We start from the raw sequence: 72,089 nt of genomic DNA on the forward strand, positions 1-72,089 counted from the left end.
TTTCAGTTTAAATCAGATTGGCCATTTTCATTCCGATTTAAGTTTCTGTAGGTGTTTACATGACAACTTTTAATAGGATTTAACTTTTATTCTGAATGAAAACGGGATTTAACTGTCCATGTAAACGTAGCCATTGTCAATGGGAATTTAATGTTTTGTGTAGGACGGAAATCTACACTAATAGCTGAATATAGGAGGGGCGAGGGGGAAGGGTGATCTTCCGGCTTGATATTCCTGGTGATCTTGTGCTTTGCCTTGTAAACTGTATGCCTTTCCTGGACCAAGGCCCACTTGAACATATTGAAAGCATTCGCATTAACAGCTGCCTGTTAAGTGGTCAATGCTGGGCCACGTGCATCTTGAGAGCATGTTTATTTTAATGATCAATCCATTGAGTGATTGTGTTGCTGCTCGGATCAGCATAATAGTATAATCAACTAATTATACTCTAAGTTGGAATTCATCTGTATGTAAACTAATCGTTCATGGCTTTGAAAAAAAAAAGGAATACCATGAAGTCATTTTTTTATCATTATTATTCTTTTATTACCATCAAAATCTAAGTGTTGTGCCAATTATTTGGGGGCCCATTTGCAATATTCTCACGGCCCACTGGTCACGGCCCACCAGTGGGCCCCCGGCCCACAGGTTGAGAATCTGCTGTAGGCCTATTACGGTGTAAGTTGATGAATTCTCAGCTTCCCTTCTTCCTCTCTCCTCCAGTGGCATTCTCTCCAGGGACAGAACACAGTCTTATTAAGAGCAGTTGATGAGCTGAGGGCATGCAGGAAGGGGGTGCGGCGTTACTGGATGCTGCAGGGCTCTGCGGCGCATTTGGCTCTCAAAGTCATGCACGCTGCTCCCTCTCCACTTCAAACACCCGACGCGACGCGACGCCGAAGCAGCAGCAGCAGCAGCAGCAACGCAGGGCTGTGTTCAATTCACTGCCGATGGGTAGCAGTGGAGCGGTGGCGGGCGGAGAATGGCTGTGTGTATACCTCTCACAATCCCCCCCTGCTGCAATGAAGTTATAACCACGTGAACCCCAGCATCCATATTCTGGGGGTAACATTCCCTATCCTGTATGTGGGTCAAGGGTCAACTCGCAGGATTAGTTTACTATGCGGTAGATGAACACGGGTCTCCCACGCATTCTGACCTGAGATCAGATTCATACGAGGTTTTCCACTGGACACACACTGGTCTGATTAAGCACCGACATTTTGACTGCTGTGCTAAGACCGAAAGCTTGGTTTGGGCAGGGGAGATGCAATGCTTCTTGTCAACTATAGTACGTAGGTGTCCTATCCAACCACAGCAGTGTCTCAATGGAAGAAGTATGATATACTCTACCATACAGATTGGCTAAAATAATGTTGTTTGCAGATTTAGATCCCATGGAGGGATGCTGCATGTAACACTCGGTGACCAGATGGTTGAGAGACAGAAAGTTCCTTGTCTACCATTATATGGTTTAAGTCACATTAGGTGTCTCATTTCACTGGAGCAATAGTGCTCAAGGTCTCCGTCTGACTCCGAGACGTCCACCACTGCAGTTTTTACGTGCAGCTGCTGCCGGTCAAATTTTTTCCTTAATTAAACACTTTAGTTCCATTTCAAGCCACTGCATTCATTGCCAGTTTTGCCACCGTTTAGTTTGTTGTGATCCGTGAAAGCATCGTCAGCAGAGCAGCTCGGCACAAAGCCAACAACAAAACTCGCCTCCCCCCCACACCCCCACCTTTGTCATGTCCAGGAAGATTTCTAGTACCACCAGGGGAGGTCCTTGTTACCTCTAGTGGTACTAGTACCACAGGTTGAGAATCACTGCTCTAGTCATTCAAGTCTGCCTTGGCTTTTATACATGGTTGGGGTTCATTCACTCATTCACCTCGATGTTGCTACTGTTCCAAATGTTCCAAAGTTGTTCTACTTTAGTCTACATAGTCACAGGTTGAGAAAGCCATATGTTTAATGTTTTTATGGCAATACGTTTTGGGCTGGGTTGGCAGTGATGTGGTCCTTGTCACTGCCAGCCTGGGGACGAAGTAGACAACCATCACTCGCCTCATATGATCAGTGTAGCGCTTAGTGCAACAAAACCCAGCCCAAAACATGTTGCCATAAAACGATTAACCATGATTAACTTTTGCACTCTGTGTGACTGTCGCAATGATTTCCAAACTTAGCCCCAACAACAGCAGCAACAAAAAAAGCAATACATGAATGAAAACCCACAAACCTAATTGATGAACATTAGGTGGTAGACAAGGAACTCTCATTCTCTCTCTCTCTCTCTCTCGATACAGACTGAGTTTCTGAACTTCAGTCCAGTTATGTTATCCCCCCCAAGGGGTACGAACGGCCAGGGCGAATAACGTCGGTGGCGATTGCCGGACACCAGTGAGCACTGTGAGCCTCTCGTTCTTACTTACTAAGGCTTCAATGAGCCATTGCTCTCCATTGCATCCGATCCCTGGCAGCATGTTGCGTCTCTCCCCAGGACATGTTCATCTGTTCCAGCTCCCGTGTCACAGTTCTGCACCAGATGGTTTTGGGCCCATGTTTTCTCTCGCTTGGTGGTGTCCATCTTAACCCATTCTGGACGGGAAACCCATTTTTGTGTTTTAAGGATTATGTTATACTTTAGCCGTTGGAAAATAGCAGATCTACAAGCTTGTAGAGCGGCACTTGTAGGCAAATCTGTCAGGATTTAGAATGCATTTGTAGAATCATCCTCGGGTCTAAATTGGTTAAGGTCACCTTTGTGACGTGGTCCTGCTCCATTCTCCCTCTCGTTCGCCGTCATTTATTTGTATTTATTTTTTCAACTGGGCCGCCCGCGCGCTTGGCCCGGCCTCGTCCCTTCCCGCTCGCCACGCTGACCCCCCCTCGGGCCACGGCCTGAAACCGGGCGTCCTCCTCACCCCGTCTTTCTCACTTGTACTGGTTTCTCACTCGTACTGTAAAATACATCTTGTTCTGGCAGAATAGAAGTGTTCTGTTCTTGAAGACATGGTAAGTGAAATCTGAGAGCGTCCTCTTGTTCAACAACTCTATCAATGCAGTCTTCCATAACCAGTGGATAGAGCTTGGGCAACAATTTCAACGGACACTCGCAACGGACAGCCCCCGCTATTTATAGCCTCATAGATTTTCCTGTAGTCACACTGACATGTTGCATGGCTGAATGGATGAACCAGTTGTTGATTATATTCAAGGATTGGAGGTGGAGAAGCTAACTGATTTGGCCTGATTTGCAACAATGTTGTGCGAGTGGCACTGTGGCACATACGGGAATAAGCTGCAAGTCTGTTTCGTTTAAAAGTGATCACTGAAGGGTGTGTTCCCACCCGCTGCAGAAATGCCCACCCTGTTTTTAACAGGCAGACTGTTCTGGTCTACAAAGCCAATTATGGCACCGGTTATCCCATTAGCATCAGCATCCATGAGCTCCACAAGCCTAAAATAGGTACTGACAAGCGTGTACTTATATTGGCAAAGGAGCTTGTTCACTGATATGCCACAGTGGTTTCATCCAGATAGAGGGAATAAGGGGTCCTCCTCCCTTTGTTCTTTTATCAAATGTAAGTCTCAAATAAAGCCATACTTGATAACTGCACTTTGAATGTCCCCATCTCATTTTACAAGATATATCAGACAAATACTACCAAGTTAATTGAAGTATAACAAATCGGTTTAAGGGTGCTATCGTGATTTTACGGTGCTTCTGGTCATCTATACCTTCAAAAAATAAATCAGCCTTTAAGAAATATACTTATATACTTGAATATAGAGGACCATAGCTGAAAGAACAACTTTAGGCAAAACATTTACAGTTATTCTGTAATCTGTACCAGTGTTTATATGTGTTTTATAACTGAGATTTGATGTATGTTATATTGTTATTTAATTGTGTTTTATGTATTGATATTGATGTAACTGAATTAATGCAATTCATGTTGTAGTATTTTCTTTTTTAATGTGTTTTGTAATATGTTTTGTGTGGACCCTGGGAGACGAGCTGACTGCCATGGCATCAGCTAATGGGGATCCTTTTCAAATAAAACAAATAAACATATATACCTGTCTGTGGTTCTCAAACCCCTAAAATAATATTTGAACTGGGGACCCCCACCCTGACAAGCACTTGGAATTGTATTGCAGTTATACATTTTTGTTTGACACAACAGGTAATATTTGACAATTTGGCCAATGTTTGACATATTTATAGTGTGTCTAATTCCAGCATAATTTGGTAGAATAGTTTAGTTCTAGATACCGGTAGATGCTTTAAAAAAAAAAGGTGTCTAATGGTGTATTGATATTTTCCATTTGGTTTCCAATGGTCTCCACAAGGCCAAAGACATGGTCGAGTATGTTTTGTACACTGTCCGTCCCTCCGTGTGTCCGTCTGTTCGTGTGCTCAGTCAACTGTCATTTAAAATCAAGCTATTTAACTGCTGTTACAAACAGGTGGAATTTATATCTTAATTATAACCACATAATATGGTAAACGATGTGGTCCACTGTCCACTCCATTTTATGATAAACTCAACATTTTCATACTTTAATGCGGGAAGAACAATAGTTTATCGTCAGAGCCTGATAGGCCTACATCATTTAAATTACAATAAAACATAATTGAAAATAGGAATGTTAACGATTGGCTCTTTTAGGTAGCTGCAAGTTAAGGTTATCAATTAACTTTAACTTGCAGTTATCAATTAACTTTAACTTTACAGTATAGGATACTTTAAAAAAAGAAAGGTTTTCTTACAGTATCCTATGTCAATTTATACTTTTCTTTATTCCTCTTATTCACACTTTGTTACATCTGGGATGTGTGGAGTTTGCATGTTCTCCCTGTGTCCCCTAGGGTAGGTACCCTCACATGTTCTCCCCGTGTCCCCTAGGGTAGGTACCCTCACAAAAAACATGCAGTAATCCTGGTCTCTATACTGCCTCCCCCCTGATGGAGGGGAAAGGAACTGGTTGGAATAACGTGTTCCTTCCACGCGCTACGTCCTAGGCCTACCGGGGAAACTCCCCCCCTGTCAGGCGATAAGAAGCTCACTCCTCATGCATTGCATGAGCTCAGTTCGGGACTCTCCCCAGGTTAGCAGATGGCGAGTAGCACCCGGGATTACAGCTTGGGCATTGGCACCGGGTGAAATGACTCGTAAAGGAATTCCAATATGATTTTATTATTATCATTAATATCGTATTATTATTATTTTCACATGATCCAAAATAAGGGATGCCAGGGTTGAAGTGGTTAAGGTCCATGTGCTTTAAAACTCTTGCCTGCACTGTCCCTGCCTGACACTGTGAAGTGTGAATATCTATGGATGATTTCCTATACAAAAGATATCCGCAGGCGAAACGCTTGGAAGGGATCCCTTTATCCCTGTCCATGAAGTCCCTATCAAATTTCCCCTTGAGAAATCATGAATTCTACACTACTGTACCTACCTGCTACTTATCTTGTTATTCATGAATGTGCCCGACTGTTTTAGAGACCAACAATAATTAAGCAATTTATTAAGCAATTGATCCTACAATAGCTGTTTTAAGAGAAGTGAGGGGGAAACCATATAATTGGTAAATATAATATATAGGCCTAAACCAACATCTTCTTTGCATTATTTCAAAACTTTAAATGCCCACAACTTTGTATCTGGGTCATCAATAGTTCTTATGGATTTTTTGTATGTCTGGTTGGCCAAATAAAATGATTTTCAGATATACACTATAAGGTGTGTTATATAGCTCAATGATGAAACAATGTTACAAATACAAAGTGCTGGGTGGGTGCTGCCGGACTATTGACGTGTTGTGACCTTCTGCTATTAATACAATTTTTTATTTTATTTTATATATATTTTTTATAAAATCTTGTACGGGGGTCCCCGTCACAGAACATTTTCCAACGGGGGTCCGCGGCCAAATAGGCTACAATACAAGTTGGGGGACCTTGACATGAAAAAGTTTGAGGGCCACAGCCCACTGTGTTACTGCTCTAGTGTTATGGGGCTGTCTGTTTGTTTGCAGGAAGATAGTATTGAATGGATCATACCAATGTTAACCAGGGGAGCTACTGCTGCAAACGTTCCCATTTCCCAACACGAACGCCAACCAATTTAAAGCGGCAAGCCCCTGTAAAGATATCGGCAATTAAAAGATGTTGGGATTCAGTGTCAACAAGATTATGCATAATTACAGGTAATAGCGACGGAAACGTGAATTTAACTTTTGACTTGCAGGATTCCCCTCTCACCACCCCCCGTTCGGCAGTGGTTGGTTCCTTCCTCACTCCAGCTGACCGGCCCTGGTGGATGGATGGATGTTGTCTGTCGTTTAGTTTATCCAGCTGTCATCGTTTCTATCAATTCATACCGGTTGTAACGCGCTATTGTCTCCGGGGCCGCACGTGTCGGCGAGGCGTCAGTTCTCCGCAGACCCTTTAAAAGAGACATTTGACCGTCGGAAAGTGCCTCCGTTGTTCTTTTAAAAAGACCCGAGGAAACCTTAAACAAAAAAATAGCGAACGAGGCCCCAACTCCGTCCCCGGATTCACCTGCTACGCGGAGACCGAAGAGCGACATGGGGGACACGGGCAGCGAACGCAGCAAGCCTCCTAGTAACGGTATCCCCCCACGCTGTGCCTGTGGGTTCTGGGGGTAAGAACAACAATAATAACCCGCTGTGTCGCTTTTGTTTGTGGGGTTGTCCCGGCTAGCTTTAGTCGCTAGCCACCAACGCTAGCAGATCAAGATGAGCCGCTTTTCTGGTTGTAACTCCCCCCTCATTGTTTTGTACTGTTAGCTGCTAGCTGGCTGGCTAGTAGCTAGCTAGTTAGCCAAGTCATTCTTTACTACTGTACTCTGAAGCCTGGGGGAGGGGGTGCTGTTGTCATATTTTAATTAGCAGGTACTATAGGTTAGTGGTCCTTGAACTGGGTTACAGGGGAGGGACCCTCTGGGTTTGGTTCCATTTGTATTGCCTGGCTTGGATCAAGACTATCATAAATGTATTTTTATCGAGTCTGACCTTTACTTCAGACTCGATAAAATACATCCTACCTTATTTGTATGCTTTTAGAGTTATTATGGGGCTCTCAAAAAGTTTGAGAACCACTTTACCAGGCTGTCAAGCAGCAAGCTTGCTGTGTGTGGTTGGATAGACTTGTAATGTAGAGGACCCTGCTTCACCGACATTGCCTTTAACAGAAGAGTTAAAGCTCTCAAGAGGCCCAGCCCCTTGTTTGTACAATGATCTGAAAAACACATGGGGAAGTGAGGGTGCCTACACTACAGCCCCTCTGGCAAGATCAGACAATTACTGAGTCATATTGGCTGCTACAGTATGGCCGTACTTGGCACCATGAGAGGATATTAAGCAAGACAAATGTCTGCATTTATTATGTCTCGTATGGCAACTAGGGTTTGTTTACAGCCAAACCTTACCGGCCAGTAATATCTAGCTGTGTGTAAAACTATTTCCTGTATAATGCCTTGTGCTAAGTTACTTGACCCTTGTCAGTTTATACAGCGTTTGGTGTGTCCACACAAACATTACATTGACAATGAATGGAATTGTACTTCAGTGTCTGAGCAAATATACATATTTCTATTTTACGCCATGATGATGTACCATCATGATGTATCATCATGCTGATGATAAAAGCGCCCCTCACTTCACACAGGTGTGAATTTCTGAGAATCTATTTAGGTTGAATGTTCGGCACGAGTTGAAATGCAATGCACTATTTTGCATTTTCTATGACACTGCAGAACATAACATTTTCATCTGACCCCAATGATCACCATACAACTTCTACGGCTACTTTAATGTTAGCCAAATGTGTCTGAGTCAGTGTGACCATTAATTCCTTTCGCCCATATGTGTGTATCCTGAGCCTCTATATACTGTATATTATTAGGTGTGAATAAGTGTAATATTTGATGCTTGTCTGCTTTACTCACACACAACTGACACAAGAGTCTGTAAACAAACAAAGAAACAAATGATGTGATTTAACATTTACGTTTGAAATATAGCTTTATTATGGAGAATGTTAAGCACTTTGTTTTGCATTTTTCAAATGATTTAACATTTATGTTTGAAATATAGCTTTGTTATGGAGAATGTTTAAGCACTTTGTTTTGCATTTTTCAAATCATCAGCCTTTTATAGGAGGCTTATTTTTGCAAACATTTTCTTATATTACTCCTAGTCATGTGAATGAAGACGGATCTGTTAGAATATTTACATTCCATCCTGATTGGCGAATTCCCAACATTGCTGGCCCACAATAACCGACCTGACAGAAACATAACCACATAACAGCCAATCTAAGATTTGACCCAAAAGAAATTGCAATAGTACTCATTCAAGGTTTTTTATGATCCTTAGGGTCATCCAAATAACATATTAAAAATTGATTGTATAAATTGTGGATCATGGTAAAGTCAGGGCCAGGGGTTTAACGTTGGGGTACCATGAAAACCTATATAAGGCAAAAATGTCAACTTTAAGTAGCATGTACATGTCAAACTAGGCGTTATTCATGATTCTGAATCAATTGCAAGCATTAGTTTTGCAAGAAAAACACTCATTGGCCATTGCCATCTTCACAAAGTGATGTCAGGTCATCACATTTGGACAAGTGGCTATGGCCGAATTTAGCCCAGGGAGTGTTTTTCGTGCAAAACTAATTCTTGCAATGCCATGGGGTCAGAATCATGAATAATGCGCAAGCAGAGCACGCAAGTACTGCGATCGGCCGCTGGGTATCTATGTATGTATGTTGGTGTTAGTTGTCCATCGGCCAATAAGCGACTACCATTCATGATGACATAACTAAGTCGGATGGGATGGGTATGTAATATGTATGTTGGGGTAAGAAGTACTACAATTGGCTGAGTATGTAATGTGGATCATAAAAAACCCTCAATTTCTTTTGGTTTTTTGCTTAGATTGACTGGCCTAGTGGTGGGAATCTACAAGCACAACAAGTTGCAATGCAACATGTTGAGCTTGCAGATCTGCTATTGTCTCTATTAAAAAGTTGTTATTCATGATCGAGGCAAAGGTTTGAAATAACCGGGTCCACTGCACTGGGATATAGATTTAAAGTCACTAGCCCTTACCCGTTGTGAAATACTTGCGGCCCTGTGGCCCGTGGGGGGTACTGCACCCTGGGAGCGTTTTCACATTTTTAATTCACTAATAAATTCATTATTAATTTATAATTTGTTAAATTGGAAAAAAGGGCTTCGTTAAGACCTCCATATTATTATGGTCAATGCCTGTGTGAAAAGGAGTGATTGGTGCAGGCAGTGAGGATCTACGGCAGTCACAGTGACACACATTCAGACAGACATTGTCAGAATTATAGTATGATATCACTCAGTAGTAGTGTCACACACTATAGCCACTGCTAGCAACGGCACCAAAAGTGATTGGCATCTCACATGGTGTTATTTACCCAGAACCAACTGTGTCAACTTCAAGTGTAATGTGATTGATGCAGCGTGAAATAGACTCTTCAATTCCCAATCCCACGTTGGAATATACCCAAGATTTGCCAGTTGAGTTTGAAAATGAAGTCCATTTCAAATGGGAGATCAGGATAAGATGGGACGCATTTGCAGCTTACACTGTGCAAAAAGAAATTTCCCTATGGGGATTTGTAAAAGATAATGTTCTTTACTCTTGCTGCTCAAGTGTTGCAGGTGAGTGGACATCCTATGGGTTTGAGGCAGACAACAGTGGCACGTGTGGCCAGTCACCATGAAAGGAATCTCTAAGCAGAACTAATGCTCTGTACAGACGAGGATGGCTCGGGATGTTAGCCGCGCAAGTTTGTAAAACGGTATTAAAGTTTCTAGCGTCCACATTGTGGTTGTTAATTATGCATGCCGTATACACAAGACCGGTAAACCGCACCGGATTCCAGAGAAAGCTGTAGTACACATGCCCGGCCTGTAGATGGCCACCCAAAAAAAAAAAAAAAAAAGTAGTAGGTGAAGTGCATCAAGTGCAATCAACTGTAGCTGATGTTTTTCTTTCTTTTCATTACTCATTACAATTTTAATGATTTTACATTAGGCCTGCTAATATTCTCATATTAAACTACCCTCTTTGGCTAGAAAGTATACATAAGCATGAGATTCATAGGTTGCAGATCTTAAAGCTCACAACGAAGGGCGGCATGATGCATTGTGAATTCACGCGTTTTACTTTGGAGATTATATTCGGGGCGCAACACTGCTGAATTTTCAGCTGCCTGCACAGCGCTAAACATTTTGCCTAATCCTCAGCTAGTTAACAAGAGAAATTGCACATAGGCTATACAGGCCGTTTATCGAGGAATATGGACAGTAAACGATGGGTTTATCCTACCTGGGGTCTCAATGCAAAGCCGTTTTGAAGTCACACAAAGGCCTTTCCCCGCCGTGACATTTTGGCTGCTTGCTTGCAAAGAATATAATTTAGAGATCAAGTTGAAGCATGGATAGCACCTTCAGAAGGTTTAACCCATTCTGACCGGGCACCCATTTTGGTGTCAGCATCATGTTGTGCTTTAGCTATTTAAAAATAGCAGATCTACAAGCTCATATCGCGCCACCGAGTGGCGCGATACGAGCTTGTAGGTCTGCTATTTTTGAAAAATCGAAGAGCGACTGACATTTTTTAGAATCTGATCTCAGGTCAGAATGGGTTCATCAGACCAGTGTGTGTCCGGCGGAAACCTCGTATGAATCTGATCTCAGGTCAGAAGGTTTAATTTCCACCCACTTTGACGAGGTGAGTCCATGCTGCTGTTCTGTGCGTGCACCTCGCAGAGGGACCTGCCTGGCCTGGCTGTGCAGCCTATCTTAGATGTAGCCTATTATAATCTATTCTACACTACACCAATATAGTAACAATAATGCAAATCATCCGTTTTTTTCTTTCTTTCTACAAGCTCATGCGTGGGCTGCAGATCGGCTATTTTCGGAGAAGAGATTTATAGGCATGTATGTGCAAATATAAAATGGCTGTGATACTGGCTGAGATACTTGTGATACTGTGGTGAAATAAACCATTAAAAAAAAAAAAAAATAGCCGGGTAAGTCCCGCAAAACGCTGTCTCCGTGTGGCAGAAAGGGCAGATCGGCTAAATACTTGCCCGGGTAACGCAGAATACATCCTCGTCTGGGCATAGCACCAGACTGTGGTTCCCAAAGTAGGGTCCGGGGACCCTCAGGGGTCCTTGAGGGCCAGGGGGTTCCAGAGGGTCCCCACTCCCAAGTTAAAATGTTGATAGTTGGCAAATGGACCCTTCCAGGTATGTAATTCTGAAAGTGTACACATTACATGTTACACAGATTGCAGTTTGTACACTTTTGGAGGTATTGGCATACTTGGAATGGAAAAGTATGAGAACTGCTGCTGTAAGAGACTTAAGCTGTTAAAGGGACACTTCACCCTTTTTGCAAAAATATATATGTTAATGACGTTTAGAAGCTTTAGATCACTTTCCTGGGGGTATTTATGTGTGTAATATGTGGTTTTAGTTATTTTAGATTGTAGCAGTGAGCCTGTTGTCTCTGATGTCATGGACACTGGTCTCACTACCTTCCTGGACTACAATTCCCATAATTCTTTGGTGCACTGCTCCTCCTTGTGGATAGGGGGAGAGCTGTCTTACTGAGACAACATGTAGTCCAGGAAGGAAGTGAGCCCAGTGTCCATGACATCAGAGACAACAGGCTCACTGCTACAATCTAAAATATCTAAAACCACATATTACACACATAAAGATCTCCAGGAAAGTGTTCTAAAGCTTCTAAACGTCATTAACATATATTTTTTTGCAAAAAGGGTGAAGTGTCCCTTTAACGAATAATGGAAGAGGGGAGGGAAATGTTAACTGCTGGCTCTAAATATCTGCACCCCACACACGCACACACACACACACACATGCATGCCATTGCCTGTAGAACTGTTTTTATCAGAAGCCTAACATTACTCTTAAGTCGAAAAAAGTGGTTCTCAAACTTTTCAAGGACCCCAAATGAATATATATATATATATATTCGTTTTTGTCCATGGACACCCATCTGGAAACATTTTGTACTAGGGACCCCCATACACGATTTGTGTTACCGGTAAATTGTTTAAAAAACATTCACAATCTTTCAAACATTATTAAAGATATTTTCGAGTTTTGTTGGGGTCCCCTTGGAACCCCCTCAAGGACCCCTGGTGCTCCCCAGACGCGACTTTGAGAACCACTGCTCTAAGCAACTGCTCTAGTACAGGTAACTGCCCAAACAAAACCTCACTTCGGTCAGAGACTCAGATGCAATGAGTGTCAGGGTCACATTTCTCAATATCACAATTATACATGTTGAAAAATGCCAAACTCCTCAACAAAATGTTCAGCGTATATTCTAAATGAGAATCATTGAAGGCAAGTCAGTCCCATTTTTCTGGCATTGCTTGTTTGGTCCATGGAGGTTGTTAACCCATTTAGGCCTGATAAAAAATGTCATGTTTCTGTATCAGTGGTGCTCAATATTTTATGTCAAGGACACCCAACAAGTATGTGTAATATGCCTCCACCCCCCCATCCGAAAATATGTTGTTCCAGGGACCTCCCCAGAACCAAAAGATTTGAATGAAAATATTCGCTAATAATCTTGATTAAAGGTTTTATGACATTAATTTTCATTTATTTTTCTTTTATGTTTTATGACCTCAATTACACCCAAAAGACCTGAACTTTGAACAGTCAGTGGATTTTCTGTGGTCTGAAGTTTTCTTTGGGGTTTGGAAGCCTTTTGAGCTACAATGAAAACAGGCAACACAGTGAAAACAGTGACATCTGCTGGCAAATCCCATTGACATATATGGGATTTGCAGGATCTTACATCACAATCTGCCGGCAAATCAGAGCACCTGTTTGAGCCAGAAAACCCCAGATCACAGAAAATCTACTGAATGTTAAAAGTTAATGTTTTTTGGGTGCAATTGAGATTAGAAAACCTAAAAAAAAAATAAGAACAATTCCAAAACCTTTTTTTTAATGTCACAATCCCTTTTAATAATATATATTAAAAGATTTGAGGCACATTTTCACAACCTACAAGTTCATAGTGCGGCACTCGGTGCCACGCTATGAGCTTGAAACAATGGCATTTTACTAAAGTAAAAACCTGGATATGTCTATGTGGTGGTGAAAAACAAATCCCATAAGTGGGGTCCTTGAGAAGGGTTCCAGGGCGTGCCCGACTAAATCAGTATCAGTTATCCACTATTTTGAACTGGCCATAAAAGGGAATAAAAGTTTAGAACAGTTAAAGGCCTATTATAAAATTGTAGTTAAAAGAATGCCAACAGATGGTGGGTGTTGGCTAAATAATTTGATTGGCTACACTTTGCCCGTACACAGGCTCCATAAACAGATGGATGTACAATTATTAACAGACTTGTAAATGTGTAGACGAGATTAATGATGGGGGACCTTCTTTAGCTAGGTCAGGCCTGATGCATTTCTCAATCTCATGCTGTTATTTAATGTGACACAATAAAACATATGCACAAATATTGTGTGTGTGTTAAAAGTGTGTATTAGTGTGCATTAAAATCAGTGAGTAACGTTTGATATTTCATGAAGTATATATAGTATGCATATGTTAAGTTTCAATCTTTTCAATTGAAACGGGCCTCGAGCCTCCAGGGGCCTAATTGTTTTTTAATATATATTTCTTTTTTTTTTAGTAAAAAAGTAGTAGTAATATTGCATTGCATCGCAGCCTTCCAATCAGCCTTGTCAATTATTCGGCCTCATCCTGTACGTCCAACTTACCACTAGTTGGTAGCAGCTAATAATCACTGTCGTGTCACGTTGACCTGTGTTTGTAAGTGTTCCCACTCCCCAGTGTGTGCAGTCACTGCACTAGCAGCGCTGAGAGTTGCGATTGCATCATTGTATAGCACATGCTGCCTCCCAGTTATTACCTTTGAATTTCTACCTTTGAAAGTTGGACTTTGAATTTCTCATAACTATAAACTTTCATGACAGCAGAACAGCCTAAGTACAAATATAATTCATGAAAAGCTGCTACAGTGAAGTCTGTTCACAGAAGTTGTTGTAGGATATGTGGGGATTATCTGACGAGGTACCATTTGAGTGGGACAAACCTTACATATACTAAATTTGTTTATATGGTCAATATAAGTCAAATAATATAGCCTTTCCACAGGAGTATCTTTTTATATTTTTCCAAAAAGAATGCAAACAGCCAATAGCATATTACAAAGTTATCCCCCTCACTGGTGAAAATTCCGGGAGGAAAAACGGGCAAGCACCGGGGCGAGTCATCCAGTATTCGTGTAGCACATGACGCTTCTTTGACATACAAATGCATTCTGTGCTATACTCTACTGTTAGCTTGATGCCATCCTTTAACAGCATCCCTCTATTGCCACCTCGCTCCTTCAATCCTTTCCGTGGTCTCTTAATATCTGTGAAGCAGGCACACACTGGTCCACCCCGTGCGCTTTTGATTGGTGACTCAGGATGGGGCTCAGAAGCCTTAATTGCGTTTGACATTTAACAGGAGACGTCAAATTAATCCCTGCTTCCCACTTTAGTTATTTCTCCCTTGAGAGCAGGCAGGCTTGATTGTCTCCGAGTGATCCGAGGCATGGGGAGCCAAGGAGGAAGGAAGGGGAGTGGAAAAGTTAAAATGAAAGGACAAAGAAGCTTGTTTGCCTTTTATTTATTTCCCCCCCCTACTTGTCGCCTTTATTCTCCCAACTTGGCATCAGAAATGAGTCTCTGGGAGTCTTAATGACTCTCTTCGGCAGCACACAGTTTCTTGGTGAAATGGATGTTATACAATTTGGAGAGCACAAAGCTCAGTTTGGATTTTAAATTGAACTTTAATGAAGCCAGGATGATTAAGGTCTTGGTCTTACCTGCTCGTTTCAGTGGATGAGACACATGTTCAATATCAAATGCTCGTCTAATAAAGATTGCCTATTTGTTTTGTGCCCGGGCACCCCTCTGAGAGAAATGTTGGTCAATAAAACTACCAGTTTGTATTCCGTAGAACCACGCTCGATGTTCTCACTACTGAAATGAAGGTTAGAGAAGCATTGTCCTTGCAGGCGTGTGTTGTTGTATTGGCTGTGTTACGAGGGTCTGAGTGGCTGTTTATCTGCAATGCACTTTGTTGTGTTCCATTTGTTTCTAACCACTCCAGGGCTACATGAACTGAAGACTATAGCAATTCCTGTCGTGCATTCCCCTTTTTTTAATGGAGAACCAGAATACCAGCCGATTATACAAATGGCATATTTCTTAGCTGGGTGGGAATTCTGGGAAATATCATGTCTAATGCCTACCCATATACCAAAAAGGAATAAATTATATATATATATATATTATGTATATAAATAGTTTATTTAAAGGTTTTATGACATTCATTTTCATTTATTTTTCTTTTAGGTTTTATGACCTCAATTACACCCAAAAAACCTGAACTTTGAACATTCAGTGGAGTTTCTGTGGTCTGAAGTTTTCTTTGGGGTTTTTTGGGCATTTTGAGCTACAATGAAAACAGGCAACACAGTGAAACAGTGACATCTGCTGGCAAATCCCATTGACATAATGGGATTTGCAGTAAGTGATGTCACTTACTGCCGGCAAATCAGAGCACCTGTTTGAGCCAGAAAACCCCAGATCACAGAAAATCTACTGAATGTTAAAAGTTCATGTTTTTTGGGTGCAATTGAGATTAGAAAACCTAAAAAAAAACGAGAACAATTCCAAAACCTTTTTTTTAATGTCACAATCCCTTTAAAATAACGCAACACATGACATTGTGACCTGTTGTGAGCTCACAACTGGAGGTGGCTGGCAGTGCAGTACTCCGAGTCCTGACTGTATTGTGTGTGTACTCCTCACTGGCCCGGCCAGTTCCCAGGAGCACCAGTACAAAATGTGTGTAACCTTCTGTTCACTTTAACTGCTCCCACGTGTCATTGCTGTAAGTAAGGATGCTCTCTTGTACAACATCCCTGCTTAAATACAAGGAGAAAAAAACAAGCGACGTGTAATAATGGGTATTTATTCATTCCAAGATTTCCCAACAGTGATTCCCAACCTGTGGGAATTCCCCATCTGTGTCTCAGAGGAGATCTGTGGACAGTTCACAAACCTGCCTTGCCTACCAGTGACATTGATGGGGAATTCAAGCTAAATTACTTATTAGAAAACCGCAGGCTTTCTATTCCTGGAAAGTTAGCATGCTATAATCAAAGCCGGTGTTCTTGCGTGAATACAAAATATAAAGTTTGAAATCTTTCAGAGCTAACTTTTTTTTTTAATGTCAGGCCTAAATGGGGTTATACAAGGTTTCTGCCCGACGGCAGTGATATGCCGTCCTTCAAACTGTCATCTCTCCCTTTTCCTGTCAGTCAAACTGTGTTGCCGGGGCCAGGATGCCCGTCTTTGACAATCAGAAGCTGTCATCAGCACAGCAAGCGGTAGTCTGACTATGTGCGCTGACTGATTGCCTAGGAAACTGCTCAGACCCAGGGCCACAGTAACAAGCACACAATCCACTAATGTCTTTCTTTGTGTCTTGTCTGTCTTATCTGTCTGTGTCACATTTCACTCTCGCATTTATTTCCGACGCTGTGTCGACTTTTCTCACTCCGTCTCTTTAATTGGCCTATGATTTTGATTACCTGTCATCAAGAGGAAGATGACAGGAAATTGTTTTACTGGTGGTTGACTTAACACCCACCCCCGCTTGCAGTGGTGGAAAGTAACTAAAGTAAATTTTACTCAAGTACTGTACTTGAGTACATGTTTTTGGTTCTTTTACTTGAGTTTACTTGAGTAATGAATACAAATGTTTACTTGAATATACTTCTACTCCACTACATCCCAAAATACAATAAATACATAAAAATGATTGCACTATTATTTGAAAACATCTTCTTGTAACCTTGTAACAAAACACACGTTAACCACTTAGGGCCCTATTTTATGCTTACTTACTTGGGCTATTCAAAAACTTTGACTTTATGTTATTACTTTAGTAACATTTTGATGCCATTTGCCACTTTTACTCAAGTAAAATGTTTAATACAGCAGGTTTAACTTTTAACAGTGTATTTTCTACACGGTGGTATTGCTACTTTTACGTTAGTAAAATAAAACCCGAGTACCTCTCCTTTCCCCTGGTGCATACAGGGTGACGGACGGACAGACCAGAGGGTTTTCTGACTGTTGCAGGCAGAGTAGAACCTGCATTTAGAATCGGGGACAAGGGTGTGCAGCTGAGTGCCCAAAATAAATAAGATGTGACTGATAGCAGTGACCGTCATGGCGGTCACGCCCGCTGTGTGCCCAAAGGAGAGTCCGCTATCTATCTAGAGAGTTTCACCGCGGAAAGATAACCCACTGCCAATTTTTATAATTGGGAGAAAAAAAAAGTAAAAAATATGTAATCGTTATTTAAAGACTGTGTGAAATAGTATTTTTTTTGTCCCCCAAGAAGATACCTCTAAAATGATGTTGAATGAACTGCTGTTGTAAAACTCAGTGGTAATTAAAAGATTGTCCCTTGACCCACACAGTGATAATAAGCCCCTTTCTTGAAACATTTGTGAGACTTTTCACAATTTTGAAAAAAAACTGTGTATCTACAAGCTCACAAGAAGTTGCATTGCAACTCGTGAGCTTATGTAGATCTATTTCAGTCCCTCCTTTCAAATAGACAGAGTATCATAGCCAGAGTATAAAACGTGGGTTAAATTGGTTAAACCAATTTAGCTGGGGATCATCATCCCCTGGAACCCCCTCAAGGACCTCTGGGGGTCCTCGGAGGCTCGGACAGTAAGTAAAGCATTGCCGAACCCTGAGGCCCGTTAGGGGCCAGGAGGAGCCTCTCTCCTGTTCCCTTAGCGCGAGGCAGCTTGATGTACAGTGCACTCCCTGGACATGACGCTAGTATGTTGCAGGCACTTAACCCAATCTAACCCTTGACGCTGAGGCTGAGGCCTTGAGGCATTGGGTCCCATTTGTAGAGTCTTTGGTAGTCTTTGGTCTGCCCTGAGAACTGGGAGGTTGGGGTTAGAGATGCTCCAAGTCTCAGGGAATTCCCTCCTCTTGCACCTGAGAGAGCACCACAGGCCTTTATCTCTTTCGCTGTTAAGAGGCAGGCAGATCGCACCAGGCGATGATTATATTTATAGGCGCCTGCTGCCATTTTTAACATACTAAATAGTACTATACTAAAAGGCTTCCTTACCTTTCTTTGTAGTTGTTACGTCCCCACCAAAGAGGTCCAGGTGTTATTTTGTGCAAAAGCTCCTTATTGGCTATTTCCCCTACCATAAGCCCTCAATGAATTGCATTGAATTGAATGGGAATTGAATGGGGCTATGGGGTGTTGTGCTAATTTGCTTATTTCCATCGCTCAAAATTATAATTTCTTTGTATATATCCTCTCTTCATAATGTAAATAATATCCCAAGCGGCACACTTTACTACTTCTTTCGATGGAAATAAGCGAACTAGCATAACACCCCATAGCCCCATTCAATTCCCATTCAATGCAATTCATTGAGGGCTTATGGTAGGGGAAATGGCCAATATGGAGTTTTTGCACAAAAAAACACCTGGACCTCTTTGGTGGGGACGTAACAACTACAAAGAAAGGTAAGAAAGATAAGAAAGCATTCTAGCATGGAATTCTCCTTTAACGCGATTTCCTCGTATGAATGGAAGTTGGACAGCAAAGGAAACGCCAAAGTGATTTCTTGGGTTTAACAACCTCTTAGCAAAAAATACGAATGGATCGATCTAAAATAATAATAATAATATAATACATGTTAAAAACGGCAGCAGTGTTTATGTAATGTATGCATAAATATAATCATCACCTGGCGTGATCTGCCTGCCTGCCTCTTAACCCATTCTGAACGGGAACCCATTTTGGTGTTAGCATCATGTTATGCTTTAGCTATTGAAAAATAGCAGATCTACAAGCTCATAGCGCGCCACCGAGTGGCGCGCTACGACATTTTAAGAATCTGATCTCAGGTCAGAATGGGTTCATCAGACCAGTGTGTGTCCAGTGGAAACCTCGTATGAATCTGATCTCAGGTCAGAATGGGTTAACAGTTGTCAGGCCTGTCACTCAAGACGGCCGTGGTGGTGTGTTTAGGTGCAAGGGCCACCCCCTCCATGTGCTTTTGTGGTGCGGTTGGGGCCGATTCATACATACTTGTTTTACCGCTGTTTCGGTGCTGTAGTGCTCGGCTCGTCAGAATTGTTCAGTAGCGCCGATGAGCAGACTTTAGGACGGTACCCGCCCCCCCCCCCGAAGAACGTCATTGACGTCACGTTGTAGGCTCTACAGAGCCGAAACCGACTTTTATTCGGCTCTAAAATAGGAGTATGAATCGGCCCTTAGAAAGCAGGCTCCACTGATGCTTTTAAAAATGGACTAAAAACCTACCTTTTTTACAAAAGCATTCTCTTAAAAACTTTGTCTCGCGTAATTTTAACTTCACCCTTTTTAGTTTAGCTGAGCTGGGTGGATCCCATAATATTGATTTGCATATGCTGTTTTTATTTTTAGCCATGCTTTTAACCCATTCTGACCTGAGATCAGATTCATACGAGGTTTCCACTGGACACACGCTGGTCTGACGAACCCATTCTGACCTGAGATCAGATTCTAAAAATGTCAGTCGCTCTTCGATTTTTCAAAAATAGCAGACCTACAAGCTCGTATCGCGCCACTCTGTGGCGCGATACGAGCTTGTAGGTCTGCTATTTTTAAATAGCTAAAGCATAACATGATGCTGACACCAAAATGGGTGCCCGGTCAGAATGGGTTAACCTTATAATAAAATGCATTATACCAGCCATTGGTATAACTTGTACTCAAGTGTTTTCTCGGACACACTTTTATACAGTTTTCAGAAAGAACATTATAAAAAGCTATTCCCCCTGCTTACGGCTTCCTGCAGCAGACTATTGCCACATTTGATTAACGCATGTTCTTTATCTGTCCTCAGGTCGAGCAAAACCATGAATCTCTGCTCAAAATGTTTTGCAGGTACGTTTTTATATTTAATATTTAACTTTTTTAATTTTTTATTTCTTGTTAACACAAAAAATGCTGGAAACGTATCCATACGCTTTATTAATATCGAACGCCGTACGCGCGAAGCGTATGTATACGTTTTATACGTTTTTTTATTGCTTACTGTACATCAAAGTCCTATGCTCCAGGACACCGAAGAAAATAAAAGCGATCGTCTCCAGGAAGCTCCAATATGTGATCCGGGAGTAAAAAGCCCCTCCCTCCTGAAAAGAGGTCTGTCTGTGGCGAAGACGCTCCCTCCTCCAATGCCTCCATTACACGTATGGGTCTGCACGGCAACGGCATAGACCAACGCAGATGTCAGGGCATCTAAAATGGAGTTACCCATCTAGTAGTAGTCTAGTGTCTGTGAATACACTCGATTCCCCCTCCCCTCCTGTTTCTACATGGTTTCTCCCGAGGAATCTTTGTGGGGGGAGTCTGAGTCTCTTCTGCCCGGATCGCATTGCAGTTTGAGTTCCCTGGCCCCAGGCCACACTGCGCCTTGTAATCGCCTTGCACCGCTCTCATTCTCGGAAAAAGATATAACGCAGTCGTGTCGATTTGCCCTCTGCCAGTATATAAACCAAGAATAATCTTCAACGATCGCCATTTCATAACGTTTTCAACACGCACACGGCACACGCCATGATCAACTAACTGCCTGGCTACGTCTTCAGTCTTCACCAGCCATCGCTATCCGTTGTGTGGATCGCCATCGCGTCTTCACTTTGTTTGTTTGGGCAAGAAGCACGATCAGCGATGGAAAAGAGCTTTATATCCACGGCAGATAAGTAATGACGTATTATCGAAGGACCGCCATGATCAACTTACTGCCTACGTCTTCGTCAGCCAATGCAGCCATCATCGCTATCCGTTGTGTGATTGCGGATGTAGGCTATATCCACGGTATCGAGAGAGACGCCCGGCTGTGATATAGGTCTTATCACTGCAATTATAATGAATAAAAAGGCTACAATCACACAACGGATAGCGATGGCTGCATTGGCTGGTGACAACGTAGCCTCGGTCCCAGGCAGTTAGTTGATCATGGCGGTCCCTCGATAATACGTCATTACTTATCTGCCGTGGATAAAACTCTTTTCCATCGCTGATCTCTGCTTCTTTGCCCAAACAAAGTGAAGATAGCGTTGTCCAACAAAGCAGCCAGTTATTTGATCATCTCTCTCTCCTGTGCTTCTTTCCTCAAACATGTCCAGACATGTCAACCTCAACCACTAAACTCACCGATCCAGTAACGCATCTCACCGTTATACTATCGTTCTGAAGGCAGATATAAAAATAAACATAAATAAATTATTGTCATATACATACTACACACTGAATGAAAGCCCTAATTGTCTACTTTTAGGAGGAAAACAAATACATAATATTGATCCCATGTACAGTTTGTCAGTAGGATATTGAATGCAGTTGTTCAGGTCCAACTATTATTCACAAAATAAGGCCTATAGCGACATGTACATATTATATACCGTATGAAACAGAAGACCCTCTGCTTTCATAAGAAAAAAACTAATACTGTAATAATAATAAAAATCACACCCCTGTGAAGTGAGCATTTCCTCATGAAGTTATCATAGCGAGTTATAAAGGTTTAAAGTCACAGAGATTGACAGGCAGATATAAACATAAATAAATTATTATCATATACATACTACACACTGAATGAAAGCCCTGAATGTCTACTTTTAGGAGGAAAACAAATATACAAATATATACAAATATAGTTTGTCAGTAATTGGCTATTGAATGCAGCTTGCGCCCACCAGAGAGGATTTCAGAAAATGCATGGACCAGAAGAACTATTATTCACAAAATAAGGCCTATAGCGAAATGTACATACTATATACCGTATGAAACAGAAGACTCTCTGCTTTCATAAGAAAAATACTTCTACTGTAATAATAATGAAAATCACACCCCTGTGAAGTGAGCAGTGCAATGTTGCGCAACATTGCACTGCTCACTTCACAGGGGTGTGATTTTCATTATTATTACAGTAGAAGTATTTTTCTTATGAAAGCAGAGAGTCTTCTGTTTCATACGGTATATAGTATGTACATTTCGCTATAGGCCTTATTTTGTGAATAATAGTTCTTCTGGTCCATGCATTTTCTGAAATCCTCTCTGGTGGGCGCAAGCTGCATTCAATAGCCAATTACTGACAAACTATACATGGGACCATGTGTATTTGTTTTCCTCCTAAAAGTAGACATTCAGGGCTTTCATTCAGTGTGTAGTATGTATATGATATTATTTGTGTTCATTTTTATATCTGTCTGTCAATGTCTGTCAACTTCAACCTTCCATATCTCTGCTGTTTTTTCAAGCGAGCAGCGTGCCTTCAAAAGCAGGTTTTAGAAAAAGGTCAATATCTCCAGAATGGAAGATGGTAGAATCATAATTTTTTTTTTAAATTGAAGTGGACATGTTTGGCCTACTTTTTATTTATGCGATGTGATTCTCGCTATAAGAGGCCCCTCGCTGTGGGCCCCTAAAAAGTTCAAAAGTCCAATGTTAATCGCTTAGCACCAGCAAGCCTGAGCAAATAGAAAACTCTAGCATACAATGTGTTAATTGATTTTCCTGAGAATCACGATCAATAAGTCAATCTAACAAAAAAGCTAAACGGTAAATATATAGCTTATGCCATTCTGACCGGGCACCCATTTTGGTGTTGGCATCATGTTATGCTTTAGCTATTGAAAAATAGCAGATCTACAAGCTCATAGCGCGCCACCGAGTGGCGCGCTACGAGCTTGTAGGTCTGCTATTTTTGAAAAATCGAAGAGCAACTGACATTTCTAGAATCTGATCTCAGGTCAGAATGGGTTAATCAGACCAGTTGTGTGTCCAGTGGAAACCTCGTATGAATCTGATCTCAGGTCAGAATGGGTTATGATCAGTGCCAGTGCTACGTATACACGCAATACACACTATAAGTAGGGTAACACGCCGAGGGGGTCAACAAAAAGTGCCAAGCCATACTTTTCTCCGCGGCTCTGCGCATAATAATGACCGCCCATGTGTACCCTGTAAATTGCAATTTCTGGCCTCGTCAGTTATCGGCCTGCCTGTTTAAATAATGCCTAATGAAGTTACGCAAACCGAACCTACTTGAATCCTCCCCCTTGAAACAAGTCAAAGTCAAAATAACTGATGTTCTTGTCAAACGTTTCTTAACCCATTCTGGACGGGAACCCCTTTTGGTGTTTTAAACATTGTTGCGAACGCAGTGATTGCGAACGCAGTGATTGTGAATGCAGTGAGCACTAACTATGAGACCCTGCAGATCATGTCTGTCTGTGTGTGTGTGTGTCTGTCCCGCTGTTACACCACCCGCCCGCCACCAGAGGGCGCAGCTGTATCACACAAAACGCACGCACACACTCACACACACACACACACACACACACACACACACACACACACACACACACACACAACTTAACTTAAAAAAACTTACAGTAACTTAAAAAAAAACTTAACTTAAAATGAAAAAGAAAAAACTTAACTTAAAAAAAAAACTTTAAAAACACTTAACTTCAAAAAACTTAACTTAAAAATAAAATCTTAAAAACTTAAAAAAACACAAAACTTAACTTAAAAATAAAATCTTAAAAAACACAAAAAAGAGAACTTTAAAAAGAACCTTAAAAAAGTATGTAATTTATTCTAATTGTTGTTATTGCCATTTACGAGCTGCGTTCGCTTCCCGCGTTTGCGCGTCTTACTTGTTATAGTTTAGCTATTGAAAAATAGCAGATCTACAAGCTCATAGCACGCCACCGAGTGGCGCGCTACGAGCTTGTAGGTCTGCTATTTTTTTTTTTAATCGTGAAAATATTTATTTCAGAAAACTGGAGGATTTAGAAGATTTTTTTTTTATTTCGAGGTCGGACCAAAATGGATTAAATCGAACTGTGAAGCCACACTATAGACAACAATACATACAACAGCACACGGTGGGGGTTCAACTTTTAACCCATTCTGACCTGAGATCAGATTCATACGAGGTTTCCGCCAGACAAACACTGGGTCTGATGAACCCATTCTGACCTGAGATCAGATTTTAAAAATGTCAGTCGCTCTTCGATTTTTCAAAAATAGCAGACCTACAAGCTCGTATCGCGCCACTCGGTGGCGCGATATGAGCTTGTAGATCTGCTATTTTTAAATAGCTAAAGCATAACATGATGCTGACACCAAAATGGGTGCCCGGTCAGAATGGGTTAAGGCATTTCATTAATTGATAGTTATCAATTCATCATCAATGATGAATGATTTTCCTGGCCACCAGAATTTCGCTCTGGGTCAATAAAGGTCTATCTAATTGCAGTAAAAGCTAAATATAGCTGGGGCACGGTGGCACAGTCGGTAGTGCTGTCGCCTCACAGCTAGAAGGTCCTGGGTTCGATTCCGACTGGGGACGCTGTGGGCGCGGGGGGGGGGGGGGGCGTGTTCCCTCCTCCGCGCCATCAGTGCCCATACCCGAGGCGGGGTTGGCGAAAGGGCCTTTCTGTGTGGAGTTTGCATGTTCACCCCATGTCCCCTAGGGTAGGTACCCTCACAAAAACATGCAGTAATCCTGGTCTCTAAACTACCTCCCCCTGGCCAGCCGGGCGCCTGATGGAGGGGAAAGGAACTGGTCGGTTCCAACTTCCTTCCATGCGCTATGTCCGGCCAGGGAAATTCCCCCTGTCAGGTGAAAAGAAGCAGCTTGGACTCCTCATGCATCGAAGGAGGCATGAGGTCAGTCCGCTGGCCCCCCAGGTTGGCAGAGGTAGTGTAGCGCCCAGGATTACATTAGTTAATTGGCACTATATATATATATATATATATATATATATATATATACATAGAATATACACACACACACACACACACACACACACACACACACACACACACACACACACACACACACACACACACACACACAAAATGCCCTTGAGCAAGGCACCTAACCTCAAAACTCCAGTGTCAATCAGGCCTGGAATTTCATCTTTTTAGGGGAAAGGCCACTTGGCCTTTAGTGTGGTCAACTTTTTGAGGGCACAAAGGCAGCGTGCCAGGGCATGAAAGGCCATCAATTAGAACAATTATTTTATTATTCTAATTATTCTAGCTTAAAGGTTTAGGATGATTCAATTTTTATTTATTTCAAGGCGAACATTGGTTCAGAACAGTGCTTCTTAAATAAATAATCACGGCTTTAAATAAGAAATTATAAGTAGCTACTGTTGTGAAATATTGTAGACATGTCTAACATGTATTGGGGCCCCCGGTCCACAGATGAAAATCATAATGAAATGGCCTAGGACCCTGTCACCCTAGCCTAGGCTAATTAATATACATTTAATTTGGGGGTCCTTGAAGTTAAAATGGCTGAGGATCACTCAGGTTAAACTGTGACTTAATTCACAGAAAATACAATGACAGCCATACATAACTTTTGAATGAGGGCCTGGTTTAGAAAAGCCTATATTTTGTGCTAAAGTAATATATTGAATAACACATAAATGTAGGTTTTAAGGCAGACTGGCATATATGGCATTCTAGAGTGGTTAGTGACAGGTGAGATCTCTCCATTGTGGGCCTGCAGGACTGAGGACTCTGGAGATAAGTCAACACAAAGTGAAAGTGCAGCTTCAGATCAGTTTTTTTGTTCTTACCTGGAGTACATGTGTTATCTGCGCTGGAGCACAGGGGAACAATGTGTTTAATATCCATGGTATCTTTCTGTCTCTATCCAGATTTATGTTTGTTTTCGTGGGCTAGATAGATAGATCATCTCTCCTCCTCCTTTTATGGACAGTCACGCTGTTTCGCGTTAGACAAAAATAAATCATAAAGGCAGCGTGTGGGCTAAAATGCCCTCAGTTTAGTGTGTGTGTGTGTGTGTGTGTGTGTGTGTGTGTGTGCGTGTGTGTGCGATGACGACCAGCGGGGGTAGTTATTTTTTATTATATTAGTTTTTATTAGGTTTTTATAGACATGACAAACAACTTAAGACATACATAACAATGACACGTACACCAGACTGGGCAATGTATATAAAATGCGGGGGTAGTTATTAAGGCAAAATAATCAAACGACTTGGCAAATGGCAACACAACTACAATAAACATCTCTGGTGTTCATGTGCGCTACACAGATTTGTTCTGCGCGGGACGTTTGGGGGGCACATTGGTTACCGTAATGAGTAATGACTGGGAAATTGCGCAGAGGAAAAACGGTAAAATGAACTGCTGTGGGCGCCGGTCGGGGCACATGGGCACAACGGCCACTGTGGCCGTCTGGGCATATGATTTTTCGAGGGGCACACGGCCAAAGAGAGGGGCAACGACGGCCATGGCCGCTGTGAAATTCCTGCCCCGGTGTCAATGCTTAGTGGCGTACTGGGCAGCTCCCTGGTGTCACCGTGTCGGATGTGTGTTACTGTGAGTATGAAGCAGGGCCCACTTGAAAGGGATACTAAACGGTCAGTTGAATAAAACAAAAATGGACTAATTAATGTATAGTGGTTCAATAATTGTTAATGAATCTAACAGAATTAAATCTGACTTAAAGGGATTGTGACATTAAAAAAAAGGTTTTGGAATTGTTCTTGTTTTTTTTAGGTTTTCTAATCTCAAATGCACCCAAAAAACATGAACTTTTAACATTCAGTAGATTTTCTGTGATCTGGGGTTTTCTGGCTCAAACAGGTGCTCTGATTTGCCGGCAGTAAGTGACTTCACTTACTGCAAATCCCATATATGTCAATGGGATTTGCCAGCAGATGTCACTGTTTTCACTGTGTTGCCTGTTTTCATTGTAGCTCAAAAGGCCCAAAAAAACCCAAAGAAAACTTCAGACCACAGAAAATCCACTGAATGTTCAAAGTTCAGGTTTTTTGGGTGTAATTGAGGTCATAAAACCTAAAAGAAAAAAGAAAAAGAAATGAAAATGAATGTCATAAAACCTTTAAAAAGAACACACACACACACACACACACACACACACACACACACACACACTTTTATTTGTATTGTATGGACTAAATCTATTGGTTCAAGTAAACCACTTAATAATTGTGATTCCACTTCTTTTCACCTCAGATGTTCAGACGAAACAGCCAGATGAGGATTGTGCCCCGAAGCCCGTCCCCAGCTCCAGTAGCAGCAGCCAATCAGACGCCTTCTGTAACGAGCCAAAAACCAGCAGTAGCCAGTCCCCGATGTCGACGCCCACTACCTCAGAGGAACCTTCGCCAGCCGAGTCGATAACTCCGTCTCTATCCACACTGGAGGGTAAGGATGACACTTTATGTCAGCTCAAATGATTCCTCGTTGTTTTTTCATCCTCGGATGCAAATTCCTATCCCGTTATTAACCCATTCTGACCGGGCACCCATTTTGGTGTCGGCATCATGTTATGCTTTAGCTATTGAAAAATAGCAGATCTACAAGCTCATAGCGCGCCACCGAGTGGCGCGCTACGAGCTTGTAGGTCTGCTATTTTTGAAAAATCGAAGAACGACTGACTTTTTTTTTTTAATCTGATCTCAGGTCAGAATGGGTTAATCAGACCAGTGTGTGTGTCCATTGGAAACCTTCGTATGAATCTGATCTCAGGTCAGAATGGGTTAATAGAGGTGTGATAAATGATGATAATAAATTGGGATGTACCAAATATTCGGCCACTGAGACTATTGGGACCACTAGTGGCAAGAAATGCATATTCGGTATTCAGTTTGGTTGATTTTAGAGCCGACGCCGAATAGTCAAAGAACCCGTGTTACCGTAAACCTACCGTTTTGTCGTGATGACGTGATCAGAAAGCAGGTTCAAGCATGGAGCACACACACATGCCTGTACGTGGAAACGGGTTATGACAGCAATGGTACAAAAACTGGTAAAAAAAAAAAAGATATATTAGTAATCATATTCAGCTATTAGGTTTTCGGCCAACTGTTTCCTATATTCGGTATTCGGTTTCGGCCAAGAATTTCCCATTCAGTGCATCCCTAAAATAAAGTGCCCCTCGGGGGACACAGGTCTCCACCAGGTCAGGTTGTGGCCTCCTGGTGGCGCTATAATAGGCCAATGTGAAAAGGGTGACCTTTCTTCTTACGCCTTGGATGGCAATTGGATGATTTGAGGCATTTTGTTCCAAAAATGTGTTTTGCAAAAGTCCACCTGTTGGTGGCGCTATGGTGGCCAATATGAAAAGGGTGGGATATATTCCTCAGCCTAGTAGGAAAGTCTGTGAAAGATTTCGCGTAAATTTGCATGCTGGGTTCATGATTTGAGGCTTTTTGTTCAAAACGGGCCAATCCTGCAAACTTTGAAAGCCAATGTTAGCCAATTAGGATGGAATATGAAATATCGGACAGAACACATGACTATAGAGATGGTGTGTAACGATTTGCAGGATTTTTGGACAGAATCTGGAGGAGTAATATAAAAAAACACACACACGGACAGACAGACGGCACAACATACTCTCTCCCAATGCCTTCGGCCTGGTGGAGACAATAATGGTAAATGGTGCATTTATATAGCGCCTTTATCCATGCGCTTTACAGAGATTGTGCATTGTTTATATTCACCCATTCACAAACGCATTCACACACCGATGCCGGAGGAAACCATGCAAGGCACCAACCTGCACATCGGGAGCAATTAGAGGTTCAGAGACTGGCTCAAGGACACTTGACACTAACTCTGGGGCCCCCTTTCTGAAACCAGCTCCTCGCCACTCGCCCTACACACTTGCCCCTCGATATGCGCGTTCACGCGAGGCTGCGCCATATTAAGTGTCGTCCGAAACCAAGCAGCCTTGAGTGGAAGTGGCTTATAAAGCCCCCAAGAGCGAGTCTGTGCCGATCTAGACTCGATTGCCTTGTGCAGCCCTGCTTTCTGTCCGCATGGAAACGGCGACCTACAAATGGAAGTACCACTACAAAATAAATGATAAATAAACTCCTCCTAAACAATCTTCATCTGATGCAGAATAGACAACGCTCCAATTGATGTTCACAAGGGCTCTTTATTTACCGCACCGTGAAAAACTATAAATGAAACTTCAAGTCAAGGGACTGGTTTCAGAAAGGAGTTCGGGGAGTTCGAACTGGCAACCTTTGCTGTTCCCATCCGGTCACTCTACCCCTGAGCCACCGCCACCCCCTAGTGGTCACTCTACCCCTGAGCCACTGCTGCCCCTAACCCATTCTGACCGGGCACCCATTTTGGTGTTGGCATCATGTTATGCTTTAGCTATTGAAAAATAGCAGATCTACAAGCTCATAGCGCGCCACCCGAGTGGCGCGCTACGAGCTTGTAGGTCTGCTATTTTTGAAAGAATCGACTGACATTTTTAGAATCTGATCTCAGGTCAGAATGGGTTCATCAGACCAGTGTGTGTCCAGTGGAAACCTCGCATGAATCTGATCTCAGGTCAGAATGGGCTAATGAATAATAACCCGTGGACGATTCAAACGTCTCCACAATCTTTTTCAGAGAGATAATACATTATTATAGTATGAATGACATCATACATACAAGCATGACATTTTGAATATTTTTGAAACTACACAAATCTTGTCCCTGTGGCACAACATTATTTCAGATGGGGGGTCTGTGACCAAACACATAACTGGGGTCCTTGACGTGAAGGTATTTTAGAACCCCAGGGTTCCTACACAATTATGGAATTAGATTTCTCAGGATAGGTCTGGATAAGTGTGGAAATTATAAAAAAAAGAGTATATAAAAACAATTATTTCCAATCCAGACTATTGACTTATATAACACGCATCCCCCACCAAAGTAATTTAAAGAATGCGGGCAATATCTCTGTGCATACTGTATAGCATCACAAATAACATTGTGACAAATGCTTGTCTGAAGAACATTTATTATTTACGCAGTAGTTATTAGAAAATGTTTTATTCATAAGGACGCATAAATGTCAGCCTTCTGATTGGTCCCTGACTGACTGACTAACCAGCAGGCTATTTCTGCCTCGTTCTGCCCTTCTTCCTCCCTGGTTTACGCCTTATGGTTCTTTATGTTGAATTTGCTAAAACATCATTTTTTTTTGGAGAGACAGACGGAGAGAAAAAAACTAATAAACAATATGCCCAGAATGAATACACAGAATATCAACACAAAGCAACTGAAAAACTCGCTTTTTCAATGGTAGTTTATGGAGAAAAAAGATTTTTGTCCAACCAAGAAGAAGTAGCAACCAATGGGTGTTAAGAGGGGCACAACCACGGATGGGACTTGACAAAGGGTCAATTGTATGCCTGCATTGAGTGCATTCATGTTTTCTTCATAAGGAAACCAACATTGTATGCCTACATCATGTCCATATGTATACTGTCTATGTATGCAGGCATTTGACCATTTTTGAGATACAACAAGGCCAGGCAATGGTATCTTTTATGAGGAGATAAATGAAATGAAATAAATGCATGTCTTTGCCTGTTTTTAACTTGGCCTACATGTTGCGTTCCTCGGCCGACAACATTACATTCACAGTACACATTACATTCACACGGTGGAACCGCAGAATTTAATTAACTGTTAATTGTTAACTGTTAAAGGGTAAGACCACTTTTTTGAGGTTTGGGTTGTGTAGTTACTTTGCCATGATGCAACTCCAAATGTGGACAAGAAATAAAACATAACTGCTCCAGTGATTAGAAATTGATAATTCAAAATATGCTCCTCATTGACTTACATTGTAGCTAAAACAGCTCTCAAAGTCACTCTTTTAGTATGTAAACAAACACAAACAATGTTGATTCAGACAATATAGAGCATCACCAAAACTCATGTGGTTTTATTTTTTCATAAAAATGTTATCTTCCTGTTGATTTGTCCATTTCATTGGGAAGAAAACCCGGACTGGATCCGTGGATCCGGATCCAGATCTTCAAATAGTAAAATCAACAGGAATCTAACATTTTTATGAAAAAATAAAACCACATGAGTTTTGGTGATGCTCTATATTGTCTGAATCAACTTTGTTTGTGTTTGTTTACGTACCAAAAGAGTGACTTTGAGAGCTGTTTTAGCTACAATGTAAGTCAATGAGGAGCATATTTTGAATTATCAATTTCTAATCACTGGAGCAGTATTTTATTTCTTGTCCACATTTGGAGTAAGTAACTACACAACCCAAACCTCAAAAAAAGTGGTCTTACCCTTTAAGTTTAAAGGACAACTTTAGTTTTTTTTCAACCAAGGTTCATGTTTTAGGTTGTTATTAGAGAAAGTAAAAGATGAGTGTTATTTTTTTTTTCATTTGCTGCTTTCTTTCGTTTTAGGGATTTTATAGCTGTATTTGACAGGGGGGCGGGGGCATTCGAGCATGGGGCTAAATATGTATTTTATTACAACATTTTATAGCGATTTATTTTTTAATTATTTACTATAGTCTTAATAAACCCCAGGAAATTTAATCTGGCCACAAAAGATCACGAGTTCTACTGAATGTGTCAAACTGACATATTGAGCCTATGACACACATGGCTTCCCCCCAGTAGGCTACCTTCACATTCTGTAGATGCTGTGATTTTTTTTTTGTGCCCAGATGTAATTTCCTGGGGTTTATTAGGACTATAGTAAATAATAAAAAAATAAATCGCCATAATATTTTGTAAAAGAATACATATTAGCCCCATGCTCGAATGCCCCCGCCCCCCTATCAAAAACAGCTAAAATCCCTAAAATGAAAGAAAGCAGCAAATGAAAAAAAAAAGAACACTCATCTTTTAGTTTCTCTAATAACAACCTAAAACATGAACCTTGGTTGAAAAAAACTAAAGTTGTCCTTTAAGGAGCTGGAGTGGAGGAACTGTCAGGATCTGAGCTGCAGTGGGTTCATCGATACACGATAAACTGTTAACACCTTTAGTCGCTTCTCTGCCGCCATAGTGCTTTTGAGGGCCATAAGCCCTCATTTTTTAAGAGCCACCAGCTGATTTGGTGAACTGGAAGTAACAATCATTTCCGGGGCAGCCGCTAGAATACTTTTGCTTTCATCAGATACAGTATGTACAAGTAAGACGCGCAAACGCGGGAAGCGAACGCAGCTCGTAAATGGCAATAACGACAATTATAATAAATTACATACTTTTTTTAAGGTTTTCTTTTTAAAGTTCTCTTTTTTGTGTTTTTTTAAGATTTTAGTTTTTTTTAAGTTAAGTGTTTTTAACACTTAAGTTTTTTTGTTTTTTTAAGTTTAAGATTTTATTTTGAAGTTAAGTATTTTGAAGTTAAAGTGGCTGTAAAGCAAAATAAAAAGATGATACAATTTGTATTCCCAGTTTGTCACGCCACAGAGTAATGTGTTATTAACCAACAGACCAAAGTTGAATGATGAAAAAAATCGCTTCGTTTCAGGAATGATGTTTAAAAATGGATGAAATACAATGCAATATTTTCTGGCCTCTCTGGCAAGGACTGTAGGGGCGTGTCCATTGTACAGTTCGCGGGAAATATCTCTCCCCGTTTCGTCCAAACGCTATGTCGACAAGCTTTCCTCACGGACTGTACTGTTTCAATGAAGTTGCTCGCTGGTCGCTAGTGTGCCACGTGTGTGTGTTGACAGTGTGTGTGTGTGTGTGTGTGTGTGTGTGTGTGTGTGTGTGTGCGTGCGCGTGTCTAAGCCACGCCCATTCGCGGAAGACAACAAGCTTTTAGTATTCTCGTGTCGTATTCTCGTGTCGCCCGGTCTTTTGAACAAGATAAACATGTATGCAGCACCAAATAGTTCCATCGGCAATGTACAGCCATACATGTTTGAGCCACCAGAACCAGAGGAACCAGATGAAGAGGAACCAGCTCAAACTCAACCTCAAGGAGAATGGTGGGTTATTTATTTCCCCCATACTCCAGTCTACTCTATTATTCTACCACTGTCTGAACAACGAATTGAACAACAAACACTGGTCCGGAGTGCATACCATTAGCATACCCCATGCTATTTATAAGTAGCATAGAACAAAAAACATTGTCATTTTACCAGTTCATTCTTTTTGTATAAATCAAACTGGCAACCAGCCATCATGTTTTTAGTTCTGTTGCCTAGCCTAGCAGAAAATATTGCTACAAAATATTATGCTCTGAACTGTAACTTTATTGTAAACTGTATGACTCAATTTAGTTCAATGGTTGACAAAATATATAATCCAACTGAAGGGTAATCCACTGTCCACACCAATGCAACTGCCATTTGGAGATAATGGTAGCAAGTAGTTGCATCATGGAGTTGCATCGGAGTGGACTGGCCTTTGGGTAGCATGATGACAGCTAGATTTCATTTCATTTTTTTCATTGTTTGTAATAGTATACCGACATGATGCTAGGTTATTGATTTACCTGGGATAGTAGGTTATTGAGGCACTAGTGTCTCTCTGCTGTCTATGTACGGTATAGTGGAGATGAGGGTCTGCTAAATGCATACATTGTAAATTGTACACATCACTGTGAATTGTAATCGTACAGGTGCATCTGTGGGAAATGCAGACCAATGACCGATGTGAATCACAATATCTGCTGCAAGAGCATTAATGTGGTATGTAAAGAAACATCTTCAACAATGCAACAATGATCACCACAGAACCAGTAAAGTACTAAAATATCTCATACTCCAACAGCTTCAGAATATGTTTAGCGAGCTTCCAGAGGACCTGGAGTGCATGACTCTCCATCCAGGACTAGAACCTGTCTGCCTGAACCCCTGGTCCCTGCAGAATGCCCTCAGACAATATGAGGCAGAGCATGGAAGACTGAGGACGAAGAAGAGAGCTGAGTATGTTAGACCATCAAATATTTATTTTGAATGTATATGGATTACTTTTATCAAATGGCACACATGCCATTCAAAAACTGGTAAGATGTAGGACAAGATAAATGTTATATAATCATTATACAAAACAAACTATGGTCACTATGGCTGTATGAAAGGTAGGTGGCTAGCACACATCCAGTTCCTGTCTGGTGCTGGACTAAGTTAGTACAGTGAAGAGAGGAGAGTCCGCACACAGGTTTGCTCCAAGGTGTTTGCTTTTTATTCAATACACCATAAATAAGACACAACGTTTCGGCCGTGAACGGCCTTCATCAGGTGATGAAGGCCGTTCACTTAGCTGTATGGTCATAGGCATTCAATGTTATTGAAATGTTATTTCAAGAACCTCCATTTGTATATGCATTAGGCCACAGACCCATTTGATTCAATATGTATCTCTGGGACACCGATCAAGATGACAATTGTCACGTGTTTTGTCCACAAATGTGCACAGTACTTGTCTGACCAGTAGGTTCAAGGTTATACTGTGTTACATCTTGTGTACCAGGTACATAAGAGTAAAATTTATTTGTTTGGCTTCCTTACAGACTGCAGCAGCATATAGATAGCATAACATTCAAACAACAAAACACAGCAAACAAAGGGATAGAATATTGAGTGCAAGAGCATTCAAAGAGTACAAATAAAATAAGTACATGTTTTCCCTGTAGTAGCAAAAGTTAGGTAAACTTTATGAACAGCTTCACAGTAGGTTATGTATGTTCCAGTATATACTGTATGCAATTCAAAGACATTGCAGTATTTTCTTCCAAACCAATTTGGTGTTATTATAAGGCACTTTGGGGTGATCCGTTTAGCAGGCTGACTACACTGACTAAACTGATCAACGCAATCATTGAAGCAGATTGTGATCCTGCAACCTATATAGTATATACAGTAGATGACAAGACTCATACTCATGACAGAGACCAGTAAATGAAGACTAAGGTTGGTGATCAAATGGCAGCACAGCAGTGTGCTTGACAACCAAGGAAGCTTTGAGAAGGAAGCGAAGTGGTTACGTGACTGGGCTGCGCCATGACACTTTCATGGACGCTTTCATGGACGCTTTCATGGGAGCCAAACTACCCGGAGGTTTGGCAGAATGCACTGGAGTCAATGAGAGCTCAGTGACCAGCTCATGAACAAACATTATTTATGAATGACTGAGACCTGTTGTAAAGTAATCACTTCTGGAAAATAAGACATGTAACACATTATTGTCTGCTGTGTTGCTTTTTGATGTGTACACTGTATCTTTTATAGAGGTATGGTATCTAAAGAGCACAAATTACCTTTCTGAACGTACCAAGTATCGCAAGACTTCCCACCGTTTCCTGTCTGTCAGCCAAATCTTGTGATACTTCGGAGCCAGAAACGATATCTGCTGCTGTTTAGATTCTCAGATAAAATTATATACTATGCACATCGAAAACAACCTGTGATATGTCTTGTTTTATATCCCTGAACCGATTATATGACAAAGGTCTCAATCGTTCATAAATAATGTTTGTTATGAGCTGGTCCAGCCGGCTCCATTCACTGCCATGTATTCATTGCACTGCTGGTGTGAGTTAGGCTCCCATGAAAGTAACATGGCGCAGCCCAGTCACGTGACCACTTCTCTTCCTTCTCAAAGCTTCCTTGTTGACAACCCGGAAGAAGAGAAATGGAACTGGCATTAGCAGGTGTCATTTTGAAGTTGGCGCCATGCAGTTAGTCTCCAGTGCATTCACCACCTGGCTGTAACTCAACTGAGAAACACAAAACAGAGCTAACAGCACCACCCTCAGGCAGGGAAAGAAACAGCACACAAGTCATTTTATTAATTCTCTCATTACAGGCGTGCTCGCTACCTGGCCTACAGGTCTTTCGTGTCATGGTGCTGGGGCTGCCTGGGTGCAGGGAACCGGAGAATTTTGCCATCCTGTATTGTGCACCGGATACACGACGAATACCCAGATGAGGATGGCGAATACACTGGATTTAGGCCTTCCATTTAATTTGCCTGAATACAAGACATTTTTTTCCAATGGAAATATCCTAAAACTATATTTTTGAGAACCACTGTTCTAAATCCTAAGAGGTTTTTGTTTTAAAAAAAGTATGTTGCTGTGTGTGTATATATATATATATAGCTAAAATATAAAATTACAGATTGTTGGAGCCAAAATGCTTTGTTTATTTTGTATTTATTTGACGTCTTAATTTGGCTCTGGGTGGATGAAGCGGGACACATGTGCAGCAACTGCAGCAGTCTTCTCTGGATGCTCGTACTGTGAGCACAGGAATCCAGGGACAGGCACCTCTTCCAGCTCAGCCACAAAATGTGCAGGGTTAGGGAACACCTCGTCAAAGAGGAGGTCTGTAAGCTCTGTCACATATTCTAAAATACACAAGAGCACATAACAGCATGTACAGTAGTTTGAGTAATTCATATGGTCTCAATTGCAACTAGAGTATTTATAATGCAAAGTTTCACTTATGACCATGGTATTGCATGTAACTGACCTGTAGTATAGTTGGTCTTAACCCTGTTGACAACGTGGTCCCCTTTCTTGGCCTTGGGAAACGTTATTTTGTGCTGCGGAACTCCTGACGCAGTTACCGCTTGGAGACGTCCAGCATTTTCGTTGAAATGCAATGCAGCGAGGTAAAGCCTGAAATGAGAAGAATGGGATGATATCATGAACCCAAGATAGTTTTTAGATGGCTAGAAGATCACATTTTACATTGTTCAAGTGGCTGGCTTTCCCCCCCCTTTTTTAAACACTGGCAACCAGCACATAGGCAGCAGATGCACAATATTTCCAAATTAAATGGCACTATAATAATAAATAATAATACATAACACTTGATTACAACATGATTACTATATAATTTACCTGCAAAGCATTCCCAAGTACGAAAAGGCGACATTTTTCGGAGCAAATCTCAAAATGACGCTATGGTAGCTCTCCAAGGCAGATGTCTGGTAGAGAGGGCTCAGCTTCTTCACGTCTCCCAGAATGCGCTTATTAGTCAATGCCGTCTCCAGCTTGCGGATGGCCGTTGATCCTAAAGGGGGAAAGAGTATACTATTATAAAATACATTCAGTCAGTGGATTACATCTTGAGCAGTGTTGATTTCGTCGACTAAAGCTATGACAAAAAATGTTTGTCGACAACCTATTTTCAATGATGAAAACTAAGCTATGATGACTAAAACGAAGATTAAATGTATTAATGTACAATTTTGTCGACAAAAACTAGACTAAAGGTATCCAGTATACATAAATGACTTCATTTTACACTTGGTTGCATGCTGATAATAGCAGCTCTACAAGCTCATGTGTTGCGCTGCATTGTGACTTTGTGAGCTTGTAGATCGGCTATTTTCAGCAAGTGAAAAATGAGGAGACTGCCAAAATACATTTTAGTCAACCAAATCAACTGTAGATTTTGTCGATTAAAATCTTATATTTAGTTGACTAAAGCTAAATGGAATTTTATTCGAAAGACTGACAAAAAAAAAAAAAATCTGCCAAAATCAACACTGATCTTGAGAGTTTTGTTACAACAGCATTCTAATGACAAAAGGTTACTATTGAATAGTGGCATACCAGGCTTCAGCCACTTGTTCTTGTCAGTGGAGGGGGGGTGGAGGCACTTGGGGAAGTGTGGATTGTCATGGACATGAACATTGGTGATGTGGTTGATCACAGATGTCCACTTTGCCACCGTTTCCTCTCCACTGGAAGAACCAGATGCTGACCAGTAGAGATGATTTTTGACGCTGTTCTTCCACAGCTTGACCTTAGCGCATTCTTTCAACTTTGCCATGGCAACCAGCTTCTTGGTGAAAGCTGTTTAAAAACATATAAAATATATTTTATTGGATGGTGTAGCGGTGCTACAAATGATCAATAAACACTATTTTCCATAATATCCTACCTTTGCATAAATGCCACACATCGTAATAGTGGGTAATAGTGGGTTTTTCCTCCCTCATATATTTTTGGACCTGGTTGTGTCGGTCTGTCACCAGGTAATCCACCTTCACGCCAGCTTTGGAAAGGTACTTTAGACTCCTGATCAGCCCTTCTTTCTCCATATGGACACTGCTCTTGACTTCATTGCTCTGTGTATCATAAACACACACATGAATACCAGATCTGCCTCATTGGTGAAGTTCTGCGCTATTGCTATACTGAGCACATTTTCTAATTTTACAAAAATGTACCTGTACCAGCTGGATATCAACTATCTTGTTGGTGTCGAGGTCCATCATGGAGTAAGAGCCGTACTTTGCACAGTGGCCTGGGCTGTCCGCTCGCATGTCTCCACCAAGAGATACTTTTTGGTTCCGTTTAAGACCCTCCAGCAAGCCCGCCTGGTGTAGCCGCCATTTATGCAGCACAGAAGCCTGGATGTACTGGTGAACGTGATTGCGGTGCGACATCCTGCTGAACGTTCTGACGTTCATTGCATTGAGCACCTGCAATGAAAAATATGAAAGCTCCTCTGTAACAGTGTTCATACCACATCCCTCTGTAGCAGAGTGGGATGCACTGAAAAATGAAAACACAAAGCTGTGGGAGAAGACTCCATTATTTCTTACCAACCTTGTTAGTCTGGATGAAAGAAGAGCCCGTGAAGTACACAGCAGCCGATAGCTGCAGATTCCCTGCTGGTGTGCTGCGCAACAGTGGCTGACTGTTCCACTTCCGGCTGAATTCACAAAACTCATGGCTGCAGGTCTGCGTCACACTAAGGAAAGTTCCTTTTACAAATGTGCGCACCTTGCAGACACTAGAGCATGTGGGGCAAATACGGAAAAGGTCCAGCAGGCAATCCTCATACACCAAGTACTTCACTGTGTGCTGTGGCTGTGTTGGCTCTCTGTTGACAAATACAAATACTTATTACAAAGTGTATACTTTTCTAGAATAAGGAAGGCACTGGAGCAATAAAGGCTTTAATATTTACAATGTAAAGGTAAATAACATTACAACTTTTCTATGTCAATACATCTTCATCAGGTCAGGATGTATTGACATCGAAGTGTCGCAGAGTTTGTTCCAGTGCCTTCCTTCTACACATACCAGTCCCACTCCTGAGATGCACCGGACTAATGAAATCAAATAATGAGGAATATATATATATATATATATATATATATATATATATATATATATATATATATATACTATGTTGTACATCAGATAGAGAAAATAGAAGATCTACAGATCTTTTTCATTTTGGCTAAATGTTCAGCTATGGCATGACCAGAATATGGATGCTATGGATATAACAAGCAATTATTGTTTTACCGTTCATTGATGTCGTCGTCTAATTTAGACGTGGTGGGATGGTAGGTGGGGTCCTCTTCTGAACCGAGGGATGGGACCTCAGACTCCTGAGAAGACAGCAGCTCTAACAGAGGTTGCTTTGCTGCCGGGCTCTCAGCTGGCACTAAAGCTTTCCTCTTCAGAGATGTGCCTAGAGGCAACTGAAACAGAGTGCCCACACCAACAGTCTTTGTGGCCACCGTAGCTTGAGAACCTGGAACATATAAGAATAAGAGTGTTATATACAGTTTAGATGCCTCCAAATACACCCACCACAACAGTAGCGTCTCTCTGTACCAAGGAGGAGGGACTGTGATGGCTCGCAAAATGTACACAGAGCAATGAAGCAGTTAGCTCAGTTATTGCTGGACTGAGCTTTCTCAGTCACCTTCTGAGGAGGCGTCACATCGTCCAAAAAGAACATTGTGTAAACACCAGTGTTGTGTTTTAAACTGTGGGTCATACAGATTATGTTTGATAACTCCAACTTCACCCCCTCTCAGTCTCTCAAAAGATCAACAACCTCAACAGGGCAAAGTAACTCTGAAAAATTGCAAAGCCAATGTTTGTCAAGGAATGGAATAGTTAGATATATATATATTTATACACGTCATGGCATGCCATGTATAAATATACAATGAATAATTACTGTCTCTAAGCCAATAAGAAGTGGTAATCAACTGAGTCTGACATAATATTTAGTTTAGTGATTTTACCAAGCTTTACTGTGTCCAATGACCGAATAATAGATTATAGGATATTGTGACAGCAGTAATTAGATTAGATTACATTTATTGTCACTGCACATAGTATACAAATACTTTGACAATGAACATCAGTATGCAGCATAATGTACTGTCTGTGTCCAATGACTAATGAATAGGTTCTGTTATATTCTATTCAATAAGTGATTTTCCTTCAAAAATTATATTGTTCATCAATAGAATCTGTCAGACAATTACAAACTACCATAATAACTTGACCAACCTTCACTCTTGCTGCTAATGAGGGTTCTTCTGGCAAGTTGCGTTGCAACTGTTCTTCTCCCCACAGAGCGGTCAGTCTGAACCCCAATATCTCGGGTAGTGACTTTGTCACGCTGACTCTGTGTCTCTCTTGTGGATGGAAGGGCCTGCTTTGTGAACAGATAAGATAACAGTATAAATTACTTGTTCAGACATAGCCTACTTCTGCTCATGAAAACAATAGTGCAGGCTATGTCCTGATCAATAACACCCTCGTAAATCTGTATGTAGAAAATAAAATAATGTGAATGTCCACTTGTAATGGCCTATATAACTGTAGCATCAGTCTTGAGACCGCCCCTTATGCCCTTGTACACTTGGGGGGTAAACCCTTACCTACAATACATGAAATGCACATGGTGTTTTGTGACAGTCAGTGAAGATGCATTGCACATGTTCTATTGTGTTCTGTTTATCATCACCAGAAAAATGTTATTATTTCAGTGGACAACACAACACAGGCATAACTTTATCAAAGAGCAGAGCGCGATATTTCCTAATTACTCATATCCAGGAAACACACTGCAACCAGACTAGGCTACTACCATCACTTTCCGGTACAGTGCAATACTTTCTGTATTTGGTCGATGGTCAAATCATGGACTATGGTATATGCACTATGTTACAGTGGATGATACGATACACACTACAAACGCTACGTAACATTGACCATTTTGTCGTTTAGCAGAAAATAGAGCCCAGACTAGTAGCCTAGACATAAATAAAAAAGTATAATTATAATAACAAGTACTGCTGGAAACTTACATGGGAAGCAACAGGCATGTTGACGACCGTAGATAGCGATACAGGTGGGGGGAGAGGAGTTGGAGGGAGTCCGGCCCCAGCGGCGACATATATGGTCGGCTCGGCACCACTAACCAACATCAGTGGGTTGTCTGTAAAACCGAGCTGTCTCCGTTGCCAGTTTGAGAAACAATCGGCGGTGAAATGTTGGCTGCATAGATAGGCAGTGGAGGTGGTGAATTGCACATCTCTCCCGCCGTGGCGCATCACAAACTCCATCCACCTCTGTCTCATTTCCTCTTTTTTGGGGAACGCGAATAAACAAATGGAACCGCCTTGGCGAGCATGGCAGGCAGGTAAAACGCATTTTCGCCAAGGAGCCATGATAACGAGCAAAAAGGCTAAACCAACAAACTGTAAAAAGTACCGTCTACTAGCTGTAGGGATTCTGTAGTGGTGCTGTGGTGGTGGTAGAGGGAGCGACAACAACAACAAACAGCAGCACAGCAAGCTAAGCTAGTAGCTAGTAGTATAGGCTCTGGTAGTAGCTAGCTAGCCAGGTAGGGGGCGGAGCTTCGGCAGTGGGCTCATTACATATTTAAATATCACCGTGATACGTCACGCGGTGATATGATAATCTCGACCCCCCCGCAGATATGATCAAAAAACGCGAAATGGTCTTATTCCACAGTGCTGTAAAATAAAGTTCAATTTTTTTTTCCAGGGTTTCATAGATGACCGTGTTACATGTGTAATATGTCTATAAGAAAATAGCATAATTTGCTTTACAGCCACTTTAAGTGTTTTTAAAGTTTTTTTTTAAGTTAAGTTTTTTTGTTTTTTTAAGATTTTATTTTGAAGTTAAGTTTTTTGAAGTTAAGTGTTTTTAAAGTTTTTTAAGTTAAGTTTTTTCTTTTTCATTTTAAGTTAAGTTTTTTTTTAAGTGAAGTTTTTTTTAAGTTAAGTTGTGTGTGTGTGTGTGTGTGTGTGTGAGTGCGTGCGTGTGTGTGTTTTGTGTGATACAGCTGCGCCCTCTGGTGGCGGGCGGGTGGTGTAACAGCGGGACAGACAGACACACACACACACAAACAGACATGATCTGCAGGGTCTCATAGTTAGTGCTCATTGCATTCGCAATCACTGCGTTCGCAATGATCACCTCAATCTGAGCTTCAATTCTGAGAAAAAACGCTGCTAGAGATGGTGTGGACGGAGGGAAAATATTTAATGACGTTACAACGTGGAGGCAAAACGTTGCCAGGCGACGGAGACGCCAAGAACCATAAAAGTAATACTAGCGATGCTGGATGCATTATAAACTAATAACTCATCCAATGTCGTTCTAGGCGATCTGACTTTTAATAAAAACTCGTCCAATGTCCTCTTTAGCCCGAAAATGAGGTATCCCTAAAGATTAATGACATCATAAAAGACGTAATAGCCGATCTACAAGCTTGAGATGTGTCGCATTGTGACATTGTTGTGAGCTTGAAGATTGGCTATATTCGCCACTTGACACCATCGCACAGCTAAAGGCGGTGGTTAATCTTGAAATTATTTGACAAATCCTATATAATATATATATACCGGTAGACAGAATGAAAGATACATTAACGGTTCGATTTTAAAAGCATTTAGTAACAAAGAACTAGCTATTTGTGCTATTTGGATGTCAAATATGGTGTGACAAATCTACAGAGAATTCTGGAAAAGTATGGAATTTTGAAAAGCGGAGAATTGTGTATGTAGGAACCCTGGCGCCCCCTCTCTAAGACCAACTGCAGGCGTTGGCAGTGACGGGGACTGCACACACATGGAGGAAATCTAATTGCTTTAAATTGATAACATTTTAACCCATTCTGACCGGGCACCCATTTTGGTGTTGGCATCATGTTATGCTTTAGCTATTGAAAAATAGCAGATCTACAAGCTCATATCGCGCCACCGAGTGGTGCGATACGAGCTTGTAGGTCTGCTATTTTTGAAAAATCGAAGAGCGACTGACATTTCTAGAATCTGATCTCAGGTCAGAATGGGTTAATCAGACCAGTGTGTGTCCATGTGGAAACCTCGTATGAATCTGATCTCAGGTCAGAATGGGTTAAAAAGAGAGGAAAAAAAGAAAATGGCACCCCCACACACAAGCAAACCAGCACAAAGCCATGTAGTCAGACAACCATATGAATCCAATACCCAGACATTTTTTTTATCTCATTTCATTTGTATTGCCTCTGTGAGAGGTGCCATCACCCCCCCCCCCCCCCTACTGTTTATATTGTATCTCTGAAATCTCCTGGCTTTTGGTTTCTCAGGCTGGCAGTTTATGGCCACTTTTCCCTGAGAGCTTTCAGTCGATAACACTGCTGGCAGGTAGGATAGGGTTCCCTGCAGTGAAGAACTACTGTAGTGAAACACATCTCCTCAGGTGGGCTGAGTCCTGCCGTGTGTAGTACCACAGGTTCTCAAACATTTTCCTGTCAAGGAAATTATGTGTTTGGCCGCAGAGTGCGCAGACATCCATCTGTGTGCCAGGGAACCCCCAGAAGAGAACACAAAATAATAATAACTAGAAAAAGTGCCCTTCTGGGCACAGGTCTCCACCAGGATAGGAATCTAGGACATTGCAGCTTGCCTTCATCTGGTGGTTGGATAAAAGGGCAACAAAAGTAAATTATCCACCGATCCGTGCAGTTAGAGGTAAAAACACTTTTCGGCCAGTTATAGCGCCACCTTGAGGCTGAGTTGAAATTGTTCATGTGGCATTTCGTCCTCGGCCTAGTGGGAATGTGCGTGCACAATTTCACGGAAATCACGCGATGTGTTCATGATTTGCAGCATTTTGTTTGAAACTGAGCACTCCTGTGAACTTTGGAAGCCAATCTTAAGCAATCAGGATGGAGTCTGAGAAATCTGAAAGACCGGTTTCGTTGAATGGCTCTAGAGAGACTGTGTACCAATTTGCGCGATGTTTGGACAAAATCTGTAGGTGTACTGTGCAAAAACTTGTTTTGCACAAAGCGGCCTCCTGGTGGCGCTATAACAGGCCGTTCTGGAAGGTTTGGGGCAGAGGTTCATCGTTGGCATCCAGGGAGTGTGTGTGCAAAATTTGGCATCGACCGGGTTAACGGTGCCGGAGATTAGCTGCTCACGGACACACACACGGACGGACGGACACACGGACGAAAGGACGGAGTGCAAAACATACTCTCCCCCCATGCCTTCGGCCTGGTGGAGACAATAATTCTGGGACCCATTTGAATGACCACCTGTTGGGTCCAGGGACCCGTTGCATTGAAAACCTAGTTCCATCACTGACAGTAGTGTCCTTTTAATGCATCTACAGTACGTCATGAAACGACTTCTGTGCGCATTCGGACGAGCCCGTGAGTTGAGCACATTGGTCATAACCCTTTTCACTCGTTCATGTAGTGGGCCCCAATTAATTGGCCCAAACTTGCAATACTAGATTTGACCACTTGGGCTATTAGTGCCTCCAAAACAACCCTGGGCTTAGTTGAAACCAGGCCTTTTCTTTCTTTTCTTCCTCCCCCCCCCCCCAGAGCTGGCGATTGTAGTGACCGTTTTGCGCAGTAGAAGGTGGCAGCTGTAGAGAGGCCCCTGGCCTGGCTATATTTGTCCCGGTGGCACATATAGAAGGAGAAGCGATATGAAAGGTTATGCATTCACAGAGGAGAAGGAAGACACTTACCGTTGCCAGGGCAAGCTTCATCACTGTGCACCAAGACAAGGTTATTTGCTGGAGAAAAAAGAAAAAAAAGCAAGCGGAGGCTTTGCTGAATAGAGGCGTTATTAAATAGACCACAGGACAATGTGCAAGAAATGAAACCAGCTCGCTCACACTGCCCTGCATGGTCCCTGCCATTGTCGTTCAGGACACTTATGTCAGCACAATCCATGATGTATGAGCCGCATCACATGGCCCCTAGTTCCAAGTTTATAGATGAAATACTTTTTTTTTAAACGAGGTTAAAAACATGACATGACTTTAAAGGTGTAGTGAAATGAAAAAGACGTTTTTCACACTTCTAGACCATATCCGTGGTCATCCTATGGCCATACCTAACAATGGATGCCAAAAAAATGTGAAAATTCTCATTTCTGTGTGTTTTTATATCAAAGGTCCATAAAAACGATTGCATTATTTATTTATTAAAACGAAAACGTGCTGCTGTGGAGATACACATTAGCCACCGTCCCTAGCTACCGTCCCATCGCCTGAAGGGATGCGACGCTCTGATTGGTTCAGAAACCGGTGTTTCATGTTGAAACACCATTTTCATGTTGTTCACCATTTCCGTTTCACTACACCTTTAAATCCATATCCATATCTATTTAAAACTTTTGCCTCGATTACAATTAATGGGCGATTATATTTATTTAAAATAGTGAAAATAGCAGATCAACAAGTTCAACGCGTTGTTCATTAAACATCTATTAGTATTGTTTGTCAGTGTAAGAAATATATATATATATTTGAATTGCCCCTATGAGTTAATCATAATCATCCCTTTACACTAGTGTTTACTAGCTTATTTCAAGTTCAACTCATTCAACACCTCTTTCCCTCTGTGTCACATGGAAAAAGGTTCAACTCGAGCGTGCGCACGATACACAGCTGCGACATTTTGACGGGACCTGCTCGATCACCTCTAGGAAAAAGAATTACTAGGCGATGTGTGAAAATACCCAAAAGTCAGCAAACAGATTATAAATGAAAAGCTTCTCTGTTACGTCCATGTCAGATTAACCCATTCTGACCGGTCACCCATTTTGGTGTTGGCATCATGTTATGCTTTAGCTATTGAAAAATAGCAGATCTACAAGCTCATATCGCGCCACCGAGTGGCGCGATACGAGCTTGTAGGTCTGCTATTTTTGAAAAATCTAAAAAAACGACTGACATTTTTAGAATCTGATCTCAGGTCAGAATGGGTTAATCAGACCAGTGTGTGTCCAGTGGAAACCTCGTGTGAATCTGATCTCAGGTCAGAATGGGTTTAAAAAAACGGCAATACTAGGCGTAGGTTGTTTACTGAACTATCAGTGATTTCACCGTGACTATTGCAAAGCTCATACTTGTCATGGCGGACAATAGTAAGCCCTTGTATTCCAGTCGGTGGACCTCAAAATAATAAGAGTGCATTGTAAAGTTGTAGGAAAGTAAGCTTCTGTGTACAAAGAAGCTGACGCTAACGCACACCAAAGTCCTTGTGTCGGTGGCGGCACACAGGAGTGTGAATCCAACGTTTGGCCGGTTAAGCCTACATCAGGGAATGAGGCTTAACCGCCGAAACGGTGGATTCATTTTTGTCTTGCCTGCTGTCCTCATGTTTTTTTTCAAGATTTACTCTACAGTTTTCTCCCGTGTGCCGGCACCGCCACAAGGACATTGGTGTGCGTTAGCTTCTTTGTACACAGTACGTGGAAAGTAAGCTTCTCAACGGGTTTCTTTTCTGCAGAGTCTAAAGTTAACAAATGTCTTGCTTTCTCTACCTCTCTTGCTCTTTCATTATTTCCCCATTCCTCTCTTCTTTTAACTGTATCTCCTACATGTCTCTCCCCTCCCTCATCCTTTCCTCTCCATCCTCTCCTTCCTCCAGAGGTATCCAGCACAGACACAGCCGTCGGCACAGTCTCCACCCCTACGAAGCGGCCCTTTGAGTCAGGTACGCCCACGGCACAACAGTTGACGTTATTCTTAGAAGAAAAAACACTTGGTACATGCTTCTCACCGAAATGTCAAGTAGGGATGGGTCCGATTAATCGATTAATCGATTATCGTTTTTTTTTTCTTTTTTTTTTTTTTCTGTTTTTTTTTTTAAATGAAAATCTGTTGGAAAGGCAATATTGTCATCCAAACAGGACAGGGCTATAGGCCTACCAAAGTGTGCCTGGGATGTGTCTGTGTAGCTGCATGACTGAGAGGAGTGTGAGTGGAGATTGATTCCAATCAAGATACAGTTTTGGAGGATTTAGCAGGTGTTGGGAATTTACCTAATCAGGCCTAGGCTGGGGTTGCTATGGTGATCAATTGGATCAACAGTGGTCCAGGGACCACCAGTGGTCCTCATTTAAAAGATGGAGTTAGTAACCAAATGGACCCTTATTAACTCTCAAGAGTTACAATTATTGTTAATCAACTACATCAGGGGTTCCCAAACTTTTTTGACTTAGGTACCCCTTGGGGGGAAGATTTTTCTTATTTGTAGGGTTCATTAAACCACCCCCCCCCCCCCCAAAACGATTAATCGATTAATCGTTAATATTGAATTATACAAATCGATTTTCATTTTGGACACATTTACACATCCCTAATGTCAAGGATAAAGTCCACAACTCATTTCCATTGTGGTTCTTGGATTTTGGACAAGCCAAACATTTCAACAGAGAACCCATCGAACCATTTCCATTAGAGTTAGACCAATAACAAATATTTGGCTCCGATCCGGCAGAGAGTCCTAGATGACAGATTTTTATGGCTATCTTGAAGGATATTTAGTCAAAGCACTAAAAACAAATCCAATCAATTTGAAAAACTTGGATTGAAGTTAGGGGAGTTGCACCACTCGGTTCACACGGGTGGGATTTCTTTTATGAACTGTTGCGCAAACTGTTCTCATTTGTCTTCACCCCACTCACTCACACACACCTGTGTGAGTGAGTGGGGTCGGGGAGGATACGCCCACTGTTCTGGAAGAATGCTGTGAAGACGTAGCCTCGCGTACACTCAATACACGAGATTAATCTGCAGCTGGTTCACTTTCCCCAGGCTAGTAACGTTAGAAAATAGACAAACTACTAACTTTCTACGGAACTTTGTATTAGGTTTATTGTACAACTGTTTATGGTGTTCATTTACAACGCCAATGACTTGACGTCTGTCTGATATTTTATGAAACTATATAACTATATAGAGCCGTACATCAAACACAAGTCAATTTGTCTGCACTTAGTTACAACCTAAAATGCAACTCAACGGCTTTTAATTTGTCTCTAAATTAACTGCGAGCCCAGCCTTTAGGTGCATATATCTGCATATGCTTTGAATGATTGATTACTTTATAAACAGTTTGCAGGATTAAAAAACAAAAAAGCACAGGAACGTACAGTTCAATACAAGGTCTGCTATTAGGATGTATAACCCAAGAAAAGCCTATGGCTTGTTTCCATTGGGGTATTAAACTGGGGCCCTTCATATTAAATTAATCTGAATACTAAAGACACAAATATACAGTACAAATTGCATAAAATATATTGTGGTGGCTGGTGGTGGTGAAGTCTAAATAATAGTGCCTACCTCATAATTGTATAGTGAAATTAGCCTACAATAAAGCGGCTTTGTATGATTGAATTTGTGTTTATTATGTACTTGTATAATAATAGCATAATGTATGTCAGGAGAAAGGGGGTCAAATATTAGGTTCCGTTAGGGCAGTGGTTCTCAACGTTTTTGGCTGGGGACCCCCTGGAAATGCTTTGGCCATGTCTTGCGACCACCGCCCTTACCCCCTTCCCCACCCCCAATACTGCAGAAATAACCTTAAAGGTTTTATGACATTCATTTTCATTTATTTTTCTTTTTCTTTTAGGTTTTATGACCTCAATTACACCCAAAAAACCTGAACTTTGAACATTCAGTGTGGTTTTATGTTTTCTTTGGGGTTTTTGGGGCCTTTTGAGCTACAATGAAAACAGGCAACACAGTGAAACAGTGACATCTGCTGGCAAATCCCATTGACATATATGGGATTTGCAGTAAGTGATGTCACTTACTGCCGGCAAATCAGAGCACCTGTTTGAGCCAGAAAACCCCAGATCACAGAAAATCTACTGAATGTTAAAAGTTCATGTTTTTTGGGTGCAATTGAGATTAGAAAACCTAAAAAAAACAAGAACAATTCCAAAACCTTTTTTTTTATGTCACAATCCCTTTAATATTAGAGAAAATATGTCATAAATGAATACTGAAACCAGATCTAATCATTAAGGAAAGTTTATGCATGTACTATTAGTTGGGGTGTTTACGGCAGTTCTGTGACTGTGGAGAGCAAAGGTCAGTTTCTCAATGCATTTGTCATCTAGGAGGGTTATTAAACAAATGGAGCCCCCATGGAAATCATTTAGACCTGACGTCGAAATGAAAAAAATGTCTTCTAAATTCTGACAGTCTTCTGAAATACCGATGTTTCTGTATCAGCGGTGCACAATATTTCATGTCGAGGACCCCAAAAATGCAATTGGCCTCCGCCCCCCCCCCCCCCCCCCCCCATCTGAAAATATGTTGTTCCAGGGACACCTCTGAGTTAAAAACGTTCGCTCTGAAAGAATATATATTCAAAGATTTGCACCACATTTTCACAATTTTTCAATAGCTAAATTATAACATAATGGGTTAAGGCACAATAAGGCAAAATGACCTAAAATGAATTCTGAGAACCCTTGCGCTGGGGAACCGTTAGGGACCGGAACCGAACCATTAAGCAGTTACGGAGCTGGAATGGAGGAAATGTCAGGATCAGCTGCAGTGGATTGATCCAAAATTGCTGCTGGGTTAATTGGCCTTACGGGGGGGGGGGGGGGGAGGCAGAGGCAATGAGATGAGGGGCTGGGGGGGGGGGGGGGCAGAGGCAATGAGATGAGGGGCTGAGGGAACTCAGCCGGCTAATCAAGCGTTTGCTGGAAGCAGACGATGCTGGCTGTGAATGTGCGGGTCACAGACTTATATTCAGAACACTAACGTAACATAATAGGCTTAGACTTATCAGGAGTCTGGGCTACTTACATAATGGTCGTAGTAATTTGCTTTGGGGGCGATGGCTCACATGTGCATGGCTCCCATTCACTCACTTATGTAATGCAGCTGGATCATATGAGCACTGTTAATAAAGTATTCAATCATTAAAAAGAAAAAAAAACGGTTTGCAATATATACTGTATATATACACTAATATATAAAAATGAAAGATGTGTACAATAAACAGTCGGAGGGGGTCATAGCACTGTGCTATGCTCACAAACTGCGTGTGTATGCACTAAGGCTGTACCATAGCCCTTTTTTTTAGGACTCGAACTTCGGCAGGAATTTTCGAGCGAACATCCGGACCATTTGTTTCTAATTCATTTAAAAAATAACCTTTGAGATATCCGTCTCGATCAGAGCGCAGCGCATCTCCCCCGCTCTTTATCAATCTCTCTCGTCTCTCCCAACAAACACACACACACACACACACACACACACACGCGCGCTCACACACACACACACGCGCGCTCACACACACACACACACGCTCACACACACCGTCAAGTGGCTCCGCAAAACAAACAGACGATCAGCAAGCTCACATGCAGGCAGCTAAGACGACAGCGTAGCTTGCTTGTTAGCTGTCACTCGTTAATTTGTTCCACCTGTGTATTCTCAGAAGCGCATTGAAGTGGGCACAGGGCAAAAGCAGAACCTCCATCACCGTGACCGCTTTGCTTAAACAATGATCAGAGTTCACTGCTTTTTGGCAATAGGCTATGTGATGCTAGAGAGCATATGCTAATATAGCATGGCTGCGATTCCCCCTATCAGCGATCATGCTTGTGTGTGTGTGTGTGTGTGAGAGAGACACGTCTTTAAAAAATCCTAACTTCTGACAGGAATGCACTAGAAACTTACTTTCTTTTACATGCTCATATCGCATTCTCGCCGAGATATATTTTCGAGTTAATAAAAAAGGGAAAAGATAATATTTTTTATTTAAAACGAAAAAAAAAAAAAAAAAAAAAAGGTTCAAGCCCATTAATTAAGATTCGAGTGCCAACCCTAACGAGCGAACCTTGAATGTTTGGGGACAGCCTTAGTATGCACACACACTCACACTCACACTGACTCTTTTTTTTTTTTTTTAAGATATTTTTTTTGCGGCTTATGCCTTTTATTGATTTTTGAAGGGACAGACAGTAGGCTGACAGGAAACGGGAGAGAGATGGGGGGATGACATGCAGTAAAGGCCGTGTCGGGCTCGGGAGTCGAACCCGCGGCACACTGCGACTGGATTACCAGTCAGGTGCCCAGACCGTTACGCCACGGCCTGGGCCACTCACACTGACTCTTGAAGTGTATTGCATCTTTCCTTCTAGTTATTAGTTTCATTAATTAGAAAATACAAGCTGTGTTGAATCCTGATGCGTTGTGAGCTTCTACATCTGTTTATGTTTTGCACCCTGTCCGCGTGTGTGTGTGTCCGTCCGTCCGTCCATCTGTGCCTGAGACCTGTGCTCCGAGGAGCATTTTTATAGTGCTATATTTATATATATATACAGTCGGTTCCTTGATATATAAAACATCAACTAAATCTGTCAGGATACATTTTTTATTCAATTCATCAAAATAGTAATCAATAGAATCTAATCACTACTATTGATTACCATTCATTATTGTTGCAGCCCTAATCTGGACTTGTAGTAATCAGCGTTTTGGCCACAGAAATTCACCCAGATAACAGCCAGTAGGTAATGCAGCATGCAGTTTTCAGATGGCACACACTGTGAACACACACACACACACACACACACACACACACACACTCACACACTCATGGGACAGACCATGAGGATCTGGCCGTTCAGCCTGGCCTAGTTCTCAGAGACTTATCGAGCACTGATCTGTATTCGCTGCTTGGGCCAGTAAAAAAAACGTAAAACTCCCAAAAAGTGTGCAGGATTGATGAGAGAACTCAAGTTGAATTCCCAGCATGCACTAGGGCTGAACGATTTGTGACAATGTCTAATTAAGATCTTTCTGATGCGTTTGATTTCATTCGTGTTTTAGCTTCAGTTAAATATTTACTGTGTAGAAGACATTTAAAAAAGCAATACAACGGAACCAGTTGGCTCGCGGTTAGGTTTATACTTCAAACCCGTCTTTGGGCCATGGGTTCGGTTTCGGTACAGTTAAAAAAGGAGAAATGTATAATAGCAGGAGCCTACTATATATTCTACAAAACTCTGTCTGTCTGAACACATTTTTCTCCTCAGTGGATTCACAGCATCTGAACTTGCACATGGACATATCATTACAATTATGCAGACACTCCCAAACACAATTTTTCGCTTTTCCCAAATTTAAGCAGTTTCTTTTTTTTTTACTGTGTAACGTTAACGGCTGCAGTTTTTGCCGCTGAGCATACAGGGTCTGTTGTCACGGTTACTGCTGCAGCTCTCAACAACCGTCACATATAGGCTAATCATTATTGAAAAGTATATATACTCTATTAAGTTGATTAGTACGATTTAACTGTTGCACCATTACTTTAAATCCAGATCTACAGTAGTAGTAGTCCTGTTGGAATGGTTTGAACATATTATAATGCAGGTTGGTTTTCATCTATGTATGTATTGAACAGTACCTGGCCGGCTAGTGAAACATGTTTACGTGTGTGTGTGTGTGTGTGTGTGTGTGTGTGTGTGGCTGAATGTGTGTGTCCAGGCTCTGAGTCGGAGAGCGACGCTTCCCCGGAAAAGCGGGCTAGAGTTGGCGAGGTGCCAGGGGCTGAGGAGTCTTCATCGACATCATCATTATCATCATCATCATCTCGCAGCGGTTCCAAACAGCGGAGTCGCAGGCGCTGCCATCGCTGCCAAACCAAACTGGAGCTGGTACAGCAAGAACTGGGCTCCTGTCGATGTGGTAAAGACTGCTACACACACACACACACCCAGGGCTCCTGTCGATGTGGTAAAGACTGCTACACACGCACACACACCCAGGGCTAGCTGATAAGACTTCCATTACAGTTGTTAACTTTTGCCACATTTCTGATTTGTTGAATGATTTTTAACCCATTCTGACCTGAGATCAGATTCATACGAGGTTTCCGCCGGACACACACTGGTCTGATGAACCCATTCTGACCTGAGATCAGATTAAAAAAATGTCAGTCGTTCTTCGATTTTTCAAAAAATAGCAGACCTACAAGCTCGTATCGCGCCACTCGGTGGCGCGATATGAGCTTGTAGATCTGCTATTTTTCAATAGCTAAAGCATAACATGATGCCGACACCAAAATGGGTGCCCGGTCAGAATGGGTTAAGACAATCAGTGCCGGGGTTTTCTTTCAAAATGGAAGCGCAGGGTGCTGGGAAGATATGGCCCGCTTTTACTCTGTAAGCCGGGAGACATATTTTTTGCTTGCTTATACCTCGCCAAGATTACGATAAAAGTCGCTGATGATCGCTCGCTTCATATTTTGAACGCGGAGGCATGTTGAAGTCAGAAATGAAGATCTTAGGATATCCATCTGGTCAAAACCACGGAGTGGTAGAACGGTAAACAAGGAAGTGAATGACAACGCGCGTGCACGAAAGAGCAAGGACTATGGTGCAGAAGGAGAGATACAGATGTATACCAATGTGCATACATGGTGGAACCATATTCTTTCAATATACTTTTGTAGGGGAAACGAGACCGCAAGGACTTTTTTTGTGTTTGACTGTACTGTTTTTACATTTATGTTCAATAAGCAACATATTGAGTCATTCGGACACAGCCCTTATTGAGACGATTGAAATACGTAATGTTTTGCCAGTTGTGATGTGTGTGCAAAGTTTTGCAACTTTTCGAGGACGTTTAAGCACCTCAAAAATGCGATTCATTTGGGAGAATAATAATAATCATTGGGATTTCAATAGGGCTTCACACTACTGTGCAGTGCTCTGGCTCATAAAAACAAGTATTCGATTAACCTACTAAAGCAAGGGTCTGTTGTTGGTTCTAAATATCGATTTTGATATACAGTATTTTTGGTTATTTTGGATTTTGATATTTTTGGTTAATTGCGAAATAGTTAAACACATAAGTGGCACGTGGGGGCACGGTGACATAGTCGGTAGTGCTGTCGCCTTACACCTAGAAGGTCCTGGGTTCGATTCCCGTTGTGGGCGCTGGCGGCGTGTTCTCTCCTCTGTGTCATCGGTGCCCATACCCGAGGCGGGGTTGGCGAAAGGGCCTTTCTGTGTGGAGTTTGCATGTTCTCCCCGTGTCCCCTAGGGTAGGTACCCTCACAGAAAACATGCAGTAATTTGTAATCCTGGTCTGTAAACTACCTTCCCCTGGCCAGCCGAGGCGCCTGATGGAGGGGAAAGGAACTGGTCGGAATAACGTGTTCCTTCCACGTGCTACATCCGGCCCGGGGAAACTCTCCTCGTCGTGTGGAAAAAATAGCTTAGACTCCACATGCATAGAAGGAAGCATGAGGTCAGTCCATGATTACATTAGATAATTGACACTGGGTGAAAAAATGTGTTACGAAATCGTGGGATAAAAAATAAAGAAAGAAATTAGTAGCACGTAACACATCAACTGAATTAACCTTTCTATCCATATTTAGGGCATGTACATAATAGGTTGTCAACATTTGCAACAAGCAAGGACAAACATATCCGATAATTATATAAGTATATAATGTCGGTAGCTAGAAGTACAGTAGAACTATAACAAAAGCTATAATAAAAGGTTATTTTGTTCATGCATTAATGCAATTACGCATGCACGTATGTACGTACAAATGCATGCTTGTTGAGTCGTTTTGTGTGCGTGTGTGTGTGTGTGTGTGTGTGTGTGTGTGTGTGTGTGTGGCTTTTACTAGCCTCGGGGGAACCCTACCACAGGCCTGAACTGTTTACACTTCTCACATAAAGCATAAGCCAATTACCACAAACACTAATGCACTTTAACCAATATGAAGGTAGTAATCAACCTGTTTGCATCCATATTAAAGTGCTTAAAGAGACAGCGGTTTTCACTGCGCTGCCATACATTTGCAGCCAAATGGGAAATTGGCATACCTTTAAAAAAAAAAAGAAAATAACCAGGAATCACTGAATCCACAGGCCAATTGATTCTACGCCTACTTAATAGTCGCACAGTATGACAACATATTTCATAGGGGCTAAAGGGGATAATAGTAGCAGTTCTGACTAATTGCTGATTACTTCGCTAACGGTGTTGTGGAAGGTTGGTCCATGGATTGGAAGCTAACTGGATCTGATAATTAGTTGAATATGTATGTCTGCTCTTCAGCGTGTGAATGGCTAGAAAGGGTAGTTGCTTCTAATACAATCGCAGCATAGCCCACATTTTTTGCTTTTGTTAAAGCTATAATGATGATCAAATGATCAAATTGGTGTCAAAGTGTATATTTTTGGGGTCAAGGAATCTAATTAAATAGGTTTCAAGACTAAATGACCATGACAATATGCACATTTAATTTTGAAATGCATGTCTTCCCACTTGCTGAAATATGCGTATTGTGTTATATGGATGTGAAACATTGAGAATCCTAGGTACTGAGTAATTAACAGAAGCAAAGATTTTGGCTCGGCTGTATTCCGATAAACGGTGACGATCTCGTGGCCATTTTGAAAAACGTGTATATTTCAGAAATGAAGAATGACGCAACTCGTCTCTTTGGATAAATCCCCTAAGGTACTTCCATACCAAAGGGGACCTTTGCATCATATTTCACTTTTTTTTCCATGTGTATTTTTCATACATTAATGCCCCACTTCATCATTCAAGACTAGTGTTGTAGCGAGCTTGTAGGCTGGGCTGTGTTGTAGGCCAACACAAAACAAATGTGTTTTTTTTAATTGAAAGTGGTTTAAGTCTGTTTGTCATAAATAAACAACACATTTCCTGGAAATTCACAGTTTTGGACATACAAGCTTTGTGTTTTATGTTTTGTTTGTGTGCATGCTTATCGGGCAGCTCTGTGTGTATGCAACCTTGTCTCTGCTGGTACAGCTGAACCCACAGTAAAGTGGGGCATGGGACCGTGAAGCCCATTCCCAGGGGTCCCCGTGGACAGAGTGCATTGCTTTTCAATCCATTATTTTGTGTCAGTAAATCTGACTTACCAAGAGAAATGCAAACTGGCTGCAGCAGATGGCAGTTTTAACCACTTGAACCCCACTATCCCATTTGCCAAAAAATAATGCTATTTTTGGCGTACACTCGAGCGCTGTTTCCCAAACACTGGATCGGGACCCGATTGTGGGTCACTGACCAATTTGTATGGGTCACGACTCGAGTAAAAATCCCATTTTTATTTTCCTACCTGAACATATGACACAATATATATATATAGACACCAACCATATCTGTCAAGGCTTTCCATGACACTATGGTCAAGTTGACCACTTGCAGTGATGTAAATAGGTTTTCAAAGTAATGAGTCCCAGGATGCAGGGATGGTCTTTTTGATGAGTCCCAGGGACATTTTTATGAGTCCCCACTTCAACGACGTTAGGAGTCATACAGTATTTTGCCATTTTTTTTTACAAATTGCAGCATTTAACTCCCATTTCATTTTATATGGTTATAATGTGGTTATATTTCATGTAGAAAACGGAAGAAGAAATGATTACCGTATTCTAACTAAAGCTAGCAAAATGAACTAGAATAAAAACAGTACAGTAAGTGCATCCCGCGGATGCAGAGGTCGTTGTTTCATTGCGTCCCTTAAAACCCATTCTGACCTGAGATCAGATTCATACGAGGTTTCCACCGGACACACACTGGTCTGATTAACCCATTCTGACCTGAGATCAGATTCTAAAAAATGTCAGTCGCTCTTCGATTTTTCAAAAATAGCAGACCTACAAGCTCGTATCGCGCCACTCGGTGGCGCGATATGAGCTTGTAGATCTGCTATTTTTCAATAGCTAAAGCATAACATGATGCTGACACCAAAATGGGTGCCCGGTCAGAATCCCATTTTGTGTCTCTGCATCAATTGTACATACACTATTATTCCAATCAGATCCTGATCTGTACTGCCCCCCCTGGTTCGAGGCTCAATGTCATCCTCCTGGGCTGAACCAATTCCCTTACTGTTCTTTTCCACTCTTTTGTTCTATCCTGGGTCGATCGGGGCCCAGCGTAATTTTTTTCCCAGACTTTAATTTTGCGGGTGACATTTAATCAGCACTCAGCAAGCGCTGAGCAGCATTATCGTGCACATTAATTAATTAATTTTAAGACTACGAGAGCTAAGGAGCTCCGTCTCTCCAAGCTTAACGAGCATTCCTGTCGGGCACTGCAGGGCGGCGTGAGAGTTGTGGGGAGATTGAGATGAGGATTTGGCTTACCGTTCATTCTTACTGTACATGCAGACAAAGTGAGAGCAGGGTTTTCCTGGCTAGGAGGGAGTGGGCCTTTCCATGTGTACACTTTCAGAGTTAAATGAACCCATTTTGGGTGGGAACCCCTTTTGGTGTTGGCATTATGTTATGCTTTAGCTATTGAAAAATAGCAGATGAGCTATGTATGAGCTTGTAGATCTGCATAGAAACATAGCTTTTTCAGAAAAACTGTCAGGATGTAGAAGACATTTTTAGAATGTGATCTCGGGGTCAAAATGGGTTAACAGACACAAAGTCACAGTGTGATCATCACCCTGATTTTGACATTGATTGTGACTAACCCATTCTGACCGGGCACCCATTTTGGTGTCGGCATCATGTTATGCTTTAGCTATTGAAAAATAGCAGATCTACAAGCTCATATCGCGCCACCGAGTGGCGCGATACGAGCTTGTAGGTCTGCTATTTTTGAAAAAACGAAGACACTTTTAGAATCTGATCTCAGGTCAGAATGGGTTAATAATGAAACTGTCAGGATGTACTAGACATTTTTAGAATCTGATCTCAGGTCAGAATGGACTAAATGAGTTCCCCCTCTCTCTGTCTCTTTCCACAGGCTACGTCTTCTGCATGCTGCACCGGCTCCCCGAGCAGCACGACTGTATGTTTGACCACCTTGGCCGCGGGCGCCAGGAGGCCGTCCTCAAGATGGTCAAGTTGGACCGCAAAGTGGGCCGATCCTGCCAGCGCATCGGGGAGGAATGCTCTTGAACCCTCCCCCTACCCCCCCCCCCCCCCCCCCCCAAAAAAAAGGCATCTTCAGTGCCAAGATGGTGTCTCACTTGCTAACAGGGACGTGATCTTATTTTCTATTTCAGTGGTTCTCAAAGGAGTCCAGGGTTCCTTGGGGGGGGGGGGGGGGTCCCAAATGGACCCTTACAGGTCTGTAACTTTGAGAGTGTGGAATTGGAACTAAATCGGCCCGTAAGGGTCCATTTGGGTCCATTGTTGCACTCTTAAGAGTTAAGGGCGTCCTTGAAATTAAAACGTTTGACAACCGCTGTTCAATCCTTCAGATTCTTGTCTGTGGTTCTTCCAGACCCCCCCCCCACCTTCATCCCCCCCTAAAAAAAAGGATTTCTGACACCCTGCCCTTTTCTTCTTCTTCTTTTTTACATGCACTCTGGTTATCATTTTTTTTTCTTTTTTCCTGATCACATCCTAAGATAAGATGCCTTCAGGGGGAAACCAAAGCCCCACTCGGATATCCCAGAGTGACAGAATGGAAGGAAATTAAATCTATATACGTATGCTTTGTGCACAACTTGTTTTTTTGTCCCTTTTTTTTTTTTTTTGGCTCCTGAAAAGACACAAATGTCAGGAGTGTAAGAAGAGGAGGAAACCTATAGCGCTTTGTACAAACTGTTGCCCCCGAAGCCCCGTTTCAGACCTTTTGCTCTTTACCTACCCCACACGCACACACGCACACACACGCACACGCACACGCACACGCACACGCACACACACACACACACACACACACACACACACACACGTGGGAGGGAGGAGATGAGTGGAGGACACGTTGTTTTGCAGATCTGGGCTCTTTTACCTCAACGTTGGACAAAGCTGCTGTGTAGCCAGACGCACCTTTAAAATCAGTGGCTTATACACCAACAAACACAAAGTCACAGTGTCATCACCATGCTCCATGTGATTGTGAATAAAAGAGTTCCCTCTGTCACCCCCCCCCCCCCCCCCATGCACACACACACACACACACACACACACTGAGTGAGGACCAGAAGATGATTGTCCTCGCAATGTGTATTTCTCAAATTCTGCTATAGATTTGGCCCTCACAAGTTTAGTAATAGAAATACATGCACGCACAAAGTCTGTGGAAATTTTGTACACTCAACACTACACAACAATGCCGCGCCTCGGGTTATGGGGAATATCAAAGCCCACCTCCTTTTCTGCATCTCTTACCTACAGTATACAACCGCCACTTTGTGGGTTGTTTTTCACCAGAGGAACACTGGACACTATCACCTTCCCTGTTAGTCCTGCCTTCCTCCCCTTTTTTTCTGTATTGTTTAATGAAGACTGGTTGTTTTGAGTTCCACTGAACGGCGCACAGTGGAAAGTGACCTGAGAAATGGGGGGGGGGGGGGTGGGACTAATTACGAGGAATGACCTGGGCTGTGATTCGGCCTCGAATTTAGATCTTTTTTTCTTTTATCTACCTTTGGACCTGGACTTTGCAAAGGGCCGCTCATCATGTTTGGTACAGTGAACTGGTCTTCATTACATCTGTCTGTCTTGTCCCATCTCCCGACCTCCCTCGTGTCTGAAATTAGTCGACAGTCGGCCCGACGTTGCCGCATCTCCGAAAATCACAAATCCATAAGCTCACGACTACGGGTGCAACATGTAATCAAATTGATCTATTAAAATATTTGCTAATCCATAAACTAATAAAATAGTCCATTAATAATCTAACTCTATTATGACATAACTCACATGTCACATTATAATACGATGTGTTGTGAGCTTGTAAATCGGCTACAGTCAAAACTGTCGTGAGGTGAAGTATAAAATAAGTGCATAGTCAATTAATTATTTGACTAATTGGGAAAACGAATCAGTGGAATAATCGATAGTTGTAGCCCTATACTCACAATGCAAGATTTTGCGAGCTTGGAAATCAGCCATATTCGTTTTGTGTCACTATCGTATGAGAGAGAATAAGTCATGCTTCCACTTCTCTCCCGGGTTCTTCCCCCTTCCCCCACCCCCCCCAAAAAACACTCTCCCAAATATTTGCATTACGGGTGCTGGACGAAGGAGGACAAGGAATGGAGGGTGCAAACAATGACCTGTGGAACTGTGTTAAGGTTTCTGTTTGGAGAGGAGATGTTTGCATTATGTCCCCACACACACAAAGAACTGGTCTGCAAATACAGAGTCACACTTTTATATAGTCTCTGCCGGGTATAATAAACCATGCCCAAACAACAAAAAGTTACTTTCCAGGATTCAAATAACAAAATGACCTACGTATGTATCAGTTCTACAAGCTCCAAATGCTTGCTACTTGCCTTTGTGTGTGATGAACTAGGGCGTTACGAAAAAAGACTACGTTAAAATATGGAGATAAAGAGGTTTTGTCCGACGGCAACCTGTGTTTCAGCTGAGAGGAGCATGAGCAAGTCAAACCCGAGAGACAACCCATGTGTGTTTCAGAATGTTATTAAATTAACCTACTTGAGTGAGATTTAGTCTGTTATTGCTTCTAAATATGTTTTTTTTTTATATATATTTTCCATTTAATTACCCATCCCTAATGCTTACAATCCATGTCTTCCCTCATTTCCCAGCAGCCACCATACTGTGTGAAAATTATTTATCTTTTCATTTTTTGTTCTTTTGTTTTGGCCTCAGGAAGCTCAACGCTATACCCTCAAAATGAGATTCCACTGCTCATAGCCCTCGCGCCCATCTATCATAAAGCTATCTCTCTCTCTCCACCATCTTTTAATTTCCAACCCACACGGCAGACTGTTTGCCCCCCCCCCCCCGCCTTTCTATTTCCCCCTCATCTCTTCACGTTATTGATCGCTGTTTTTTTCTTTATTCTCTTAGTCCCTCCTTTCCCTTTTTTTTTATCTTTCTCATTCCTCCAGAGCAGACATGATGGGGAAAGTGAGTGTGGGTGGGTTTGGGGGGGGAGACAGACTCCATGACAACTATAGTGAGATTTAGGGCTGGGTGATATGACTTCAAATCACTTCAAACCTTTGCCTTGATTATGATTAATGAGCTACCGTATATAGAATGATGAGCTAGATTAGGCCATTGGTTCTAAACAATAGTGTGATATATTGCTCAGCCCTAGTGTGTGACTCACTTTTCTCCAATGTTATCCTGTTGATCCAGTGGGAAGGATGTTGACCAGTGGGAAGGATGAAAAGCAAGTGGAATAACAATCTAATTATGAATGAATATTTAACTTTATTTAACCCTTTTCTTGCGTTTTGGATTTACTGACACTTTTAGTTAGCATAGAGAGCTGCATCTTTTCATTTGTAAAAGTGACCAGAAGATGGAAAGTTGTTTATTGGTTTGTTTCTTTTTCTTTGTGTTGCTTGAACCCTATTTCCATTGTTTTGCTGAGAAGAATAAAAACTGGATTAGACAAACCTGTTATCCTGTGTGAATGGTAGTCTGGCCGTAGGTATAGGTAGATATAGAAGTATTTTATTACAATGTAACTAGTATGTCAGTATTGGAAGAGTGTTAATACAATATAAGAACATCTGTCTGGTAGAGTATGTTACTACAATATAACTAGCACATCTGTCTGATAGAGTATGTTACTACAATATAACTAGCACATCTGTCTGGTAGAGTATGTTACTACAATATAACTAGCACATCTGTCTGATAGAGTATGTTACTACAATATAACTATAGCACATCTGTCTGGTAGAGTATGTTACTACAATATAACTATAGCACATCTGTCTGATAGAGTATGTTACTACAATATAACTAGCACATCTGTCTGGTAGAGTATGTTACTACAATATAACTAGCACATCTGTCTGATAGAGTATGTTACTACAATATAACTATAGCACATCTGTCTGGTAGAGTATGTTACTACAATATAACTAGCACATCTGTCTGATAGAGTATGTTACTACAATATAACTAGCACATCTGTCTGGTAGAGTATGTTACTACAATATAACTATAGCACATCTGTCTGATAGAGTATGTTACTACAATATAACTATAGCACATCTGTCTGATAGAGTATGTTACTACAATATAACTAGCACATCTGTCTGATAGAGTATGTTACTACAATATAACTAGCACATCTGTCTGGTAGAGTATGTTACTACAATATAACTATAGCACATCTGTCTGATAGAGTATGTTACTACAATATAACTAGCACATCTGTCTGATAGAGTATGTTACTACAATATAACTAGCACATCTGTCTGATAGAGTATGTTACTACAATATAACTAGCACATCTGTCTGGTAGAGTATGTTACTACAATATAACTATAGCACATCTGTCTGATAGAGTATGTTACTACAATATAACTATAGCACATCTGTCTGGTAGAGTATGTTACTACAATATAACTATAGCACATCTGTCTGGTAGAGTATGTTACTACAATATAACTATAGCACATCTGTCTGATAGAGTATGTTACTACAATATAACTATAGCACATCTGTCTGATAGAGTATGTTACTACAATATAACTATAGCACATCTGTCTGATAGAGTATGTTACTACAATATAACTATAGCACATCTGTCTGGTAGAGTATGTTACTACAATATAACTAGCACATCTGTCTGATAGAGTATGTTACTACAATATAACTATAGCACATCTGTCTGATAGAGTATGTTACTACAATATAACTATAGCACATCTGTCTGGTAGAGTATGTTACTATACAATATAACTAGAGCACATCTGTCTGATAGAGTATGTTACTACAATATAACTATAGCACATCTGTCTGATAGAGTATGTTACTACAATATAACTATAGCACATCTGTCTGATAGAGTATGTTACTACAATATAACTATAGCACATCTGTCTGGTAGAGTATGTTACTACAATATAACTATAGCACATCTGTCTGGTAGAGTATGTTACTACAATATAACTATAGCACATCTGTCTGATAGAGTATGTTACTACAATATAACTATAGCACATCTGTCTGATAGAGTATGTTACTACAATATAACTAGAGCACATCTGTCTGGTAGAGTATGTTACTACAATATAACTATAGCACATCTGTCTGGTAGAGTATGTTACTACAATATAACTAGCACATCTGTCTGGTAGAGTATGTTACTACAATATAACTAGCACATCTGTCTGGTAGAGTATGTTACTACAATATAACTATAGCACATCTGTCTGGTAGAGTATGTTACTACAATATAACTATAGCACATCTGTCTGATAGAGTATGTTACTACAATATAACTATAGCACATCTGTCTGATAGAGTATGTTACTACAATATAACTATAGCACATCTGTCTGATAGAGTATGTTACTACAATATAACTAGAGCACATCTGTCTGATAGAGTATGTTACTACAATATAACTATAGCACATCTGTCTGATAGAGTATGTTACTACAATATAACTAGCACATCTGTCTGATAGAGTATGTTACTACAATATAACTATAACACATCTGTCTGGTAGAGTATGTTACTACAATATAACTATAGCACATCTGTCTGATAGAGTATGTTACTACAATATAACTATAGCACATCTGTCTGATAGAGTATGTTACTACAATATAACTATAGCACATCTGTCTGATAGAGTATGTTACTACAATATAACTATAGCACATCTGTCTGATAGAGTATGTTACTACAATATAACTATAGCACATCTGTCTGATAGAGTATGTTACTACAATATAACTAGCACATCTGTCTGATAGAGTATGTTACTACAATATAACTAGCACATCTGTCTGATAGAGTATGTTACTACAATATAACTATAGCACATATGTCTGGTAGAGTATGTTACTACAATATAACTATAGCACATCTGTCTGATAGAGTATGTTACTACAATATAACTATAGCACATCTGTCTGGTAGAGTATGTTACTACAATATAACTATAGCACATCTGTCTGGTAGAGTATGTTACTACAATATAACTATAGCACATCTGTCTGATAGAGTATGTTACTACAATATAACTATAGCACATCTGTCTGATAGAGTATGTTACTACAATATAACTAGCACATCTGTCTTATAGAGTATGTTACTACAACATAACTAGCACATCTGTCTGGTAGAGTATGTTACTACAATATAACTATAGCACATCTGTCTGATAGAGTATGTTACTACAATATAACTATAGCACATCTGTCTGATAGAGTATGTTACTACAATATAACTATAGCACATCTGTCTGGTAGAGTATGTTACTACAATATAACTATAGCACATCTGTCTGATAGAGTATGTTACTACAATATAACTATAGCACATCTGTCTGGTAGAGTATGTTACTACAATATAACTATAGCACATCTGTCTGATAGAGTATGTTACTACAATATAACTATAGCACATCTGTCTGGTAGAGTATGTTACTACAATATAACTAGCACATCTGTCTGATAGAGTATGTTACTACAATATAACTATAGCACATCTGTCTGATAGAGTATGTTACTACAATATAACTAGCACATCTGTCTGATAGAGTATGTTACTACAATATAACTATAGCACATCTGTCTGATAGAGTATGTTACTACAATATAACTATAGCACATCTGTCTGGTAGAGTATGTTACTACAATATAACTATAGCACATCTGTCTGATAGAGTATGTTACTACAATATAACTATAGCACATCTGTCTGGTAGAGTATGTTACTACAATATAACTAGCACATCTGTCTGATAGAGTATGTTACTACAATATAACTATAGCACATCTGTCTGATAGAGTATGTTACTACAATATAACTAGCACATCTGTCTGATAGAGTATGTTACTACAATATAACTATAGCACATCTGTCTGATAGAGTATGTTACTACAATATAACTATAGCACATCTGTCTGGTAGAGTATGTTACTACAATATAACTATAGCACATCTGTCTGGTAGAGTATGTTACTACAATATAACTATAGCACATCTGTCTGGTAGAGTATGTTACTACAATATAACTATAGCACATCTGTCTGATAGAGTATGTTACTACAATATAACTATAGCACATCTGTCTGATAGAGTATGTTACTACAATATAACTAGCACATCTGTCTGGTAGAGTATGTTACTACAATATAACTATAGCACATCTGTCTGATAGAGTATGTTACTACAATATAACTATAGCACATCTGTCTGATAGAGTATGTTACTACAATATAACTATAGCACATCTGTCTGATAGAGTATGTTACTACAATATAACTATAGCACATCTGTCTGATAGAGTATGTTACTACAATATAACTAGCACATCTGTCTGATAGAGTATGTTACTACAATATAACTATAGCACATCTGTCTGATAGAGTATGTTACTACAATATAACTATAGCACATCTGTCTGGTAGAGTATGTTACTACAATATAACTATAGCACATCTGTCTGGTAGAGTATGTTACTACAATATAACTATAGCACATCTGTCTGGTAGAGTATGTTACTACAATATAACTATAGCACATCTGCCTGGTAGAGTATGTTACTACAATATAACTATAGCACATCTGTCTGGTAGAGTATGTTACTACAATATAACTATAGCACATCTGTCTGATAGAGTATGTTACTACAATATAACTATAGCACATCTGTCTGGTAGAGTATGTTACTACAATATAACTATAGCACATCTGTCTGGTAGAGTATGTTACTACAATATAACTATAGCACATCTGTCTGGTAGAGTATGTTACTACAATATAACTATAGCACATCTGTCTGATAGAGTATGTTACTACAATATAACTATAGCACATCTGTCTGGTAGAGTATGTTAATACAATATAACTATAGCACATCTGTCTGATAGAGTATGTTACTACAATATAACTAGCACATCTGTCTGATAGAGTATGTTACTACAATATAACTATAGCACATCTGTCTGATAGAGTATGTTACTACAATATAACTAGCACATCTGTCTGGTAGAGTATGTTACTACAATATAACTAGCACATCTGTCTGATAGAGTATGTTACTACAATATAACTATAGCACATCTGCGCAGTAGAGTATGTTACTACAATATAACTAGCACATCTGTCTGGTAGAGTATGTTACTACAATATAACTATAGCACATCTGCCTGGTAGAGTATGTTACTACAATATAACTATAGCACATCTGTCTGGTAGAGTATGTTACTACAATATAACTATAGCACATCTGTCTGATAGAGTATGTTACTACAATATAACTATAGCACATCTGTCTGGTAGAGTATGTTACTACAATATAACTATAGCACATCTGTCTGGTAGAGTATGTTACTACAATATAACTATAGCACATCTGTCTGGTAGAGTATGGTACTACAATATAACTATAGCACATCTGTCTGATAGAGTATGTTACTACAATATAACTATAGCACATCTGTCTGGTAGAGTATGTTACTACAATATAACTATAGCACATCTGTCTGATAGAGTATGTTACTACAATATAACTATAGCACATCTGTCTGATAGAGTATGTTACTACAATATAACTATAGCACATCTGTCTGATAGAGTATGTTACTACAATATAACTAGCACATCTGTCTGATAGAGTATGTTACTACAATATAACTAGCACATCTGTCTGGTAGAGTATGTTACTACAATATAACTATAGCACATCTGTCTGATAGAGTATGTTACTACAATATAACTATAGCACATCTGTCTGATAGAGTATGTTACTACAATATAACTAGCACATTTGTCTGGTAGAGTATGTTACCACAATATAACTAGCACATCTGTCTGATAGAGTATGTTACTACAATATAACTATAGCACATCTGCCTGGTAGAGTATGTTACTACAATATAACTATAGCACATCTGTCTGGTAGAGTATGTTACTACAATATAACTAGCACATCTGTCTGATAGAGTATGTTACTACAATATAACTATAGCACATCTGCGCAGTAGAGTATGTTACTACAATATAACTAGCACATCTGTCTGATAGAGTATGTTACTACAATATAACTAGCACATCTGCCTGGTAGAGTATGTTACTACAATATAACTAGCACATCTGTCTGATAGAGTATGTTACTACAATATAACTATAGCACATCTGTCTGGTAGAGTATGTTACTACAATATAACTATAGCACATCTGTCTGGTAGAGTATGTTACTACAATATAACTAGCACATCTGTCTGATAGAGTATGTTACTACAATATAACTATAGCACATCTGTCTGATAGAGTATGTTACTACAATATAACTAGAGCACATCTGTCTGATAGAGTATGTTACTACAATATAACTATAGCACATCTGTCTGGTAGAGTATGTTACTACAATATAACTAGCACATCTGTCTGATAGAGTATGTTACTACAATATAACTATAGCACATCTGTCTGGTAGAGTATGTTACTACAATATAACTATAGCACATCTGTCTGGTAGAGTATGTTACTACAATATAACTATAGCACATCTGTCTGGTAGAGTATGTTACTACAATATAACTATAGCACATCTGTCTGGTAGAGTATGTTACTACAATATAACTAGCACATCTGTCTGGTAGAGTATGTTACTACAATATAACTATAGCACATCTGTCTGATAGAGTATGTTACTACAATATAACTAGCACATCTGTCTGATAGAGTATGTTACTACAATATAACTATAGCACATCTGTCTGGTAGAGTATGTTACTACAATATAACTATAGCACATCTGTCTGATAGAGTATGTTACTACAATATAACTATAACACATCTGTCTGATAGAGTATGTTACTACAATATAACTATAGCACATCTGTCTGGTAGAGTATGCTACTACAATATAACTATAGCACATCTGTCTGGTAGAGTATGTTACTACAATATAACTAGCACATCTGTCTGATAGAGTATGTTACTACAATATAACTAGCACATCTGTCTGGTAGAGTATGTTACTACAATATAACTATAGCACATCTGTCTGGTAGAGTATGTTACTACAATATAACTATAGCACATCTGTCTGGTAGAGTATGTTACTACAATATAACTATAGCACATCTGTCTGATAGAGTATGTTACTACAATATAACTAGAGCACATCTGTCTGGTAGAGTATGTTACTACAATATAACTATAGCACATCTGTCTGGTAGAGTATGTTACTACAATATAACTATAGCACATCTGTCTGATAGAGTATGTTACTACAATATAACTAGCACATCTGTCTGATAGAGTATGTTACTACAATATAACTAGCACATCTGTCTGATAGAGTATGTTACTACAATATAACTATAGCACATCTGTCTGGTAGAGTATGTTACTACAATATAACTAGCACATCTGTCTGGTAGAGTATGTTACTACAATATAACTAGCACATCTGTCTGGTAGAGTATGTTACTACAATATAACTATAGCACATCTGTCTGGTAGAGTATGTTACTACAATATAACTATAGCACATCTGTCTGGTAGAGTATGTTACTACAATATAACTATAGCACATCTGTCTGGTAGAGTATGTTACTACAATATAACTATAGCACATCTGTCTGATAGAGTATGTTACTACAATATAACTATAGCACATCTGTCTGATAGAGTATGTTACTACAATATAACTAGCACATCTGTCTGATAGAGTATGTTACTACAATATAACTATAGCACATCTGTCTGGTAGAGTATGTTACTACAATATAACTATAGCACATCTGTCTGATAGAGTATGTTACTACAATATAACTATAGTACATCTGTCTGATAGAGTATGTTACTACAATATAACTATAGCACATCTGTCTGGTAGAGTATGTTACTACAATATAACTAGCACATCTGTCTGGTAGAGTATGTTACTACAATATAACTATAGCACATCTGTCTGATAGAGTATGTTACTACAATATAACTATAGCACATCTGTCTGATAGAGTATGTTACTACAATATAACTAGCACATCTGTCTGATAGAGTATGTTACTACAATATAACTAGCACATCTGTCTGGTAGAGTATGTTACTACAATATAACTATAACACATCTGTCTGATAGAGTATGTTACTACAATATAACTAGCACATCTGTCTGATAGAGTATGTTACTACAATATAACTAGCACATCTGTCTGATAGAGTATGTTACTACAATATAACTATAGCACATCTGTCTGATAGAGTATGTTACTACAATATAACTATAGCACATCTGCGCAGTAGAGTAACTATGTTACTACAATATAACTAGCACATCTGTCTGGTAGAGTATGTTACTACAATATAACTATAGCACATCTGTCTGGTAGAGTATGTTACTACAATATAACTAGCACATCTGTCTGGTAGAGTATGTTACTACAATATAACTATAGCACATCTGTCTGGTAGAGTATGTTACTACAATATAACTATAGCACATCTGTCTGATAGAGTATGTTACTACAATATAACTAGAGCACATCTGTCTGATAGAGTATGTTACTACAATATAACTATAGCACATCTGTCTGATAGAGTATGTTACTACAATATAACTAGCACATCTGTCTGATAGAGTATGTTACTACAATATAACTATAACACATCTGTCTGGTAGAGTATGTTACTACAATATAACTATAGCACATCTGTCTGATAGAGTATGTTACTACAATATAACTATAGCACATCTGTCTGATAGAGTATGTTACTACAATATAACTATAGCACATCTGTCTGATAGAGTATGTTACTACAATATAACTATAGCACATCTGTCTGATAGAGTATGTTACTACAATATAACTATAGCACATCTGTCTGATAGAGTATGTTACTACAATATAACTAGCACATCTGTCTGATAGAGTATGTTACTACAATATAACTAGCACATCTGTCTGATAGAGTATGTTACTACAATATAACTATAGCACATATGTCTGGTAGAGTATGTTACTACAATATAACTATAGCACATCTGTCTGATAGAGTATGTTACTACAATATAACTATAGCACATCTGTCTGGTAGAGTATGTTACTACAATATAACTATAGCACATCTGTCTGGTAGAGTATGTTACTACAATATAACTATAGCACATCTGTCTGATAGAGTATGTTACTACAATATAACTATAGCACATCTGTCTGATAGAGTATGTTACTACAATATAACTAGCACATCTGTCTTATAGAGTATGTTACTACAATATAACTAGCACATCTGTCTGGTAGAGTATGTTACTACAATATAACTATAGCACATCTGTCTGATAGAGTATGTTACTACAATATAACTATAGCACATCTGTCTGATAGAGTATGTTACTACAATATAACTATAGCACATCTGTCTGGTAGAGTATGTTACTACAATATAACTATAGCACATCTGTCTGATAGAGTATGTTACTACAATATAACTATAGCACATCTGTCTGGTAGAGTATGTTACTACAATATAACTATAGCACATCTGTCTGATAGAGTATGTTACTACAATATAACTATAGCACATCTGTCTGGTAGAGTATGTTACTACAATATAACTAGCACATCTGTCTGATAGAGTATGTTACTACAATATAACTATAGCACATCTGTCTGATAGAGTATGTTACTACAATATAACTAGCACATCTGTCTGATAGAGTATGTTACTACAATATAACTATAGCACATCTGTCTGATAGAGTATGTTACTACAATATAACTATAGCACATCTGTCTGGTAGAGTATGTTACTACAATATAACTATAGCACATCTGTCTGATAGAGTATGTTACTACAATATAACTATAGCACATCTGTCTGGTAGAGTATGTTACTACAATATAACTAGCACATCTGTCTGATAGAGTATGTTACTACAATATAACTATAGCACATCTGTCTGATAGAGTATGTTACTACAATATAACTAGCACATCTGTCTGATAGAGTATGTTACTACAATATAACTATAGCACATCTGTCTGATAGAGTATGTTACTACAATATAACTATAGCACATCTGTCTGGTAGAGTATGTTACTACAATATAACTATAGCACATCTGTCTGGTAGAGTATGTTACTACAATATAACTATAGCACATCTGTCTGGTAGAGTATGTTACTACAATATAACTATAGCACATCTGTCTGATAGAGTATGTTACTACAATATAACTATAGCACATCTGTCTGATAGAGTATGTTACTACAATATAACTAGCACATCTGTCTGGTAGAGTATGTTACTACAATATAACTATAGCACATCTGTCTGATAGAGTATGTTACTACAATATAACTATAGCACATCTGTCTGATAGAGTATGTTACTACAATATAACTATAGCACATCTGTCTGATAGAGTATGTTACTACAATATAACTATAGCACATCTGTCTGATAGAGTATGTTACTACAATATAACTAGCACATCTGTCTGATAGAGTATGTTACTACAATATAACTATAGCACATCTGTCTGATAGAGTATGTTACTACAATATAACTATAGCACATCTGTCTGGTAGAGTATGTTACTACAATATAACTATAGCACATCTGTCTGGTAGAGTATGTTACTACAATATAACTATAGCACATCTGTCTGGTAGAGTATGTTACTACAATATAACTATAGCACATCTGCCTGGTAGAGTATGTTACTACAATATAACTATAGCACATCTGTCTGGTAGAGTATGTTACTACAATATAACTATAGCACATCTGTCTGATAGAGTATGTTACTACAATATAACTATAGCACATCTGTCTGGTAGAGTATGTTACTACAATATAACTATAGCACATCTGTCTGGTAGAGTATGTTACTACAATATAACTATAGCACATCTGTCTGGTAGAGTATGTTACTACAATATAACTATAGCACATCTGTCTGATAGAGTATGTTACTACAATATAACTATAGCACATCTGTCTGGTAGAGTATGTTAATACAATATAACTATAGCACATCTGTCTGATAGAGTATG

General features: G+C 40.5%; 3 protein-coding genes across 3 annotated transcripts; 2 read left to right on the forward strand and 1 right to left on the reverse strand.

Annotated features, from left to right (window-relative positions):
- The first annotated feature begins 6,329 nt into the window (after positions 1-6,329).
- On the forward strand, positions 6,330-58,083 carry LOC310876643 (AN1-type zinc finger protein 3 homolog). The gene is made up of 6 exons (XM_083790230.1): positions 6,330-6,683; positions 20,104-20,144; positions 27,299-27,490; positions 46,767-46,832; positions 52,640-52,840; positions 57,911-58,083. Exons 1-6 carry the CDS (start codon positions 6,607-6,609, stop codon positions 58,063-58,065), a joined length of 732 nt encoding a protein of 243 aa, XP_083646356.1. The 5' UTR covers positions 6,330-6,606; the 3' UTR covers positions 58,066-58,083.
- On the forward strand, positions 32,962-36,049 carry LOC310876653 (P2X purinoceptor 7-like; the record flags this gene model as incomplete). The annotated part of the gene is made up of 4 exons (XM_083790242.1): positions 32,962-33,062; positions 33,701-33,770; positions 33,853-34,007; positions 35,890-36,049. Exons 1-4 carry the CDS (start codon positions 32,992-32,994, stop codon positions 36,047-36,049), a joined length of 456 nt encoding a protein of 151 aa, XP_083646368.1. The 5' UTR covers positions 32,962-32,991.
- Positions 36,241-41,439, reverse strand: LOC310877071 (uncharacterized protein; the record flags this gene model as incomplete). The annotated part of the gene is made up of 10 exons (XM_083790752.1): positions 36,241-36,432; positions 36,558-36,706; positions 36,932-37,103; positions 37,649-37,891; positions 37,980-38,166; positions 38,269-38,523; positions 38,651-38,927; positions 39,359-39,590; positions 40,364-40,511; positions 41,167-41,439. 10 exons carry the CDS (start codon positions 41,437-41,439, stop codon positions 36,251-36,253), a joined length of 2,118 nt encoding a protein of 705 aa, XP_083646878.1. The 3' UTR covers positions 36,241-36,250.
- Positions 58,084-72,089: the final 14,006 nt, after the last annotated feature.

This window comes from Protomyctophum parallelum (genome assembly GCF_964188405.1).
Source record: "Protomyctophum parallelum genome assembly, chromosome: 2".
In the NCBI taxonomy this organism is placed as follows: Eukaryota; Metazoa; Chordata; class Actinopteri; order Myctophiformes; family Myctophidae; genus Protomyctophum; species Protomyctophum parallelum.

Excerpts from the sequence above, each read along its gene's own strand:
- LOC310876643 (XM_083790230.1), top strand. The coding sequence starts at position 6,607 with ATGGGGGACACGGGCAGCGAACGCAGCAAGCCTCCTAGTAACGGTATC. Across the intron at positions 46,833-52,639 it reads GAAGCGGCCCTTTGAGTCAG|GCTCTGAGTCGGAGAGCGAC; the intron begins GTACGCCCACGG and ends GTGTGTGTCCAG. Across the intron at positions 52,841-57,910 it reads ACTGGGCTCCTGTCGATGTG|GCTACGTCTTCTGCATGCTG; the intron begins GTAAAGACTGCT and ends CTCTTTCCACAG.